This window comes from Gossypium hirsutum, chromosome A07 (assembly GCF_007990345.1).
Source record: "Gossypium hirsutum isolate 1008001.06 chromosome A07, Gossypium_hirsutum_v2.1, whole genome shotgun sequence".
NCBI classification, from domain to species: Eukaryota; Viridiplantae; Streptophyta; class Magnoliopsida; order Malvales; family Malvaceae; genus Gossypium; species Gossypium hirsutum.
In genome coordinates, this window is record NC_053430.1 from 5666639 (window position 1) to 5738727 (window position 72089).

The 72089-nt window shown below is 29.5% G+C and overlaps 7 protein-coding genes and 1 pseudogene across 15 annotated transcripts in view; 3 read left to right on the top strand and 5 right to left on the bottom strand.

The window, feature by feature from the left end:
- Positions 1–1874: 1874 nt before the first annotated feature.
- On the bottom strand, positions 1875–3261 carry LOC107913192 (ethylene-responsive transcription factor ERF107). The gene has a single exon (XM_016841693.2). It carries the CDS (start codon positions 3067–3069, stop codon positions 2482–2484), a length of 588 nt encoding a protein of 195 aa, XP_016697182.1. The 5' UTR covers positions 3070–3261; the 3' UTR covers positions 1875–2481.
- A 2654-nt stretch (positions 3262–5915) lies between these two features.
- On the bottom strand, positions 5916–7035 carry LOC107913193 (ethylene-responsive transcription factor 5). The gene has a single exon (XM_016841695.2). The coding sequence runs from the start codon at positions 6783–6785 to the stop codon at positions 6129–6131; it is 657 nt and encodes a 218-aa protein (XP_016697184.1). The 5' UTR covers positions 6786–7035; the 3' UTR covers positions 5916–6128.
- Positions 7036–28309: 21274 nt separating this feature from the next.
- Positions 28310–29217, top strand: LOC107913194 (ethylene-responsive transcription factor 2). Its single transcript, XM_016841696.2, has one exon. The coding sequence runs from the start codon at positions 28410–28412 to the stop codon at positions 29058–29060; it is 651 nt and encodes a 216-aa protein (XP_016697185.1). The 5' UTR covers positions 28310–28409; the 3' UTR covers positions 29061–29217.
- A 3276-nt stretch (positions 29218–32493) lies between these two features.
- On the top strand, positions 32494–33730 carry LOC107913195 (oleosin L). Its single transcript, XM_016841697.2, has 2 exons — positions 32494–32846; positions 33372–33730. The coding sequence occupies exons 1-2, from the start codon at positions 32575–32577 to the stop codon at positions 33493–33495; spliced, it is 396 nt and encodes a 131-aa protein (XP_016697186.1). The 5' UTR covers positions 32494–32574; the 3' UTR covers positions 33496–33730.
- A 6715-nt stretch (positions 33731–40445) lies between these two features.
- LOC107911098 (polycomb group protein EMBRYONIC FLOWER 2) lies at positions 40446–48789 on the top strand. 3 transcript variants are annotated; one of them, XM_041117321.1, is made up of 21 exons: positions 40446–40583; positions 40894–40984; positions 41335–41482; positions 41729–41784; positions 42115–42229; positions 42360–42519; positions 42631–42767; positions 43567–43629; positions 43731–43852; positions 44321–44385; positions 44668–44720; positions 44833–44886; positions 44971–45030; positions 45410–45456; positions 45550–45662; positions 45811–46024; positions 46573–46621; positions 47005–47088; positions 47599–47678; positions 47964–48053; positions 48487–48789. In XM_041117321.1, the coding sequence occupies exons 2-21, from the start codon at positions 40947–40949 to the stop codon at positions 48608–48610; spliced, it is 1872 nt and encodes a 623-aa protein (XP_040973255.1). In that variant the 5' UTR covers positions 40446–40583; positions 40894–40946; the 3' UTR covers positions 48611–48789. The 3 variants fall into 3 exon arrangements, with proteins under 3 accessions (XP_040973255.1, XP_040973256.1, XP_040973257.1); XM_041117322.1 differs by having other exon boundaries at positions 43746–43852; XM_041117323.1 differs by lacking the exons at positions 40446–40583; positions 40894–40984 and adding an exon at positions 41086–41162 and having other exon boundaries at positions 43746–43852.
- A 799-nt stretch (positions 48790–49588) lies between these two features.
- On the bottom strand, positions 49589–58169 carry LOC107913196 (ribosomal RNA large subunit methyltransferase I). 4 transcript variants are annotated; one of them, XM_016841698.2, is made up of 9 exons: positions 57980–58149; positions 55838–55873; positions 55440–55665; positions 55219–55353; positions 54266–54488; positions 53013–53199; positions 52264–52448; positions 51310–51447; positions 49589–50302 (listed from the first exon to the last, which is right to left on the bottom strand). In XM_016841698.2, exons 1-9 carry the CDS (start codon positions 58107–58109, stop codon positions 50174–50176), a joined length of 1389 nt encoding a protein of 462 aa, XP_016697187.1. In that variant the 5' UTR covers positions 58110–58149; the 3' UTR covers positions 49589–50173. The 4 variants fall into 4 exon arrangements, with proteins under 4 accessions (XP_016697187.1, XP_040973258.1, XP_016697188.1 ...); XM_041117324.1 differs by having other exon boundaries at positions 54266–54533; XM_016841699.2 differs by lacking the exon at positions 55838–55873 and having other exon boundaries at positions 57980–58169.
- A 6493-nt stretch (positions 58170–64662) lies between these two features.
- On the bottom strand, positions 64663–66639 carry LOC107911099 (flavanone 3-dioxygenase 3-like; annotated as a pseudogene).
- LOC107913197 (protein ORANGE-GREEN, chloroplastic) overlaps positions 64663–72089 on the bottom strand; it is an 8091-nt gene continuing 664 nt past the window's right edge. Inside the window, exons 2-11 of one of the 4 annotated variants that reach the window (XR_005930246.1) lie at positions 71112–71226; positions 70857–70973; positions 70642–70728; positions 70297–70373; positions 69872–69999; positions 69080–69216; positions 68835–68914; positions 66406–66649; positions 65792–66039; positions 64663–65427 (exon numbers count right to left, since the gene is read on the bottom strand). Coding sequence is in view for 3 of the 4 variants with exons in the window: in XM_016841702.2 (XP_016697191.1) it covers positions 68837–68914; positions 69080–69216; positions 69872–69999; positions 70297–70373; positions 70642–70728; positions 70857–70973; positions 71112–71226 (739 nt within the window). In the remaining variant the exon portion in view is untranslated. Of the gene's footprint in view, positions 65428–65791; positions 66040–66405; positions 66650–67509; positions 67723–68307; positions 68571–68834; positions 68915–69079; positions 69217–69871; positions 70000–70296; positions 70374–70641; positions 70729–70856; positions 70974–71111; positions 71227–72089 lie in introns of those variants that run through there. The other 3 variants (XM_016841702.2, XM_016841700.2, XM_016841701.2) reach the window with 3 other exon arrangements.

Sequence of the window (72089 nt, forward strand, 5' to 3'; positions counted from 1 at the left end):
GTAGATAATAAATTTGGATATTCAAATTCAAAATAGTTTATTTGAACTTGAATATCCAAATCTATTATCTACTATTTTTTTTTTCCTAACCATCGGACGACTTTGGAGAGCCTCTGTGCATTGCCAATGGCTTCACGCTATCGGGTTGGCTCTCCTGCTCCCACTTCTCATAGGCGGTGGCACTTTCTCAAGTCCTTTTGGACTCCTCTACAATGACTTCTTTTGTCCCTCTTTGAACTCCAATGATCTTAGGAATTTTTTTAAAAATCAAAATTAACTTAATTCAATTTGAATCAACTTAAAATTAATTCAACCTATTGTTTATATAGTTGACAGGTTTGTGCGTGTAAGTATTTCTTTTGATCAATTGATATTGATATTATTATAATATAAAAAAATATAAATTTAAACATGCTAAAGTACATATATTTTTTCATTTAAAAATTAAAAAAAAATATTATTATTAATTTTAAACGTTATATAAGAAAAACCCACCTCTTCTATGAGAAAATTCGTACATGTGCAAAATATAGTCGAAATAATATCTAGACTTTAGCTAATCCCTTTTCCATTAGTTGAAAATAACATAAACTTAGAAAATGATTTTGCACTAAAATTTCTTCTTATTCAAACCACAATTTTTTACTCATTCATAGCACGCACTAACAAAAGAAAAATCAAAAAGAGATATTTTAAAATTTTAGAATTAATAAATTAAATAAATTATTTTTTAGAATTATATTTGATATATTTACAATTTATACTTTTATCTACGATAAAAAAAATTGAAGAATAATATTACATCATAAAAATAAAGTGATAAAAATACGTTACATTTCTAATGAAAGAACGTAAGTTAAAATTTTATAAACAATATTGTTTGAAGCGACAACTATGAACTTCATAAATCATAAAACAGACACGAAAATTATAATTTTTTTTAATATTTTTAATTTATCATCTATTTTAACTTCCATAACATATTTTATAGTTTAATTATCATGTATAAATCTCCATATGCTTGTAATTATATTATAATTATAGAAAACTGATGTAGAAAATATCATAAATATCTTTGGGAAGCATATATGAGCCTTATTGTATAAACAAAACATAGTCCAAATAATATCTAGACTCTAAGCATTACTCTTTTCCATTGTTGAAAATGAATTTGCACCCAAATTCCTACATATATCATCACACCTTTTTCTTTTCATTGATAGCACTTAAAAAAGAAAAGAAAAAAAAATAAAAAGGAGATATTTTAAAATTAATGAATTTTTTTTGTATATTCTATCAAAAAATTGAATAATTATATATATCTTAAAATAATGTAGTCATTTAAATCCATTTTTAATCATTTAGTATTTTTACTTTTATTTATAGAAATTTAGTCCCTTTACTTTTCAGATTTCAAAATTCAGGTCCAATTGTTGAGGGTACTAAATTCCTGTACTTGTATTTAACAATTAAACCTAGATTTTGAAATATGAAAAAATAGTGGGACTAAATTTCAAGTTTGTGAAGAGTATAGGGACTTATGGCATATTTTAACCTTTTTCCTAATTCAATAAAATTAATGTATTATTTTTTAAAAATATCTAAAATAAAATCTATGTAATTAATTCTTAAATGGGATAAATATTAAAAATATACACAAATTTTGATGCAATGTGTAATGTTTTACATGAATTCTAATTTTCTGCGATTTTATACATAAATTTTTAATTTGATTAAATTTTCACAAATCACTAACAACATTATCGAATTAGCACCATTTTACGTTGATACATTGCATACACAAACAATTATATTAATTCAATATGAAAATAAATGTATGCATTTGTTTTTATAAATGTGAATAATTGAATTAAAATCAAAGTTTTGTATATACATATGAATCACAATTCATGTTTTATGCGTATAATTACACTAAATCAAAGTTAATGTATCGAATTCTACAATATTAAACTAAAGTTCATATATGAATTTGATATTTATAAAAAAAACACACACAGACCAACATTGTGCCATTTTCCACTCCACAAAAACTTCAAATATTGCAACTTTATATACAAGTCATTGTACAATAAGTTGTTGAATTCTTACATTTTCTTCTAAAAAAGAAACATAACTCAATAGGTAACTTTTTTTTTTATTTTTTTTATTTATTTATCAGGTTATTTACTAAAGTGAGCTGAATAATTAATTCTTCGCATTCTGTAGGTTTTCCGCATTCTGTAAGTCCATTAAAGAGTAAATGTTGGCCATAAATTTTAAAGTTGCTTCATTTTTAAGGCGAAAATTAAACTCTCAATCACTGATTAAAGTAAGAGAGACCCTTACCATCTCACTTAACTCCCGTGATTTTTATTAACTCCCGTGATTTCTATTTGGTAATATTGATTACTTATGTACATATTATTATAAAATACATTTAAATATGATGTGGTTTGGGCATTTAGTACATTATCTAACATGTCACCATAAATGTATTCTAGTCAAGAGAGACAGTCCATTCCGATCATCATCATCAAGCTCACCCTCTTCTTCCTTCACCTCCCATGCCATTTCGCTACTTCCCGGCGATGTGACGTCACTTTCCGGCAACCAAACTCTCTTTTCTCTCCTCCTTTTCCTCCCGGTAGTAACCGCCGGTGGCTGGCTTCCCTCTCCGGCTTCAAGTGGAAAATTCAATATTGCTTTCTGACCCCTCATTTTAAACGCAGCACAATCATAAGCCTTAGCAGCACCGACATCACTATCGTAAGTCCCTAACCATACCCGAATCCCTTTCCGGTTCGGGTCACGGATCTCCGCCGCAAACTTTCCCCATGGCCTTCTTCGTACACCTCTATAATGCCTTTTCTCTTCACAGAGTGGCCCCTTTGTTATCGGCCCTGGTTCTACACCATGGGTGAAGATTTCAGGGAGTTGATGGCTTTGGGGTTGAAGGTGAGAAAGGTCAAAATCGAGGGTGTTTATGAAAGCATCGGGGGTGGCAACGTCACCGAGAAGGTGTTGTCGAAAGAACTCGAGAGTTGTTGATTCTTCAAAGGTAGCCGCCATTGTTAAAGTTTACAAGGAATTTGTATATGATGAAATTGGATATGAAGTTGATATGGGGGAGTGAGTGAGGATCTATTTATACAGTGAAGATCAAAATCTCCCTTTTCCATCGCCATGGAAATTGACAGCTTTTTCAAGTGTGGGACTCACCTTGGGGTGAAAAATATCCTTTGGATCCATGTATGCATACTACGATATGAGAGCACCTACATCATATTTATAAATAAATAATTTCAATTTATCTAAGTTTATTCATAGATAAGTATACATACGTAAAATTAGAGGTTAATGCAATGGTAAAATATATTTTGATATTTTAAAATTTAAAATTTAATTATGATTTCTTTAAAAATGAATATTTATATTTTAATCCTTAATAAATTATAAAATTTTACATTAATATAATGATAAAATTATCTTTTTCGCTCTCTTAAATATAAAATTCAAATTCCACGTCTCCAAAAACAAATTCTGGCTTCCCACTTGTCGAAATCGAAACGTTGAAATATTAATTAAACAAAGTCAAGGAGGAGTTGGAGTATATACATAAATAAAAATCCCAACCCTGGCATTGCCCGTTGCTTTATCTCTCAGTGTTTTGGTTTGCCCATAGTAGCTTGGAACTGTTTCTGCACACGGTTTTAACACTAAGTACTATGTGCTGGAAATTAAGGGATGATCTTATCCTTTGGCAATTAAAGCAGCCCAGAAATGGGGTCCTTTTAATAGGGAGTTCTTCAAGTTGACTCTGGAGGCAGCAACAGAAGCTAAAAAGATTGTCCATGTTATATATATATATGTCCTGAGGTTGCTGGGACCTCCCAAGTTGCTCAAGCCATATCCATATATATGTTTGGCAAATAAGGAGCTATGGTGTAAATTGAGGGAGTGGACATGCAACATTTTAAGAGACAAATCACTTTGCAACTGGAGTGGCTACTTGGAGGGATCCGCACCCCAATTAATCCTCTTGTCATTTTATTTGACAGCTTCATTATGAATTGTGTGTGTGTAAGATGACCGGATTCGAAGCTAGCTATTTCAAGTTGTTTCTAATTTGCTAACTTACATCCCTAGGGACAAAAAGTACTTGTTCTACCACTTGCTAAGTAGACCCCTACCCCATAATCAAATCCATGCATGCATCACTTTGCCATGTTACTAGAAAACACTTTGTAAAATGTGTTGCATATGATTTTTGGAGAAAAGTAATAAGTTCGGTAATTGATTTAACAGGTTTCAAGTTACCAATATAATTTTTTTTATTTTTGAGGTGGCTTGATCAGATCGCTATAGTCTTTTCATATTTGTCTTCTAACCATAGTTGTTGGTTTAAAAAAGACTCTACGAGATTTCATTATCATAAAATTGCACCTTAGACATTAACGAAAATTAGAGATAGTCTCATGCAAGTAAAGTTATACTTTATTCTTAATAACCAAATAAAGTAGCTTAAGAGAAAATTCAAGTTCGAAACTAGAAATAATATTGTTGGGAAGAGATATCACAAATCTTAAAAAAATTAATCTTTATGGACTTAAAATGGGCATAAAAGATACCCTAATTATACCTAAAAAAAAATTCCATCTCAAGTTGTAAACTATGAGCTTCCAATTGCTCAAAAACAACAAGAAATAAATTTAAATCTAAAATAAATTGTACTCAAAATATTTAAATTTGAAAACTAAAATAAATAGTCTATTGAATCATGGGTGGAATAGCAAACCACTTATGTTTAAGTATTTAGTTGACATCATTGGACAACACTTAGTTCTTATAAAAAAAATTATTCGGTTCTTCCAATTCTAAATTAATATTCAAATAATTATGGGATAAATATCAAAATTATATACGAACTTTGATGTATAATTAACATGGACTTTAATTTTGTATAATTATACACATCAAACTTTGATTTCAGTTCAAATGTGTACATTCGATTTTGATTTAATTATACACATTATAAATATGAATACATGCAACTTATCTTTATATTAGATAAGTATAATTATTTACGCATATAATATGTGAACACAAAATGGTATTATATCAACAGTGATATTAATAATTTATGAAAATTAAATCAAATAAGAAAATAACAATATCAAAATTTACACATAACATTTTATATCAAACCAAAATTCGCGTATAATTTTAAAGATTTATGTAAATAATTATATTAAAAACTTTATTTAAGATGGAGACTTTTCTTCTATCAAGAGTTGGAGGCAAGTCTTCTAGCATTGGAATGTAAATAGATTGTAACAAATTCAATTTTAATTATATTTTAGACTAAACATCTTTATCTTATATTAACAAAATTATTACTCATCACGGAACAAATATTAATAGTAATAATCTCACCTATTTTCTTAAATTTTATTAAATGCAATTGCGTGATGTATTCGATAAACTTTCATATCCCAACTTGTAATTATAAAATATTCTTTAAAAATCTTCATTTGGGTTTATTTTTAATATGAAAACTAAATTGATTTTTTTATAAAATCCTATTCTTACGTTATCATATATAGATTATATTATAGTTGCTTTCAAATATATATACATATATATAATTATAATTTGATTAAATTTTCATAAAATATTAATAAATTATTGAATTACATTGGTATATTGAATACGCAAAAAATTATATTAATTCAATATGAAAATAAATATATGTATTTATTTTTTTATATGTGTATAATTGGATTAAAATCAAATATAAAAACTAAAATTCAAGTTTCATATATATAATTACATAAATCTTAATTGATTAATCATAACAAAGATTTTGATTTTGATTTTCTGTAAAAATAAAATAATAATTTCATTAAATAAACAAATCAAGAAACAAATACAATTTTAATTAAATAAAAAACCTTAGGCTTTGGCATTCTCTAGTTTATATACACTAATAATACTCATACTAATCCAAAACACACACCTCTTCATTAATCCATTTCTTGACGGCCGTTAACTTTTTTCCGTTTATAGTAGATGATTCAAGCCGTCACGTCAACCAACCTTTCCTTATTTAGTAAACGACACCACCATCTTTACATAACGGCGAGTCCTGAAATAGAATAACCGAACGGAGATAAAGGTGATAATGGAGGAATACTAAATATTCCCTTCATATCTTCACTATCCCAAAACCCTTTCCAATTTGACGGCGTCAAACATACTCCCGTCGTCGTTACGTTTTCCGTTATCTCTTCCTTTTTCACTACTTTCCTCTCTTGTTCTTCTTCTTCTCTTTTTCTTTTATTCGAGGGTTGGGATTCAGTTGAGTTCGAGTTTCCGATTTCGAGAGGGAAATTCAAAATTGCTTTACTTCCACGTAGCTTAAAAGCAGCTCTATCATAAGCTTTAGCGGCTTCGATAGCGGTTTCGAAAGTTCCGAGCCAAATTCTAGAACCTTTTCGATTAGGGTCTCTAATTTCGGCTGCGAACTTTCCCCATGGTCGTCTTCTTACACCCCTGTAATGCCTTTTCTCGTCATGTTCCTCGATGGCTTTCGTGGCGGTGGAGGTTATTTCAACTTTCGATGGTGGAATTGTGACGTTAATAGAAGGTCGACGTTGGCTTAGGGTGGATTGTTTATGAAACTGGGGTGTTGGAGGAGGTGAAAGAAAGGTTTCCATTGAAGCAAAATCATTAAGGTGTTGATTTATGAGTTCTAAAGCAGATGATGTTTCTCCGAAAGAAGCCATTCTTGGGAAGCTAAAATTAATAAAATGGAAGTGAAGTTGGAGGAGAAGGTGATGGATTTGAGTGGAAAAGAGAGTGTGTGGTGGGTTTGTATATAAAGGGGAAGAAGATACATGGAGATGGAAATTAAGAGATTTTCATAGGAGGTTTCCAGGATAGATACAGGAAGTATCCTATACTTTTTAGCCATGGGTCCAAACTGGAGGTTCAATAACATCATCCAATTTGGCATTTTCCTCTACACTCACTATTTTAGTAATTTCCACCACCCCTCGCACGTCATTTTTAGATAGAGATTCAATTTTTATTATTTTTTAAAAATCTAAAAATTATTTATTTTGTTTTTAATTTAATAGATTAGCATGTTGAACTAATCGAATTAACGAAATTTTTTAATACTTTAACAGTTAATTAAATTAAATTTTTTAAAAAATTAATTAAATTAAAATATTTTAATTAATTCAATGAAAAACCGGAATTTATATATATTGTTAAAATAAGTATAAAATATATAAAAATAAATAAATTGATAATATTCATTTGATCAAATTAACCGAATTAAAATTACATATAATTTGTATTATTAAATATTAAGTTCGGTTATTTACTCAATTTTAAACCAAATTAACCAACCTCTGACTGAATTAGATCGATTCGGTCAATTAATTCGATTTTAACCGAAATTTGTACACCCAACTAATAGTTGACAATTCTACTTTTTCTTTTTAAATTATCATTATGTAAATTAACAAAAACAAATTATTATAATTCTATTGACATCGATATTTTTATTAATCTTTATATTTAAGGATAAAAGAATTAAAAATTATTATAAATTTAAAAATAAAATTAAATTCATCAGGGTTTTACTTTTTCTAAGATTAAACTAGAAAACAAGAAATAAGGATAAAATCTTGGTAATGATCGCAAAACTTTTACAAAACATAAAGAGTCTTTGGGAATAATCAAAAGTAAGTGTATAATGAAACCATATGTCATGTTTTACCGATAGTGACATACTGATTTTTATTTTTATAAAATTTAAATTTATTTATTATTAGTAAAGTAATTTAATTATATTATCTGGCGGCTGATATCTGAGTTTAGAAATTTCAAAAATTAAAATAAATATCGTATTCGTATTCATATATATATCTATGAGTTAATTAAATATTAAAATTTACTAAATATATTAATTTAATAGTTTTAAAAAATATATAAAATATATTATATGCATAAAAGTAAAACGAAAATTGAGATGTTGTGAGCAAGAATGATTTATCTTTAGCTATCAAGTAGAAACGTGAGGATTTCAAATACTTGGATTGAGTGTTAGCACGTGCCGTGGACTTTCAAAAGCTGTCGGAATGGTTGCAAAATTATAACTTTGCCAAAGCAATGTTGAGAGTTTTGCCTACGCAAACTTTTTGACCATTCCAAAACCAAAGCTATTACCATTTTCAATGTTTGTAGAATTTTAATTACCACGTTTCTAAATGTAACAATAATAATTTATAAACCACTTGTAAGGGTTTAGAATGATGGATAAAAAACATTTATGAGACAAAGACAATCACTTCCTATGCATAGATGGACACTTGATACAAATCATCTTGTGTCCCCTACAATGTATCATGTGTAGAGGAGGGGAACCACAATGCAACTCTTGCTTGACTTTTAATGCATATTAATTTTTATAAAAGGTCCAGAATTCTTGTTGACTTAAGTATTGAAGAACATCTCGAAGTTTATACTCTAGTACTTCTTAACTTATCTTCTTCTAAAACTTCTTTTTAACATTAAGATTTTAAGAACATTTTCCCTTAAGTAAAACTTTCTCAAGCATTCTCTCAACAACCAAGCCTTTCTTCCTCGTAAAATTAGAGACAAAGATCACCTTCATCACAACCTTTGTAGAGAAGATCAATGGAGAAAGTTGAACAAGCAACATCTTTTATTTCTCAAGAAGCAATTGAAATCCATTCTATTTAATAACATTATATATACCTAATTTTGGCTATTAACATTTTATCTCTTCTTAAAAATAAATAATCTTAATATTTTGATTAATAATTATCGTATTGTGTTTCAAGAGATGTTCCGGAAAAAATATTTCACATTATACCATTTCAAGAACAATCATAATGCCATTTGAAAGTACATAATTAAGACAATTTTAAGGAGCTTTACTCGATCATACTAGTGAAAGATTCAAAAGTCTTACCCTGCCTAAAGACTTGTTTCATTGCTTTGGCAACCAGTTGAGAAAAGCACTATTTGCTCATCATAAGAACTTGTCAAGGGAAGATATTTTGTAAACAAATTATTTTTTTATTTAGTTTATAAATAAGATTTAAAGGGGAAAGCCTGAGTGGAAGAGTGAATCTAATTGAATGTGTAGAAATGAGATTGTAACTAAGTGAGCTAAATTTAATGACATCTTGTACTATTCATTCATAGTGGATTACTCTGTGAGTAAGGCTTGATAGACATATAAAGGGATTTCCAACCGTGTAACCAAATCCCATGGCCATTGTTGTTACTCTCTTTTCACAATTGTTTCTTTAATCTTGATTCACAACACAATTGACAAACAACTCAACACTATCAAATAACATATGGCTCTATATTTTGGTGGGTACACTATTAATGAAAGATTTGTTAGTTAATAAATTGTTAACCAAAACCGAAATTTAAAAAAATATATTTTTTATGTCATAGAATTTAACTTTTATGTTACGTTTAGTTGGAGTATTATTTTTTATGTATGTTTTAGTATATGAGTTGGCACAAAACTAATTCAATTGATCATATTTAGCCACTCCATGACTTCTTTTTAGCGGAGAGAAGGAAAAAATTTCACTTATTTTAAAGATGTCTTATTTTTACAATACTTTTTTACTCATATTTCTAATTTTATGTTTAAATTCACACTAACTATTTTTATTTTATTTTATGTCTAACTATTGTAATACACAAGTAATAAAAAAACTTTTTCCTTCTATTATTATAATAATAATCAAACAAGTAATTACTCTCATAATTTTACATTAAAAGTCGTACTATAGTGAAATGTCTATTGTAATTAACTAATCATTATATTCAGTACAAATTTAATATTCTTTTTACACAATGCTTAAAACTTATTATAGTCTCTCCCCAAATCGTAAATAAGAGAATAATACGTATCAACGCACTTGAACATAATCAACTATACAAATTTAATTTAACTTTTGAAGATAAAACTTTTTTTAACTCAGAATTATTATTGTTTTAAATTGTTTAATCATATTTGAAAAACTTTGGATGTAATCATTTTTAAATATATTTTTATAACATCTAATTAATTAATATATTTAACATAATAGAAACTTAAAAGGCTTAAATTTAGTACTTAAATTTGATTTTTTTTAATTCAATATATGGATTTGACACTTTTTTCTAATTTAATATTTAATATTTTTTATCCGATTTGGTGCTTGAACTTATTTAATATCATACAAATTACTCCAAATTGCTAATCATGCTAATTTTTATATGAGGTAGCAAAAAAAATCAATGCATGCTTGTCATGTGGCAAATGACATTGTGTTTCTTTTTTATGCATTTTAAATGTTCAATTACATTTAATTTAATTAATATATTTTATTTTTATTTTGGGTTTTAAAATTTATTTTATTCAATATTAATTTCTTGAGTATGGCCCAAATGCATAACTTTTTAACAAGAATTTTCTCTAATACTGGATATATTTTTATAGTATAATAAGAATTTTTTAACACCGTCAATGTTTTGAAGTAATTTGTATATCATTTAATAAATTTGAGTATCAAATTAAAAAAAAATATCAAATCTAAATACCAAATTGAAAAAAAAATAAATACTAAGTTAGAAAAAATATCAAATATCATTTAAGGGAATCTTAAAATGTTTGGGGAAAAAAACTCACGGTATATAAATGCGAAATTATGAAGGGAGTCGCATTGAAGATTGTGGGTCAATTGACCCCAAAATAACTATAAAAAAAGAGGATTGTTATTTTGTTTGGAATAAATTTAAATTTTATATAAGATTATTTTTTATTCATCAGATAATTTAAGAATATTGATTTTGATTAATATAAATTGTTAAATACATTATGATTGATTGTTTTTATAATTTTAAATTTTTAAATATTGAAAAATATATTTTTAATATTGACAAAGATAAAATAATTCAACAGGAAAATATTATGAATAATTGTAAAAAGTTATAATTATTGAAATTCATTTAAAGGATATTTTATTTTAATTACTATTCTAATAGTTTGTAATAATTTTAAATTTAATCATTTTATACATTAACTTATCATATGTTAATATTATGTAGTAATTTGAATGATTTTCTAAAACGTTTGGGTTGAAGACTTGACTATTAAATCAACATTTTGTACCATGCATTGAATCCCCATACTATTAGTTAATAGTCTAGTCATCGTCAACTAGTCAACTCATTGACATTTACTTATAGCTGTCCATTGAAGCAACATCCCATTAATTCTTTTATAATTGATTAAATTTTACTATTACGCATAAATTATATTAATTTTTTTAAAAAAATAAAATTTTAAAAAATTCAAGAAAGGAAAGGAATTTTATTGAAAAGGGTAACTATAAAATTCAAAAGATCACGACGTCGGCCTACCCCTCCCTACGCCCCCAACAACTAGTTAGGAATATTCTTTTTACAAGGGATTAATTTTATGTTAAATTGTAAAATATCTGAATTAAAAATATTATGTCATCGTTTATAACTAGAAGTATTCATACGTTAGGTCGGTCCAAATATGAATCTAAGGATGTTGGTAAGAGTTTGGTCTCTTAAAATAGAAAATTATTGTTTAGGCCATTAGATTTTTTTTTAAATTTAAATTAGTAAAAATAAAATTACACTTTAATCTCCTTAAAATTATAAAAAAATTAATTTAATTATTTAAAATTTATAAAAATATAGACTATAAAAAATTAAAATTTCAATCACCCCTCAAAAATTGTTCTAGCTTCGCCTTTAGGTGGGTTGATTCAAGTCAGATTTATATATGGTATTGACATAATTTTTGTTTGCCCAAAACCTTACTAGACTTGAAATATGAGTCTCGAATTTTGGCCAAATTTCATTTTTATAAATAATTAACTTAAACTCGTTTTAAGCTCACCTATATTTTTTTTTAAATTATGTTTTTAATTAAATATTCAATAACTTTATATGTTTAATATATTAATGTTTACCTAGTATTACATATTATTACAAATTTAATTTTCAAGTCATATAAATTACCTAATATATTAGAATAAAAAAAATATGTTACAATATGAAAAAAGGATTAGAGTATGCAGGGTTTGAGATTAAATCTATATTTTAATTCAATTTATTTTTCGTATATAACATTTTTATTTAAATCTTTTCGAATAACTAAACTTTAAATAATTAGATTCTTGGACAACTTAATGTATAATAATTTAATAGAAAACAAAAAACCATACCATAAATAGTACCATTATTAACATACTCTTTTTTTTTATATTACAATATTATATGATAATTTCCAAAAGAAAAAAGAAATTAAAATTGCGGTGTGGGAAGTGACATAAGGAAAGCCACGCGGGGGATCGTTGAAGGTACGTAAGGCACGCAAAGGCATGGTCATTGGGCACTACCGCACGCCACTTTTAACCAACAAACAATTGACCACTATGCATTCACTATTCAACGCTTGAATTCTGACCTATAATAATTAAGCTTCTAAAAGAAATAATACTTTTTTTGACAATTTCTTTAAAAAAATTATTTTATATTATTATTTACTGAAATAGTCGATTTTTTTATTATTTACCAAAAATAATCATTTTCCCTGAGAGTGCGTCCACGTTAGCATAAAGTCAGGGGATGTGTCAGCAAAACACTCCCCAGGGAAACGTTTTGCCCTTAACGGTCACATGACCGTTTCATTTTTTCACACAATAGTCCTCTCACAATTCTCTCTAAATTCTCTCAAATTTCTCTCAATTTTTGTCAAAGCTCTATCTAATTTTTGCAAAAAAACTCTGTTTAATTTTTTTTGAATTATTTTTATTTTTATATTACAAAAATATTCGATCCTGTTAGAAATGGCCGGAGAATTAGTTCGTCTCGATACGAAACATATCTCCGTTGATCAAATGACAATGGTAAGTAATAAGTTTAATTAATTTTTGAATAATTTTTAATTTTTTTTCATTTATGCAATTTTAATTAATATTTATTTTATAATTTTTTATAACAATCTGTAGATCGAGTGTTGCAATGCTAAATTCGTAATATTTTTGGTCCTCCATCGCCGTTGATAGAGAATTACCTACGGGAAGTGGGTTTTTGACACGTGGCCACGATAGGCCGGGGGTGCAAGTTGGACCCGAAACTAATCAGAGCATTGATAGAGAAGTGGAGACCCGAGACGCACACTTTCCATCTTCCATGCGGAGAGTGTACTATCACTCTGGAAGACGTTCAATTGCAATTGGTATTGCCGGTCGATGAGTACGCAGTCACTAGATCCGCTCAATCTGCTGATTAGGGGGCCGTCTGCTACGAGCTTTTGGGTGTTATTCTGGATAATATTAATGGAGGTCGGATCGAGATAGGCTAGTTACGAGACACATTTTCGGAGTCGGATAATGATTCGACTGAATTAGAAATAATACGATATGCTCGGGCATACATTCTTGAGATGATTGTAGGTTATCTGATGCTAGACTTGTCATGAAACCGCGTACATCTGATATGGCTGCTGAAACTCATTGATTTTAGAGCAACAGGTGAATTAAGTTGGGGGTCTGCCGTGTTAGCAACATTGTACCGGGAGATGTGCAAGGCGATGCGACCGAATAAAGCCAAAATCGGAGAATGCCTATCACTACTGCAATCATGGGCATGGCTTCACTTTCCATTTTTACGTCTTCAAGTGAACCACCCATATACATTCCCACTAATAACGAGGTAAATTTATATTAGATTTTATAATTATTAGATAGATTTAAAATATAATTGTATGCTAAAAAAATATTTAATTAGGTGAAACCATTCGGCGAGTTATGTTGGAATACCTACATCTCTTGAAGATATACAACTTCTATTAGACCGACGATCGGAAACATAAGTAAATATTAAATAAAATATATATACATAATAAAATAGTTGTTTCGTATTTAGTATTTAATATTTAGTATTTAGTATTACCTATATAACTAATATTTTTATCATGTTTATATAGTTTCAATGGACACTATACGAGGATTTGGCAAATTGGACAATAATTCCAGATGAATTTTTTTAAAATCCAAACATTTGGCATGTGAAGGTCCCATTGGTCAACTATGCTATCGTGGAGATGCACCAGTCAAATAGGGTATTGCGACAATTTGGATTCCGACAACTGATTTTTGTGGAACCTAAGGTGCTCGATTATAAGCACAAAGTCGACTTACGGCTATTGAATACAAATTGGCCGAGACACTGGTCAAAATATATCGAAATGTGTGAAAATCGGTATGACTATATACCTACTCGGGAACCGATCATCGTTCCAGAGTTAGCATGCGTGCCGGAATACATGCCATGGCTTAGGATCCATGACAAGCCATATTTACTGTCGGAAGAGGAGACGTCACGACAAATTCGTGTGCAAAGGGAACAACGGGACCCTTTAAATCCATGAAGAAGGGATGACGACGTGAGCTCATCAACAGCGCCCACACAATCACCGGGCCTATTAACAGCTCCCACACAACCACTTGGCCCAACACTTCAACCGACGACACCCATATCACAGCCTTTTCAGATTATGCCAAGTGCGTATCTTAGCCCTTATATGTATCCTAAACCTTTTATGTTTCCTTTTCCCAGTCTTATGGCAGGTTGGAATGCATGACCCAGTTCATCTCCATTCCTAATTACTTTGAGTCAACCGTCGATCAATAGGCCACCGTCGCATAAGGGATCGTATGAGGTGCCGTCGGAGAGCTCTTTTTTTTTACCATTCCCCATCGCCTTATGGAATTCAAACACCTCCACCATGAGTGATGCAAATACCTCTGCATTCATTATTCTATCAATGTGGGTCATCCTCCCAACACTCACAACTAGATCCCCTGCTGGAGGAACCACAATCCCCACCAGAGCAACCACAACCTTCGCCGGAAGCTGAACTAAGGAGGAATCCAGCGTGTAACCGTCGACAACCCCCATGTGGTACTGATTTCGACTGGTACCAACATTGATTTTTTTTAATATATTTGTAGAAACTTTTTTTATATAGTTTCATATAATAAAATAAAAGTTGTTTTTAATATTTTAATTGTACTTTACTTTTTTTTAATTTTATTAAAATAAATGTTGTTTTAAATTAGGCAATATTTTTATTTTTTTTATATTTGATAAAATAAAAGTTCTTTTTAATATTTTAATTGTATTTTACTTTTTTAATTTTATTAAAATAAATGTTCTTTTAAATTAGCCAATATTTTTATTATTTTTATATTTATTTTTATATAGTTTTAATTAATAAAATAAAAGTTGTTTTTAATATTTTAATTGTACTTTATTTTTTAAAATTTTAATACAATAAATGTTCTTTTAAATTAGTCAATAATTTTTATTAAAATAAATGTTATTTTGAATACGACAATATTTTAAATATTTTAAATAAAATATAAATAATGCAACATAATTTTATTACAACAACTATCAGCTATATTGATTTGGACATGATTGAGTTATATTAGTCAATAATTTTTATTAAAATAAATGTTATTTTGAATACGACAATATTTTAAATATTTTTTATATTTTTAATAAAATATAAATAATGCAACATAATTTTATTACAACAACTATCAGCTATATTGATTTGGTCATGATTGAGTTATATGGCCTAGGTTCCTATACTATCCGCACAACCTCTGTTGGTTTGTTGTTTCTCGGATATCCATATAGTTACGTATTCTGGTCGAGTAAGGTTGACCTTTTGGTTTACGACGCAATTCTCTATCCGGTAACAGCATAAACGGAGCAAGCGATACAGACAGCCACTTACGTTCATTTGGGATCAGTAGGAATACGTGTCTCCACACGTTGTACATGTATTCTATTTTGTACACTTGGTCAACATATGTCATGGGATCCAGACGGAGATTCTAACAAGCTGCAATTACATGAGCGCATGGATAACGTAGTGCGTCAAACACCCCACAGTCGCATGTCCTATTTCTCAAGTGTACACGATATTGCCCACCAATAATACATTGGTTCGGTCTGTCAAACTCAATCACACGAAACCATAGGTTGTCGCGATCGTGACACACTTTGTGCATGTGTTGGTTCGTGCCTTCGCCTTGTTAATCTCTCGCAATACCTTCACGTACCATACATGGCCTCCCTGCATTTGGCCTTTATAACTCGCTGCTTGCTTTGGAAATAGTGCCGCTAAACGAAAATATGTCTCTCGTACAACGGCTGTTATCAGTAAATGATGCTTTCCTTTTAGAACAGAATTTATGCATTCAGCCAGGTTTGAGGTCATATGACCATATCGTAGGCCGCCGTCGTATGCTTGTGTCCACTGTTTGAAAGGTATGTTACAAAGGTAGTCTACACCTTCTTTGTTAACTGAACGCAAAATCGCTAACATCTCGTGAAAACAGTTCTTACTTATCTTATACTCTGCCAATATAAGTTGATAATGAAAATTACATACCACTCTTCCATTCAGAATAAACTAAATATTACAAACGAAATTATATTAATAGAGATTAAATACTCATGTTGGTCACTTGCTGTCGTTCAGTTGTAGATTGTGAATTGAATCGAGACATGAGATTTGAAGCATGAACTTAAGGTTCATAAATTTGTTAAAATATCGAAATAAGAGGTGAAAATAGAATGAATTTGAAATAATGAAATAGTGTATGAGTTAATTGAATATAATCATATGAATTAATTATAATTATTTTTATTGAAAAATGTTGGTTTAAATAATTATTGAAAGACTAACGTTGTAAGGTTTTAGATATGAAATAGAATAAGTTATTGAATTGAGATATAGAAATGAAATATATGAAATAATGATTTTATGAAATGGTTATTGATAAAATGCATGAAATGAATATTGATAGAGTAAGAAGATATATAAATTAAAATGAAGAAAAGCTATTTAAGATACATATTACTAAGAAAATTTAAAGTTTTAAATGCATGAATGATTTATTGAAAGTAAAATAGTGGTAAGATTAATTGTGCATATATATTGTTTTTACTTTAAGTATTTGAATTATAGTAATACCATTGGGTGTATACTCCGTGTACGGTTTGTTTCTAAAACATAAAAATTAAGTAAAAAGGGTTAAATTGACTTACCTATTTAAGCTTCAAGCATCAAACCCCCAATTTTCCCCTTTTTTTTTCTTTCTTTTTTTTTTCCTTCTTTCCTTCCCTTATTTCTTCCGTGCTCTCTGTTCTTTCTCCTTTCTTTTTCTTTTTGTTTCTTTTTTTCGTTTACTTTACTATATATATATTATAATAATATAATATAATAATAATTCTTATATTATAAGTAACTATATAATTGTATTACACATGTATGTATTTAGTTCATTACACATGTATATTTTATTATCGTACATTTGTCAACTTGTAATTTATTTCATAATAAATATCAATTTAATAAAAATAACATTAATAAATATTAAATGTAAAAACCATAATAAATAATAATAATAATTTAATATACATATTTATGCATAAAACTTAGGACAAATGGCATAATTTCCATTTTGGTCCTCTTTATTTTCTTTTAATCTACAATTAAACTTTCACACTTTATTCAATTTGGTCTTTTTACTTAATTACTCTTAATTAAATTAAATTTACTTAATTAAACTCTAATTAACCACTTATTTTACTTCGTAAATATTTTTAATAAATATTTATGAATCCGTTTTTTAGAAACGGAGACCCGAAAATACACTTTTCCGGTTACAGTAAAATTTGGGTCGTTACAATGTTCCTACTAGTAGTAAGGACTAAATTATAAATTATTTAAATTTATTATTTGTCCGTTTTTATGTTCTAATATATTACTGATTAGCCAAGAATTATTTTGGCACCAAATGTAATAATCCTATATTAGGTTCCTTGAGTCGAACATGGTATAGGGGTGTTACAGGCGACCATGACCCACTTGGATTGTGTATTTACGATAGTCCAACCAAACAAATTACTATGAGATTACTACAAGAAAGAGTTGGTGAACTTTGTCAGGATTATTATGGCTAATTGTATTTAGCTTCTTCTTCCTACAAAAAAAAATGTGTAAAAGTAATAATACATACGCATGTTATATGTCTTTTAATTTTGTTGATTTGATTCCCACATTCTTTCATTTTTGAACATAATTCTCATTTTCTTTATTTGATGGAAATTCACGATATGAATTCTATGATCAGTTTACAACAATTATCTCTCTATAACTGGCAAAATTTGGGTAGACAAACGTGGTTGTTATTGAGAGGGTTGTTGTATTTATATTCATTCTTTGACTTTTTTTTGTCATCTGGTAATTTATTTTGAATCTCAATTAAATTCAAAATTGAGTCGAGCCAAATCTTTAAAAGGGAGAGTAGCTCTTTCAATGCTATTTTTTTTCCAATTCTACTTAAATATTGTTGTTTAAATTGGATCAAGATCAATTATTATACATGTTTGAACAGAGGGTTAGAACAATTTTAGAGTGAACTAGGGTGGCAGGACGGGGCAAGCAGAGGCCTTGGCCCTCCCTTCCCCACCCCCACCCCCCCAAAAAAAAAAGAATAAAAAAATCACATTTATTAATTAGCAATGGTAAAATTGCATTTTGGCCTCCAGAATGATATATTTTAATTTAAACCTTTAAAATTATAAAGATATTAGCTAATACAATGGTAAAATCACATTTTAACTCTTATAAAAATTATAACATAATTACACCCCCTAAAACAAATTCTAATTCTGCCTCTAAAAATGAACCACTGAAAATCGAAGTTGAATCACGAATCATGAACCAGGTGAACCAATTTATTTATGTTTTTAGCCCAAATTAATGACTCAAATCGAAAAAAAGAAACACCAACTCATCCAACTCGAATAATTAAACCAACCAACAAAATCCACCTAAATACTTAAAAAGATGAAAAATAAAAACTAACTTAAGTCAGAGTAAATAATTTATGTTTACATCATTATTAATATTTATTTATACTTGTAATTTTTTTAAAAAAAATTTCTAATTTTATTTTACTTACTTTTTAAAATTTTAAATTTATAAATTCATTCAACCAATTGAAACTAATTTCAAAACCATTGACTTAGTAACATCAAACTTTAAACAATTGTAGTTTTTTTCTTTTAACAATTTTATTATAAGTTTTAATTATATTTATTTTTTTTACACAAAATTATTTATAGCTCCTCCTCAATCAATAAATAAGAGGATAATGTATTTTAACGCACTCGAATCCGTATCCTCTTACATTAACAATAATTATAAAATTACAAATATAATATAAAAGTCTTACCTCCTAAATCAATTTTTGTTGTTTTATGAAGTTATCAACAATTCGTCCAAATTTCCTATAAAAAAAGAAAATCAAATTCGACGAAATTAATTAACTTAACGTGAATCACGCACTTTATATTAGTTAATAGAAGAAAAAAATAATAACAATTGTTGTGAAAAGGAACTACAATTAATTTTATAAAAATATATATTAATATTTAACATTATTTAGTGTAGAATTTGTTTAGTATTAATATACCATTAAAATTTATTTACTTTTTAAAAAATTTAACTATACATATCTGTCTTTAAAACTTTTAATAGAATAACAACAAATAATTTATTGTTAGTAAATAAATTTACACATAAATATCATATTAAATAAAAATTAAAAAAAATTATAGAACTAATGAGGCCTTGACACAGTTAATAAAAATGGAGCTATGAGTCTTTGAGTATTTATATTTGAGATCTGTCATATACAATTGTCATGTGCGATTAGTCTCATCATATGTTGTTATTGTGTTTAAATTTTAATCCTGTAGGTTAGTTTTAATTCTAATTATTCGGATTTTTAGTTCATTGATATTGATGTTAATTTAACTTTATTTTGTAATTTACCCAAACATACATTTCTCTAAAAAAAAACGAAGGTGAAAAAAAGTAATAGGTATTTGTACTATTAACATATTTGGAATTTAATTTTTATATATTTTTATTTTTAAGAAATTAAAAGAAAACAATTAATATATAGATTAAAAATAGGAAAAAAAAAACAAACAAATAAGACAGAGTTCGGTCGGCAAATAATATGAGTAATGGAAGGAAGAGTGAAGACAATGGGGGCATGCCCTATCATAATCGTAAAATTAATTAATTTAATTAAATTAAATTAAAGCCGCTACACCTTTTTATTTAAATTTCCTTTTGACAAATTGCATTTTATAACGTACAAGGAAGAAAAGCGTGAAAGTCACTTCCATCTATTTAAATTTTAAAGGCCCTACACCTATGTCACAAATTCAATACACACAAATAATATATTTGTAGTAATTTATTTTTTCTTTCATATTTCAATTATATTTTTTTATTCTCTATTTAGTTATATACATCAAGTAAGTTTATTGAAATTCTATAAAATATAAATCTTTTTACTAGAATCTCGATAATGATCATCTCTTGATGTTTAAATAAACAAAATTTATAAGTTTAATCTATCTTCAAAAAGAAGGTAAGTAACTTAAGAATTAGCGGAACTGTTCCAAACTATTTTCGCAACTCTTTAAACACTCTCAAACCCCAATTACTGATTCTTGACTCTCCGTGTGAACTATTTCTAGTTTCCTAACACTAAACCTTGTATCAACAACCGGCATTGTTCGTGGGAAACAAAGCAAAAACCATGTCTCTACCATATGAAAACAACCCCAACTTGTCATACCAAAGCATTCCAACCGACGTTCAACAATAATAGACTTCCTGCTAGGGGTGTAAATGAGTCGAACGGAAATAGATAGCGGCAAGCTAAAGCTCGATTGGAAATTCAAGGCTTGATACTAGGCTCGAGCTTGATGAACATCAATATCTCAGCTTGAACTCAACTTGAGACATAATTGAGCTACTCAAGCTTAAGCTTCATTAGACTCGTTTTTTCAATTTTTGAACTCAAGCTCAACTAAGCTCATTCATACTTAAGCTTTTTCTATATAATAAGGATAATGATATAATTTCAAAATATAAAAATACATTAAAAAGAATAACTTGATTAGGCTTGTGAGTTGTTAGAATTGAGTATTATCATGTTCAAATTCAACTTAAACGATAGCTCGAGCTACTTGAGCTCGATAATTACTAAATCAAATTTGAATTTTGTAAATTAAACTCAAATATCATATGAGCATTGATGTCTCATTTACACTACAACTCCCTCTTATATTTCTTTCAACTTTGCCTCAAAGGCTTCCACTACCTTCATCAGGTGAGCAACCTTCCTTTGCAATGTCATATATATAGAGAGAGAAACCTAAGCTACCTGAAAAAAAAAAAAAAACCACCCTTCGTTTGTTTTCAAATAAGCGCAGTCATCCTTTTGCTTGGTCATAATCTTATTCTTTGAGCTAAACTAATCGTAATTGTTATGTCATGGTGATGTCATACTTATATTAATTAATGAAGTTACATGCTCCTTGTTTAGGAAGCAGTCCCCGTGTAAATAATAAGACAACTACAAAAAAAAATCAACAATAATAAATTAAACACCTATTTTAACCCTTTAACAATACTAAGGCTAATCTCAAACCTCATGTGATGGCTTGATAGCCAAAGGTGTTCTCAAACCTCATGTGATGGCTTGATAGCCAAAGGTGTTTACCACCTTAAGTGTAGTCTGGGTTTGAGTCACAATAGTCATGTTTATTGTTCGGACTTTACCCTGTTATTGTAATTCACCAAATACTAAGGTAAATCTCTATGTATTATTTTTTCTTATCAATATGCATGGTATAATGAGTTTCAATATTCAAAATTTTTTTGGTATAATCACAAGAGTACTCTTTTGTTTTACAGTCTAATAGTGTTATACTTCTCCACCACTCGGACACATGTCAATACTAGAAGTATTGTTGACTTCATTGTTGACTTCATGAAATTTTGTACACATGAAATTTTGATTATGATTCAAATGGATATATGAAAATTTAATAAGACAACTAAAAAAATAATAATTCAACAATAATAAATTAAACACCTAATTTAACCCATTACCAATACTAAGGCTAATTTCGAACCCCATGTGATGGCTTGATGGTCAAAGGTGTTCACCACCCAAGGTATGGCCTGGATTTGAGTCACACTAGTCATATTTATTATTCGGCTTTGCCTTATTATTGTGATTCATCAAAAAAAATACTAAGGCTAATCTCTATGTATTATTTTTTGTTATCCACATACATGGTATAATGAGTTTCAATGTTCAAATTTTTTTTGGTATAATCATAGGTGTACTCATCTGTTTTATGGTCTAAGAGTGTTATACTTATCCGCCACTCGAACACGTGTCAACACTAGAAGTATTTTTGACTTCCTTGTTGACTCCATCTAAAACTATGCATTACCTGACCATCTTTTCTCAACACTCTTTGGTGAGACCATCCGTCCCTTCCTCAAAGGAGCTAGCCACCCACTTTTTAAGTATGAACGCTCTTCAGGTGTGAACACTCTTTTAAGGCTATAAGGGATCCAGTTGAGTGTAACAATCTTATACTAATTGAATGAATAATGAAATGGGCTCCACAATACACGTCTTTCACGCAAGAATAATTTTATTCATGGCAATTTGTCACATCACACTAATGAAAAAAGGGACTTCTATAAATACCCTAATCAACGATGAAGAAGAGATTAATTTTCAGCACCCCAAAATTACTCTGAGTAATTGCCCTCTCAGTCTGTCATTTTGTCCTTATTCTGGCTCTTGGCCTTTTTAGGTGAACCAGCCTCCACGGCCCCGCCTTGACCCTCCTCCCTTGTTGTACACTGTATCAACAAAGAGTAATCATATTCGGGTTAGGATGGTATTAAGGTAAAGTCCTTCCAATAATGACAAGATTGGAACTTGGTTGAAATACCTAAAGAAATCTACTACTATTTTTTTCTAGTCACTTATTGATAAGATTGAACCTAATTAATCCATCAATGAAAGCTTGCACAAATTCTTAAATTGGTATCTATCTCCTTAGCTTTGGATCTTATGATTGAATCACTTAAAAACTTTTAAGTCTTGAGTGCATCTACTCCATTTCCATAACCTTAGTTGGGTTCTTGAATATCTTGCTTGCCTTCGATACTATTATTAGATAATCAAACTAAAAATATTGTAACAATATCTAGCACTTCATTAATATGAAAATATTTTTCAAATATTACAACCCAATTAATTAGTTTTCGAAAAATATATATTAAACAAATGAAGTAATTGTGGATAGCAGCTTCTAGCCAAACTTTGTCTCTGTATAATCAAACTGACGAAAGCATATATAATATTAAAAGGATAAAGGCATACAATATTAATCACATGAATTATATAAACTCTTCATCAAATACCAAAAAATTGCTTCTTCTCATTTGGACCATTTTGCTAAACCTTTCATTTTATTTTTTATTTCCAAAGTCAGAATTGTTAAATTATATTGTAAGATGCCTTAATTTATTCAATGTGATATATATATATAATGTATTAAACAAAATTCCAAACAGATATTGATAATTTTAATAGTTTATTATCTTTAATTTGTTAAAGTTGTATGACTTAAATTCTTGTTAAAGGAAAAAACAGTGGTAAAATAGGAGGATCTGTGGCAAAACAGGCTGTACAATGAAATCCATATAGAAATAGACTTATTCTATTTGATACTGATTGGAATAAGGTGTTTCTACCTTATTACACTGTTTCTATTTGACATTGATTAGAATAAGACTTTTTTCAACCTATAAATAGATTTAGTCTAAACTCTTATTTTACCATTCGAATTCGACATTAGTGATTTTTTTCTCCTCTACCAGTGATTTTTTTTCCAAAAAAGTTTCCACGTAAAATATGAGTATTATTATTATTATTTTTCTTTCTTTTTGCTTTGAGATCGTTCTATAGTGTCCTTGTCGACGTTCAACTTTTACAAACTCCATACTAATGAGGGAAAAATAACAAAAAAAAGAAGTGAAGTAAGCAAACACATTTTTATAAAATTTTCTAATATTAATGTTTTAGTAATCCAACATCATATTTCATATTTTATTCATACTGATCGTACATGTCAAGTTTGGAGTAAATTATTATTTTTAGATATTTATTTTTTGTAAAAAATTTCAACTATCGTATATACATATATATATTTAAAATTTGGAAATATCATTAACTTTTTCAGCCTTTTTTAAAGGAGAGTTTTTTATTTTAGCCTTGAAAGCTTACGGAAAGGATTGTATGAAACTGTGATTCCACATCATCCCTATTCCTTCCCAATAGGAGAATGACAAATCGAAAAAAGTTGAAAATTAGGAGGAAAAATCTGATTTGTCATTCTCCTATTAGAAAAGGATAAGAATGACGTGGAATCACAATTTCATACAATTCATTCTCTGAAGGCTTAAGTGGTTATATCTTGGCCTTGAAAAGTTAAAGATTGTAATTTTTATTAAAATGACCCTAAATTTTTAATAAATTTTAAAAAGAAGAACAACCTTACCATCCTAATGACTTTTAAATAAAAACTTCAAAATAATTCAGTAAATTAAATGAAAACTTTTGAATAATTTAATGATTATTTTATAATTTTTTAAAATTAAATGACCAAAATATAAACTTACAAATATTCAGATATTGGATATAGTTTTTTTTTTTAATACAAAAAGGAGGCTCAGCAATAGCAACAAAAGGACTAACAATACTTGCTCCTTCCTTGGTTCCTAAAGCCTTTATGCCTTGATGGATTCATTTGTTCCCATGGCTTGTAGCACCGTGCACTGCCCAATACTCCTTCCATATCCCAGGAGCCAATTATTACAGGGGCAAATGCAAGGGGCAGGTACACATCTTGCCCCAAATTAGTAAAATTGCATTTAAGATCCCTTAAAATTTTATATAAAATTATAAATTAATGCAACATTAAAATTATCGATTATATTTTGTTTAATGCCAAAATATATGCTCATTTCCCTTGTTTGAATATAAAGCCATTTGTAATTATAATTTTATATTCCTAATTATAAATTGCAAATGAGAATTTTATTCATCTTTACATTTGTTTTTCAACATTAAGCATAAACTAGTGGAATCCATGTGAATCCCATAAAAATTTTCCCATTTAACACATGTTTTAGAAAATTGAAATTTAGATCCACTTTTTGAATAAAAAAAATACATTTTTCATCGATCCAAATAGTTGAATGTATCCCATAAAAAAGGGGTTGAATCTAAATTTGTCAAAACAAAACCCATTCATATTAATTATTTTATTTCATAGTTATATTCTGCTATTAATTTTTGTACTTCACAAAATTCTTATATTTTTCAAATGTTCAAATTTCAGTTGTCACCAAACGATAACTGTTAAATTCATCAAGTTAAGTTTAGTTATTTCTAAAACCTAATGTGCCAAACATATGATCATATGTGTAATATCATGTAAGCTTGTTATTTCCACACATTACTCACTAAAAATTCAGTTAATGGGTTAACGATTACCATTCAAGTCAAGATTGAAATTTCAAAATTCGAAAAAATACAAGGACTTAGAATGATTAAATTGTAGAATATGGACCAAATTTTACAATTGTATGCATCTCACGAGATTGATAATTGAATTCAACCAAAATGTACAAGGACTAAAATTGATAATTTAAAAGTACAATGACTAAAATTAATCAAATTAAAAGTATAGAAACTAGATGACACAACTTTCATAAAGTATAGGGACTAATAGCATAATTTAACCTAACTCTTAATAAGTAAATGAATTATGTAGTTGATAAAGAAAATTTGTGAAATGAGTAAATTAATATGGATTAATATCACCATGAATATAAATAAGAAACATTAAAAAATCAAATTAATAAACCTTATCCACTTTGCGTCCTCTGCCATTAGACTTCATCTACAGGCTAAATTAATGCTATTAATATGTGGTAGAGGACAGCAATTGGTTGAATCAATTGATTTAATCGGTTTTTTCGAATTAATTTAATCGATTTTAATATGAAAAAATTGATCATAGATTATTGAGTTGAGTTTATATGATTATGTAAGAAAATATAATATTTAATGTAGTATTAATATGTCAATAACAATAATAATGCAATGCAATGCAATAGCAGTAACATAACAGATCATACTTATAATTAAGCAGAGTTGAAAATTAGAAGAAGAATTTTGTTGAGGCCTGTATGAACAGTCTCCTTAAGACAGATTCAACCTCTCCTCGGTGCTTTGAGTAACGTTGGACGTCTATCTTCCAGGATACATCAACAAATGATAACAGTCAGTAGTAGCACAACAATATTTATCAATCAAACACAATTTTGCCTTTCTTTATCTCCAGGAGGAATGAATTTAGAAGGGATTTTTTATATTAATGGTTTTTGATTATGTGTTTTGAAAGTCTCCTAACTTGGCTTTATATAGAGGAGAGGAAATAAATGAAGAGATTTAGACCGATTCATGAAGAGTTTTGTTGAAAAGTTAATAGATATAAGTGAACAGACACAATGAATGATGAGATGTAATATTAAACCAAAAGCAATAAATCTGTTCATGATCAAAAGATACAATTGTTCAAAAGATACAACTGTTCATCAAGAGGTAAAACTATTTTTTAATTTAAGTATCAATTTATCATTCTTCGCTCAACAATTTTAAGCATATTATATAGAATATAAATTCATAATTTATTATTCAAGCCTTTAATTTTATCAATAAAATAATATACTTCAAAACTCCAACATATCCATTATTTTCTAACAATTTATATTTTTATTATATATTACATATTTTAAATAATTTTAAAATAATATAAAACAAATTAATTTTTTAAATTAAATTTAAATATTATTAAACTCAAATTTGAATCAATGAATAATTTAAATTCATCTCAATAATTACTAAATCGGATTTGAATAATTTTCAAACATTTATTCTGATTTTCGCCCACAGATGTACGTGTAAACCATTGAGAATTACCGAAACCACCCCTAGGCAAAATAGAACTTGTCTTGTCGTGTAATAGACTTGTAGACATTAGGTGGTTTAAGAACTTTATATCAACCCATCCATATCCTTCACGTGCCCCACATTTCCTTCCAATTTGCCCACTTGCATTTTATAAGTTTCATCCACTTCCCAAAAGACAAACATACAATTCATACAACCCAAACTTTTTAATTTATTAATTTATTTTAATTCAAATTTTAGTTTGTGTCAATTTAGGAATTGAGTTAGATAAATTAGTTCATATGTATTAGATTAAATTATAAATTTATATTTTTATTAAATTTTTCATCTATTTTTAAATAATTAGGGTAAAATGTAATTAAACTCTTAGCATAATGGCTCATAATTACGTAATTGATATTTGTTACTATTTTAATGTTATGTTTTAGTTAAAATGTCAAACATCATAAAAAAAATTCTGAGCTTATTCGAGTTCATTTTAAAAAAGAAAATTGAGGGGAGGATCAAATTATATTAAATTAAAATTTAGAGATCAAATCTCCGTATTAAATATAGTATAAGGATGAAAATCTGAAATTTAACATTTATTTTTGGTAAAAATATCTCTCTAGTCTCTCTTAATTTTGATATTTAGTAAATTGGTTTTTCTTAAAAACATTAGAACAACAATGAAAATCAGAAGTTGACATTTATTTTTGGAAAAAAATCTCTCCAATCCCTCTCAATTTTGATATTGAGGAAAATGGTCCCTCTAAAAAAAATAGAGTAATTTAATCCCATCAATTTCGAAATGGAGCAACTAAAGATAATTAATTACAATGTTAATATTTTTCATCAATTGTACATAATTTTTATTGGTATAATAACAAATTTAACTCTCAAAATTTGTCAATTTAATATTACTTTAACAAATTTAACCCACAACATTTACACAAAATATATAAACATCAATTGCTAAGTTCATTATAATACCAATCAAGATTATATATAATTAACAAAACATACGTAAATATCATGATTAATTGTCTTTAATTACTCACTTTTAAAACTAAATTACTTTAAATTTTTTAGAGGGACCAATTTGCTCAATATCAAAAATTAAAAAAAATTACAAAAGTGTTTTTACTTTTATTTTACTCTTACGTAATTTTAATTTTCTTTTCTCATCTATAAATACCCTCTATCTCTTTTTAACTTGTGTCCATTAACAATCTCTTTGTCCTCCATTTTTTTTCTCTTTGATTTTTCATTGCTTTACACTATTTGATCAATCAGAAGCTCAACCCTAAAAGTTTCATTAGAATGAACAGTGTTAACCTTTCTCATCAATATCCTCGAACATCAAGCTTTACTTGTCTTAACTCTTGCTTGACAGAACACTGGGGTGATTTGCCCTTAAAAGTCGATGACTCTGAGGATATGATCATCTACAATTCCCTTCATGAAGCTCTTAACTTCGGTTGGTCACCGACGACGACGGGTTCAACGGCGGCAACTACAATTAAACCTGAGCCGAAAGATGAATCAGCAGAGATCATGGAAAACGCGAAGCCAATGGAGTTGACTCAAAAAGTGGTGAAAGGGAGACATTACCGTGGAGTTAGGCAAAGGCCGTGGGGGAAATTTGCGGCGGAGATTAGGGACTCAGCTAGGAATGGAGCAAGAGTGTGGTTAGGTACGTACGAGACAGCTGAGGAAGCTGCTTTGGCTTATGATCGAGCAGCTTATAAGATGCGTGGTTCAAGGGCTTTGCTTAATTTCCCGCATCGGATCGGTGACAATGAGCCTGAACCTGTTAGAGTTAAGGCTAAACGTGGGGCAACAAATGACTCGGTTTCGTCCAATGGTTCATTTCCTAAGAGAACGAGAAGCTTGGAAGCTAACAAGGCTGAGTTGACCACTGTGTTTCAACTGGGTCTATTGCAGGTTGGGGAACAGTTATTGGTGAATTAAAAATTATCAGAACTTTAAAAATGATGTTGATGAGAGAGACGGATGCGAACCTCGTAAAAGATACTCTCCATGAACTATAATCTTAAAAAATATTTTGTTGGTTTATTGTAAAGCAAATTGAAGTTCTGTGAATAGAAAAATGCAATAGTTTTTTTCCTTTGATTTTGCAATGAGAATATAAACATAAAGCTCTGAAAAGTAGGATTTGTTCCTTTTCTAATACTATTTGATATAATTTTAATTATTATTAAGTATTATTTTCACAATTTACGCGTATATCTTATACAATTAAACGGTAATTATTAATTTATTGAAAAATAATGAACGAAAAAATAATGAACTGAATTTGAATTTAGATGTACTAGAACTTGAACATAAGCTAACATTAACCTGTCATAAGTAGAGAGGGTATCACCAAAAGACCTAGCAGAGTCCAGTCTCCTTAAAATGAAAAAATAGCATTATCACCTAAAAATGATATAAATTTAATTTAATTTTTTATATTACAATAATAAAATTATATTTTAACTCTTATAAAAATATATAACTTAATTTCAATTTCCAAAAATAATTTCTAACTTCATTTTTAGTCATTAAAATAAAAACATATTAGTTTAAAGCTTGTAATCAAACACAATTGTTAACTTTGTAATAAAAAAGGGAGAGGGCATTGCCATAACTTCTTTTTTTCACTTATTGGCAAAGATGATTTTATTTCTTTAATTTTGATTATGATTCAAATGAATATATGAAAATTTAATTTTACTCGATTGTATACATTTAAAGAAATAAATATATTAATTTATTTATATTTTGAATAAATATAATTATTACCGTATGCAATATATAAAACTTAAAATAGTATTATATCGATAGTTTTGTTAGTAGTTTATGAAAATTATATTAAATCAAAATTTTATGCTTAAAATTATATAAAATAAAAAATTATGCTTAATTTTGAGATTTATCCCTCTATATAATGATAGTGAAATTTTTAAAAAATTTGAAATTTTACTTATAAAATGCAATTATCTTTGTACTAATAAATATAATATTTTTCGTGAAATATAAAAATTTAAGAAATTGAGGTTACCCAATATTTCTTCATTGCTGTTGAAAATGTGGAGATATCGAAAACAGTATGACTTTTCAAATAAAGAAATTGCAGTGAGTTGGGAAATTAGGCATCCGTAAGGAATTATTTGTCAATTTCCAAATATCAATTACTTGTCAACTTATTGACATATTTTAAAATTATTTAAGAAAATTCTTTTTGAGATATTTTATTAGGGGTGAAATCAAATTATTTTTAAGGTGGTAGAATTAAATTATAAAATTTTTAAAAATTTAAAATATAATTTTATTATTTTTGAAGGGATTAAATAAAATTTTTCATATTTTGAGGGGTAAAATGCAATCTTATCATAAATTTACTTATAATTTTATTATTTTAAAGGGAGAAGACATGCCAACTCCCATAATGCCACTTTTAACTTCTAATATTCAATAGATATATTACATTCTGGTTAAATTTAAAATTCACTTAATTAAAATTATTTTTTATTCATAAAATTTGAAATTAATTTTTTTTAAGAAGATCGAGCTCCATACAAATCGACTTTTTAAATATGAATAAAATTTGTTTAATTTTAAGTTTAGATTATTAAAATGAAAAAGAAAAACATTATTGAGGGTCGTTAGTCGCTATGATTAATTAGTTGAATTTCCAAGTAGATGTTCTTTTCATATAAAAGCCCAAAATATTTTGATATATTTGGGCTAAATAATAATTATGAATGAATGATTATTCTTCATTATTATTTTTGGAATCTTTCCTCTAATTATTTCTATTTTTCTGGTAGATGAGACAAATGATTAGGTTAATTAGTTGTTAACAAATGTTTTCATGTTGGTTATCTTACTTGGTATTCAATTTTAATAAATTTTCATTTTTAGACAAAAATTTTTGATAAGTACAACAATGCATAAGCCTAACTGAACCTAATCATAGAGATTTTTATTTGCAATGGCTTTTTTAAGGAGTTTATGCTCGATCAACTATAATTAGGATAATGTAATATAAAGCATAATAGGCTGAAAATTGAAATGTATCTGAACTTAAATCAAAATAAAACTTGATAGGGTTCACATGGTAAGATTTAAACTTAAAATAATTGGAGAAAAACGCACATATAGCAATATGAGACTCTAGACCTCAACCTTGCAATACTTCTTATCTAACAATTTTATAGTGTTCTCGTTATTTTGTTAAAAAGTAAACAAGATTATAAAGTAAAGAGAAATATAGAATAAACAAGAGAGGAGAATAGAAGATGAAATGATTATTCAACTTTCACATTGACCTCTAATAAGTTTGTACATACCCTCTATTTTTAGGGCTTTAAAAATCATAAGTTACAAAGCATTTAGGACCAATGTTAATGATTTAGGGATTATGAAAATTCATTCTTTAGGATTTATAATAAAGGATTATGGATATCTATTTATCAATGGATTTACAACAAATAACAATATTGTTGTGAATTGAATGAAATTACTTGGTTATAGGTTTAATAAAATGGAGTTGAAAATTGGGTTATGCTTGGATTATAAGCCCAATTCATACTTGACCCAACACTACACAAGCTTATGACCCATGCTTGGTGTGGTCCATAATTGTAACAACTTAATTTTATTTTATGTTGATGAAAATCCAAAAATATTACAAAGAAATTCAGTTTTACTTTATTTTTGAAGTGAGGAATCGATTGTGAGTTCTACAACCTATGGATGAATCAGCCCTACCGTGTCGAACCCCGCTGTGGTGGCAGTCGCGCAGCAATGTCTTAAGACATTGACAATAATATGAATCAACACGATTAAATTACAATATGTGACGTAATAGTAGTTTATTTTATTTTTCAATTATGTAGTTGGGGTTTAATTTTTATCTATAAGAATAAAATATATTCGTAAATATTATTTATCTTTATATTAAATTTTATTATTAATTTTTATATTTTATTAAAATTAAAATTTAAAAATTTTAAAAATATATATTTAGAATAATTTAATTAAAGAATATAAATTAAATCTATAAATTTAACTACTATTATTTAGATTAGATTTGGACTAAAATTTAAAAAACAAAGACAAAATAGAATAATAATAGTAATAATAATAATAAAATTTAACCTTACCTGTTCGAATAGCTTCCACGAGAACCCTTTAATTCTTACAATACAAGCATTGGACGTCGTCTTGTTCAAAGAACCTAAAAAAATCAAACCCGACAAAAATCAACGTGTCCTTAAACCAAGCCATTTTTTACATGCAACCCCTGCATGAAAGCATCCTCACCACGTGCCTTTCTTTCTTCTTACACGTGCCCCCTCTTTCCCTTCTATATAACCCACCTCTCTCCTCTCTCTCTCTCCAATATCATACATACCTACATACTTAATTTCCATTTACTAGCAATTTCTTCAAGTTCTTTTCTTTGTTTTTTTAATCAATGGCTGACCACTACCTCCAAAACACTCAACCAATGACTCACCAAATGGTGAAAGCCGCTACTGCCGCAACAGCCGGTGGTTCCCTCCTCATTCTCTCCGGTTTAATCCTAGCTGGCACCGTTATTGCGCTCACCATAGCCACTCCACTCTTCGTTATTTTCAGTCCAGTTCTTGTCCCTGCTCTCATTGCAACAGCTCTCCTAGCAACGGGTTTCGTTGCCTCCGGCGGTTTCGGTGTTGCAGCTGTCACGGTCCTGTCCTGGATTTACAGGTCCTTTATCTTTTCTTCTTTTTTAATGATCTCCAAAAATACCATGAAATTTCCTGTACTGTTTTTACTATTTTTATTTAAAAAATAGTAAATTAGTCTTCATATATTATCAAAGATTAAAGAGAGTAAATTTTATCAAAGATCAAAAAGAAATATATTTTCATTAAAAATTTCATAAATTAGTATGAGATACACTTTAATCCATTACATATGTTAAAGTAATGTCAATTTTTTTAGCAGTCCGTCGGGTCAGTCAAATTTTAATGTAATTTTCTTTAAAATGAACAAAAATAATTAATTTATTCCTTTAACACGAAATGATAAATGTACTTTTTTTACATGATTAATTTTTTTAATATTTTTATTAGAAAGTAAAATTCAACCTAATCATATTAAATTTTTAAGAAAATTAATTTATATTTTTTATTTAAATTTTTATTAGAAAAGTAAAATTCAATCCAACTGTTAGGGCTTTCGTGGCCCTCTTAGTAGCTTTTTCTTATTGTTAAATGACTATATATACAGGTATGTGACGGGGAGGCACCCACCGGCTGCGGATCAGTTGGATAGTGCAGGGATGAAATTGGCTAGCAAGGCACGGGAGATGAAAGATAGGGCGGCACAACTCACCGGTGCGGCGGCTTCTTAAATTAGTTCTCTACTGCATGCTTTTGTAAAGGAGCTGTGCAAAAGTTCAGGATCAAGTGGCCATAAACCGATCCTTAATGATGTTGTTGTTATGTTGTTGATGATGAAAAGATGTTTTTTTCTAAATTTAAAAGCAGCATTAGAAACTTAACTTTGGGGGGATGATGTGGCTGTCTGTTTATGTTTAAAACTCCCGAGTAATTGACTGTAATAAGCACTACTTGTTTTTGTTGTTAGTTTGTGTGTTTGTTGGTTCCACTTCAATTACAATAAGTAAAATTGGATATTTAAATTAAACATTATACAACATTAATAATTTTTTATTTTTATTTTTAAAAATATTTAAAATTAATAAAATATTAATGTAGAATATTATAATTTTCAATTTGATTAAACTGACATATTTAATTATTTAATCATATAATAAATTTTTTAATATTTTAATTTTATTTAAATAATAAAAGTAATTTTAATAATATCCTTCTTTAAAAATATTTAATATTAATATTTTAATAATAAACTATATATTAATAATAAATGCTTATTAAAATATGCTATATATATTTTTTTATTTATTTTTAAGAACTTAGTTTTCTAATTTTTTAGAATCGGTAATTTTTTGTCAATTTTGTTGATATATTTTTTTTTAAATAAAAATATTTAATATTTTAATTAAAAATTTAACATTATAATGAAGGCTAATTTAATGAGACAAATTTATGACATATTTTAACTTCATATAAAATATAAATATTTTAATTATATAAATATGATTCTATTTAAATAATGCTTAACTTTATTTATCTCTCACAACTGTACTTTCTACTTACATATTTGTAATATATATAATTTAAATTAAATTATTATTTATTATTAAATTTATATATAACATTAATTATTACAAAATATTTTTATTGTTAAAAAAATCGCACTATAATATTTGTTATATATTTATGTCATGCTCATTTTACAAATATCTATATAAAATATAAATTTATAGATAAAATAAACTCAACTAAACAATGAAAAGATTTGTTTCATTTAAAATAATTTTTATGAAATATTTTCAAGAAATCTATCAAATAATAAAAAAAATTTACACATATTCATGCAAAAGTGTATTTTGCTTTAGAAATAATAAATATAAATTTGATTTTCCAAGGCGATAGAAAGAATAGCTACAAATTTTAGATAGCTGCAAAACTTGGAATATGAATAACAAAATAAAAATTATACATTTTTAATTAAAAACTCATGAAATAATTTTTAATTATTTTGAAAAGAAAAAATTGCTATCTCGTCACTAAAATAAATACTTATAATATTTTATATTGACAAAATGACAGATGAGCATATCATGTAACTAGGGATGATTATAGACTAGGTTGAGTTTAGGTTGGGCTCAGATAAAAATGCTAAAACTCGAGCTTGACTTGACTCGCTCATATTAGTTTTTTTTATATTATATTACTTTTACATCATTTTTAAATATATATAATACATCAAAAATACTAAAAATATTAAAATAAATATTTCCAAATAAATTGAAAATAAATTTTAAAAAATATGTATACTTAAATAATACTAAGATAGATGCAACTTAACAAGAAAATATCTTTAAAATAATGACAAAATTAACAATAAAACAAGTGTTATACAATATCCAAACAATAACAATAAAATAATAGTAATATGATAGTGAAATGGTAGTAAAATAGGGAAAAAACAATAATAAAAAAATCATTAAAATAACAAAAATGCAGCTTTTTCTTGGCATTTAGCAAATTCGAGTTGAGCTAGGTTGGGGTCGGGCCAAAACTATATTACTTGAGGTCCGGCCCATTTTTCAAATGGGCTTTATTTTTTTGCCTAAACTTTCTCATTTTTCAGGCAGGTTATATCTACATATGACTCATGTTAGTCTTTTTTCTATTGCAGAACATATTTAAGAACATCACGAATCTGTCATGTACTCATGTTATTATACAAATTCTGTCTTAAAACATAGTCTTTTGTTTATTCAAATTTGACTAGATTTAACAACTTTGACCTCTCCCAAAATTAATTATTATAGTGGTGAGATTAAAAATTGAAATGATATATTAAAATAAATATTATTTGGATTCAAATTTAGACGAGAGGTTAGATTAAAAAACAATCATTAAAGACACAATGTGCTATTATACTATAATAAAATTTATATTTATATAAGATTATAGACTTAAATTAAAATTATATTTTTTTAAATAATAACTAATATTTATTAAAATCATATTTATGGTAAATTTTAAATTAAATAATAAGATATATTTAAATTATTTTATATTAATAAAAAATAAGAATATATATTTAAGATAATAAATAATTTATAACTTATTAGATTATACTATATAAAATCATGTAACTGTTATATAATAAGATTTATAATATATATACTGTTTTTTTTCTGTTAGACACCCTATCTTTTAATGAGAAATTAGAAGTTAGTGTGTTGAAAATTTTCCTAAAGAAGTGTGTCAATGGTCCATGAAGAAGTATTTGCAATTTGATAGCTACAATTAAGAAAATCTAACATTTAAGACTAGAAAAAAAATTGATAACTGAGTTTTTACTTAATTGGTATCAGTATTTTACTTATTGTATAAAAAAGGACAAAAATAAAAATTAAGTTTAAGAAAATGCAAAATCAAAGACCTAATGAAAATTGAAAACTTAAAAACTCAAGTTAAGTAAACCAATATTCAAAGAAAGCAACCTTACAGTATAAAATTTCATAAAATTTTATTATGATTAAGAATTTAATAACCTAAAAATTGAATTTATTAATAGAAATATTCTTATCATCAAGATTTTAAAAATTGAACTAAATATTTGATGGATGATGCTTTCGATTTTGGGTTTAACTAATTGAATTAACAGGGAAGAAAATATTCTACAACCGGTTACACTTTACAGCCTAGGCATTGTTGTATCTCACAACTTTAAATCTCACAAATGAGTCTGACGTTACATTTGACTCTTCCAGTATCTCACCCATAAATTCCATCTTTTAATGTTTCCCTTTTTTTCACCCAATGTCTCTCACTCATAAATTAGCCTCAAATTGCACCTTGTCGTATTTTTTTCATCGATTAAGTCTTCAATTCAATTGGAATCGGAATTGTTGTTGGTGCAAGAAAATGTGAGTTTGAGTGTGTTAAAGTACATTTGAGTGTGTTAAAGCACATTATCTTCTTATTTAAAGGTTGAGAAGGATTATGAATCAAAACTAGGAATCATGGTGCTACACTCATATGAAAAGAAAGTAATCACATAGAAACCATGCCAAAATTTTAAATTTTTATAAAATTTTTTAACATATTGTTAAAAATTTTAATATATTTTTAAAGCATTTGCAAACCCTTCCCTCAAGGCTTTTTAGTTTCTATCTTTTTCTGCATCCCCCCTAAAGTTCAAAACTCTAACAGTTAATAAACATTTCTACTTGTTTTCTTTAAAGTTTAAAGCTAAAAAAATCCTACAATTTTAAATATCAATATCTTTGATGACTACTACCCAACAAACTTAAATTTTCTCTTTCTATTCTTTAAAATCCAAAATTTAGAGTAAAAACAAAATTAGAAAGATGAGAAATTGAAATGATAGAAAAATAAATAAAAATTAAAAATATTTTTTTTTTCTTTTCATAAGTTTACTTGGTAGGAAAGATGAGAGAATTAAAAGAAAAACAACTTAAGATTAAAAAAATTTGATGACTGAGTTTTTACTGGTTGGTGATGTATTGTTGTCGGTATAGAAATATATGAGTTTAAACTCACTAAAACGTATTTATCCTCTTATTTTAAAGGTTGGAGTTGAGGAGTAGTTATAGATTATTCTACTCATTGTATAAAAAAACAGAAATAAAAATCAAACTTAAGAAAATGCAAGATCAAAGACCTAATAAAAATTGAAAACTCATGTTAAGTAAACCGACATTCAAGAATGCAGCCTTGATGTTTTGAAAATAGAATGGAATAAAATTAAGCAAAATGAAAACAACGATTCACTTATAATTGTGTAAATTTTCACAATTTTTTTTATGATTAATACTTTAATAATTTAAAATTTAAAATTTTTAATAGAACCATTCTTATCATCAATTTTTTAAAAATTTAACTAAACATTCAATAGATATACCTCCAATTTTCGATTTAACCAATTGAATCAATGGAGAATAAAATATTCAACATTCAGTTACACTTTACAGTTCAGGCATTGTTGTATCCCACAATTTTAAATCTCATAAATGAGTCTGATGTTACATTTGACTCTTCTAACATCTCACCCATAAATTGCACCTTTTAATATTTCAATTTTTTTACCCAACGTCTCTCACTCGTAAATTAGTCTTAAATTGCACATTTTAAGATTTTTTTTCGTCGATTGAGTCTTAACTCAGTTGGTATCTGTATTGTTGCTAGTGTAAGAAGACGTAAATTTGAGTGTGCTGAAACATATTATCCTCTTATTTAAGGATTGTGGAGGAACTATAAATTAAACCTAAGAATCATGATGCTTATCTTTTACATTTTATACTTACTATGTGTTTGTTGAAATGCATGTGAGGAATTCAAGTTTAATCATGTGCTGAATTATTTTATTGGTTGATTGATAGGTGGATTGCTTGTTAAGTTATTATCTATGCTTTGATTGGTTGCTTATTCAAGTGTATTAAATTGCATATTGCACTAGAATTGACATATTTAGTGGAAGATTTAGATAGACGAGACCAAGAGAAGACTCTATTGAGTAGGACATTGATACATTTGTGCCGAAAAGTGAGATTGAGATGAGAGCTTAGGTGTTATTTTTAGTTTAGGATGGGACCTAGAGGAGATTCTTAGTTAGGAATGACAAACAATATAATCATCATAGGTTTATCAGCTTAGCCCGTAATCCATGAATTAATCAACCATCATTTCAATCCATTTGGATTAATTCTAGCAAAAAAGGAAAAAGGTTAGTTTAGTATTTTTATTTGTTAATTTAGTTATAGCTTAAGTATTAATTTATTTGAATTTCCACTAACAATTTCTGACTCAATTAAATTAGTAATTGCTAAACTTGTAATTAACTTGACAAAAGCATTTGCCAGCAATTTCTTGGAATGCTATAGTGTTTCATTGACATTACAAATATTCTACTCATTGTATAAAAAAAGACAAAAATAAAAATTAAATTTAAGAAAATACAGAATCAAAGGCCAAATAAAAATTGAAAAATTAAGAACTCAAGTTAAGTAAACCAACATTCAAAGAACGCAACCTTGATGTTTTGAAAATAGAATGGAATAACATTAAGTAAAATGAAAAGAGAGTTTAACTGTGTAAAATTTCATAATTTTTTTATGATTAATATTTTAATAATTTAAAATTTGAATTTATTAATAGAATTGTTCTTATGATCAATATTTTAAAAATTAAATTAGATATTTAGTGAATGATATCTCTAATTTTCGATTTAACCAATTGAATCAACGGGGAAAAAAATATTCAACAACCAGTTACACTTTACAGCCTAGACATTGTTGTATCTCACAAATTTAAATATTATAAATGAGTCTGACGTTACATTTGACTCTTCTAACATCTCACCCCTAAATTGCACCTTTTAATATTTCCGTTTTTTTCACTCAACGTCTCTCACTCATAAATTAGCCTTAAATTGCACATTTTAATATTTTTTTTTGGCCAATTGAGTTCTAGCTCAATTGTTATCAGCATTGTTGCTAGTGCAGAAGAATGTAAATTCGAGTGAGCTGAAATATATTATCCTCCTAATTTTAGAATAAAAAGAAATTAAAAAGATGAAAAATTGAAGGGATAGAAAAATAAAAAAAAAAGATTAATGCAAATATATCATTTCAATCCATTTTCATTAAAATAAATTGGGGTAGATTGAAACATAAAACAAAAGTATAAGTATCAAATTGAACTTTTCTCTTTTTTTCTTTTGCAAGGGTATCATATTGCACATTCAAGAAAAATTCTGAGGCTAACTGTGACATTTAACTCTAAAAATAAACAAAGAGAAAAAAAAAGGGAAAAGAAAAGAAAAAGCACAACCAAAACAAAGATGCTTAATATCTCTTTTGGCCTCGTATTATAATTAAATTATCACTTTGATACCTATACAATTTTTTATCAGTTTGATCCTGTACTTTCATTATATAATCCTCATTACACCTAACTCAAATTTCTGTAAAAAAATTAAGCCAACCACTGACATGCTGCCAAGTGTCACGAAAATTAAAAAATTAAAAATATAACAAACTAAAAAATATTTTAAAATAAAAAATCTTAAAACTCAAAAAATTATTTAAAAAACTAAAAAAAATCATAATCCATTGTTGAATATTATAAAAAAAAAACTAAAATTAAAGTATGCAAAACTTCAAAAAAAATTAGAAAAATAATATATTTTTTAAAAAAAATTGTTTATTTGAAATTTTAAAATTAAGGTATTTTTACTAAAAAAAACTCAAATTTCCTTAAAAAATCCAAAATTCTAAAATTTACAAAAATACCATAAAATTCTTAAAAAAAAATCATAAAGATCTAAAATTTTCCAAAAACCTAATATTCCAAACAAACAATTTTTTAAAAATTTATGAGATTTTTATTTTTTTTAGTGTTTCGCGTGCTTATAATTTTTAATTTTTATGATTTTTTTGGTAATTTTTAATTTTTTTTAATTTTTAAGTACTTTTTATAGTTGTTTTGACACATAAATCAGGTCATTAGCTGATTTAAAAACCTTTAAAGAGAAATTTGGGTTGGGGGGTAATGAGTTATATAGAATGCAAGTATAAAAGTCAAGTTAAAAAAAAAAAGTAAAAGTATCAAAGTGAGAATTTAACAATAGTATAGGGACCAAAAAGTGGTATTAAGCCTAAAAACTATTATCTAAAAGCAGAGGAACTTACAGATTACTGTTTGCCTATTTCCCATTTACTCGTTCAAGAAAACTTCAAATTGGATTCCAAAATTAAATTTTCGCTTCCGATTTCGAAGCTATTAATTAGTGATCTTTTTTTTTTTCTCAAAGGTCAGTTCATCTTTATTCTTTCAATCAATTCCCTCTCATCTCCATTTTTTTTTAGGCTCTATTTTATATGTTGTTTCTATTTCAGGTCTTGTAATTTACTACACTTCTCCATTCACTCTCATAATTTAAAAAAAAAATTCCTTTGGAGAGATTGGCTAATGCATTTTAAAAGAAAATTTATTCGAATTTTAAATCGTTAATAGAAATAATTTAAGCCGATTTATATTTGATGAATTGTTATTTTTTTTTAAATATGAACTTAAATTTTAAAATTAATTAGAGCTTTTAATCTTGGTTTTCTTCTTTGCAGGTTTGAGGTGAGAGAAAAGCTATGATACTAAAATTAAGCATTATCTAATAAGAATGCCGGGCATTCCTTTAGTGGCTCGTGAAACCTCCTCGTATGTTCTCTGGGATTTTAAACTCATAATTTGAGGGTTTTATTTTTTTCTTCTTTTAATTTTTAATATTATTATGGCAATATGTTATGCTCATAGGTATCTTGGTTTTGGGTTTCGCGTATTTTCTAACAATGTCAAGCTAAAAGTATGTGATCATGCAAACATTGTTTTTCTCAAGGTCATTGTGAGTGATATCTTGTTCTAGAGCCTTTATGTTTGATTACTGTTGATTTATTGTAGAGTTTATGTTTGTTTGTTTGTTTTTGTGTTGTAATGAAGTGTGATTTTGGAGTATTTCTATTTGGATAAGTTCATGAGTTGAGGGGTTCTCATGTTATCTTTCTTTCCAGCTATTCAAGAAGCACAGATCAAATGTGCCAAGAAGATTCTGGCCTGAATTTATCTGCTGAAGAGGAAATTGCGGCTGAAGAGAGTCTATCGGTTTATTGCAAGCCTGTAGAACTCTATAACATTCTTCAAAGGCGCGCTATAAGAAATGTAATATTTCTGCTTCTTGTTGCATCCGACATTTTATTTTTTTCATGTAGATTGATTTTCATGTTTGTTCAAGAGGTGGTGTCATTCGGCGTTGCGGACAGTTAAAAAGTACATGCTGCTTTGAACCATCTTAGTTTTATTTTCATTGGAAGAGATTTTTCTTTAATCTTTAACTAGGATATTTTTTAATATTAATCTACTTCTTAGTTGAGGTCATCTTTAAATGATTTTTCTTTTAATTTGCAGCCATTATTTCTTCAAAGATGTTTGCGTTACAAACTTCAGGCAAAACACAAAAGGAGGTAATGTTCCAATGTGGTTGCAACTTGAAAGTGCTTATGGTTGCAACTTTTAGGATAGGCAAATCTGTTGTATAGATTCTTATGTTTGACTGTACATATGGTTGTTGGAATTGCATCAGTTAGGTAGCAATGACAAGTTTCTTTATGATAGGAGTTAATTCTTATTTTGTTGTGTGATTATCAATGAATTTATTAATTAAATTTTGATGATGATTAGTTTTTGGTTATTATTTTCTAATAATCGTGTGTTGTCTTGTTTGACTTGATCAAAATTTGCTATATACAGGTAAATTTGAGTTATTAACTGCATTTTATTTGGTTGATATGTAGAATACAAATGACAGTGTCTGTACCAGGGATTGTCAATGAAGGTGTACTGACACAAACTGTTTTTCCTTTATACATCTTGTTGGCAAGGCTAGTTTCTGATGTTGCGGTTGCAGAGGTAGGGTGTATCATGTCTGTACATTCAAAACTAAATCCATTAGTCTATGTATCTTCTTTTCTGGTATTGTTGTACTCCTTTTTTTGTACTTCATTTATGATATATTTACTTTTTGAATCCCACAATGAAGTATTCTGCAGTTTATCGTTTTCGTCGGGCTTGTATCTTGACTAGCTTCACTGGCATTGATGACAGTAATCAAGCCCAAGTAAATTTTATTCTCCCTGAGATTAATAAGCTAGCTATGGAGGCCAAATCTGGCTCGCTTGCCATTTTGCTTGTCAGCTTTGGTATGTATTTCATAAATCCCGTACATTATAATAGTTCAATTTAGTATGAATTTTAGCTATTGAATGTCACTTTTTCTTTCTGTTTCATTCACATTCTACTTATTCTCACAGCAAATGGAGGATGCTGCCTTTGGGGTAGGATACCATTAGAATCACTATATTTGTCTTGGGAAAAATCCCCAAACTTGAGTTCGGGACAAAGGTCTGAGATGGTTTTACCTGTTGACTTGCAGTCTTGCTTATTGAAGGTGTGCCATCATAGCTTTCTGGTTATCATTTAAAGAAAAAAAATCTGGGGGACTGTTCTACTAACTGCTTAGCTATTATTTTAGTCAATATCATAGCAAAAAAGAATTGTTTAAGATTCAGAGAAAGCTTTCTTGATTGTTTTTGTACTATGGCCAAGTCATAAAGTATCACTTCTAGGGCAGTGCTCCATTTTCTATATCCTTCTCAAATATAAAATAATATTCTTAAGGAATGACTCTGCAGTCCTTAGACTCTGATTCTTTCCTTGCTATTTTTATTGGGTATATACTTGTGATGTTGTTCAACCATGCCATTCTAAGCTTGAAAATTCATCCTAAACTCAGCTTTAGCTGAAGGATATCTTGAACTCCACCTGTCTATGTCTAAGAGTTCTTCAATGAAAATTCCTACCGCAGTTTAGAAGTTGGTAGAAACCAAAAAATATTTGTACAACTGTATCAAAGGGATATAGTGGTTGATAGAAATGCTATGCCAGTAGTATAGAGCTCTATGTATTTGGGATGTTGATGGTGTTGCTATACCATTCGATGGTCAATTAGGTTTCCCTGTACTTATCTGGTTTTCTCTTAAGTGATCACTTTGTCTCAAGCAGTTTTGCTTATTGTCGATGACTGCTTGTGTGAATGATACTTTAACCATGGTACAACTTCTTTACATGGCTCACTGTAACCAGTATAGAAAATTGAGATGCATGTTCAAGCACTGATGATTAAAGCTTAGATAAGTATCTGAATTGCGGTTACTTCTATATTTTATTTTTATCCTCTCCTGCTGCAGTTGAAATGTTCGAATGAGGACAAATTCATATCAATTCAAAGTTCCAGCAATTCTTCCTCAGCGGTATGTCTCTGCTTCTTCTTTTTCTTTTTAAATTGACTTCTGACTTGTCTTCTAGAAATATTTACTTATGGCATTTGATTTGACTTTTTTCACTCCAAAAGAATCAACCACTGCAGCTTCAGGTCATCATTTCTGCTAAGGAGGTTGGGGTAAAGGAAAAATCTCCCTATAATTCATACACATGCAGTGGTGTTTCCTCTTCATCGCTGCCTCATATTATTGGGTAATCCTTGTTATAATAACCATTAAAAGTAGTTTTGCTCTCTGATCAAATATATTCCCCTTTCTATGCCCTGAAAATTTGATATTACCTGCTCTTTCCTGGTTGTTAATGTGTTTGGAAATAACCTTGTAATTTCTTTAACATGCTCCACAGTGCTCTAAATGAGGCACATCTTACTTAGGAAAAAGCGGAGGATGGGCATTAGTGATTCTTTTGGGTACTTTCATGTTTAATTCGATTTACTTCCAAATGCCAATCTGCAGATAGTCACATTAGGTGCTTTAGACTAACTTTTTCGTTTCAAACATGGTGTCCTCCCCCCCCCCCCCAAAAAAAAAAAAAAACACACATAGACACACAAAAATCATACAATTGAAAGAAGTAAGGAATGTGCATTTGCTTGATGTGATTTAACCTTGGTCTCTATGTCTATCTCTAAGACTGACATTATGCTGCTTTTGGTTTTAGGTTGAGAGCAGGAAATGTCATCTTTAATTACAGATATTATAACAATAAGTTACAGAGGACTGAAGGTATTATTTCTTAGTTCTTACATCTTTTTCTTTGGGATAGGGGTTAAATCTTATACACATTCTGGTTTTCTTGAGGTTGCATCTTTTTCTTTAGCTGCCTGTACCCTCAAGCTAAGGATTATTTTCTAGAATTTTTTTGATTCTTCTCTCCTAGTCCTTGTTTGGTGGGCAAGACACTGTGATTAACTAGTTAATCATTAGGATTTTGTTTGGAATTTTTATATAATTTTTGCATTGTACTTTGCTTATTGATTTAATGTCATAAATTCCATTTATTTGCAGTAACTGAAGACTTCTCTTGCCCTTTCTGCTTAGTAAAATGTGCTAGCTTTAAGGTTGTTCCTCTTGGTTCTATTTTTTCTTCTATTTCATTTTGATTCAAATGAAATTGTATCCGTATTACTTGGACATTTATGGTTGATGCATAAATTTTTTTCTTATATATAGGGTCTGAGGCATCACTTGCCTGCAAACCATGATCTCTTCAATTTTGAATTTTGGGTTCGTAAAACTTCAGGATCCGTGGTGGTATTCTGATAGTTGATGCATGCATACCAAAAATTCTAATTCGTAGGTACTTTGTAGGTAACTGAAGAGTATCAAGCTGTTAATGTTTCAGTCAAAACTGATAGTTGGAGATCTGAGGTCAGAGTATTTTCTTGACAAGACTTGCAATTCTGTATTGGTTTCTGATTTTTTCTTCTTGGCTAAATGAACTGATTTGGGCTAATGTTAATGCATCTGGCCCCACCCTTTTTAAAATTGTTTCTTCAAATTCACAGGGAAAAGCTTACTGTAATACTTAAAAGTTCAAGTTTTATTTTTTGCCGTGATTAAGGTGAAATTTGCTAGTATGGTGTGACTTAATATTGAATCTGCCACTGTACTTTTATTTAGTTATATGGTGAATAAAGGTGTTAGCTTCATCTTCAGATAGGAGAACTGTAACCATGTAAATGTGCCTATTTCCGTGCATCTTGTCCATGTCACTGTTCTAGTTTACATGTGTATGTTTTCTATTCAGCTTGTTGCAGATGGTGTCGATCCTAAACAACAGACATTTATCTATTAGTAAGTTATTTAATTTTCCATTTACATGCTAGTGAGTTTCTTTCCTCATCTTATTTCCACGAACCGAAGTTGGTAGCTCATATGTATGCACAGCTCAAGGCGTAGACGACAGAAGGGCCTAGTTCAAAATGCAAGGCATGTACATCCTGTTTTCTTAGAGTCAAATCTGCCAGCAGGAGGCTGTGAGCTTCTTGACAAGGCTCATGGTATTACATTTTATATACGACCATTTACTTGTTACTTTTTCTTTTATAAAAAAATATTAACTTTCAGCGAAATTTACTATATACTTTAGAAATGGAAGGTTGTCTAGGCCATCTGATTCTAATACTGATGAAAGGGCTCTTGTCTCAGGTGGTAACATTATACAAAATGGTATAATGGGTGCTATGGAGTGTGCCGAACATCTTCCATCCAGTTCCAATGTTGCAGGGGTTTCAGGCACTGCAGGACAATCATATTCTGATTCTGAACATGTTCAATCAGTGTCCGGAAACAATCTTGGCCCCCCTGCCTTGCAATTTGCAAAGACAAGAAAAATATCTATGGAATGTTCTGATCCCAGAAAGTATGTCCTGAAATTTTTTTTTTAATCTATATATTCAGTGTGTTCTAATTCATTCCATATGGTTAAATGCGTTTCTTTTTTTTTCATCGGAGCATTGTTTATGGAATTTGTTCTGTGAATTTAAAGGCATTGCTTGTCAATTTTTTGTACATTTCTACACTAGGTATTTTTTGGTGCTAATGTAGTAGCTACTGTTGAATGATTGTTTTTCTAGAGAGTGTTGGTCTCAGAACTGTTGGGGTGGAAAGTACTTTATCTACTGCCCAAAGTGTCTAGTGGCCACTGCCATTCCTGATTCAGGCATAAATGTTCTAAATCCTGTATCCATCATCTCCCTCCCAGTTGAGTAATAGAACTGACAAATAACAGTTGTGACCCACTAGTTAAAAGATGGAAGTGTGTTATAAAATTGATGTGCTCATTTGGACTGGTCTTGTTTAGATAATATGCTTCCCTCTCCATCCTTGCCCTATTTTCTGCTATGACAAAGGGTTTATTGTTGAACCATGAATATGGGTTTGATTTTATTATTTTCTGTGTGTTTTCAGCCGTACTTTCCTTCGGAAGCGACAGTTTTTTCACTCACACAGAGCACAGGTGATTGAAAACTTTGTAATTGGTGTTTGTAATTTGGTTCTGGGAAATGCGATGATATCCATAATGCAGTGTGAAAAGAAGAGAGAAAGAGGAAAAAAGAAAAAAAGAAAAGTTGCTTGCTGCTGCTTACACTTATCACACACATGCACACATTAGCAACTAATAAGAGAGTGGGTCTAGTTGTGGCTTAGCTAGCATGTGAAATGGACTGAGGACTGTAGTTTTGGTTTGCTCCTTGAGTTATGTTGTGTGGTACAGCTCAATATGCCTTTGCATTAGTTTTTGTCAAGAGATGTTAAGAAGCTTAGTAATAGTTGACTATGAAATCCATTACTGACAATGTATACATCAAAATCTGTGAAACTCTACATCTCTGCTTGAAGCCAATGGCGATAGATCAAGTGACGTCTGACAGAGACAGTGAGGATGAGGTCGATGACGATGTTGCAGATTTTGAAGATCGAAGGGTATGTATATTTTATTTGTTTTCTCTTCCGTAGTCTTTCAACGTTGATACTTTTGTGGAAGGACATATTGTGTTGGCTTTTTGTCAGTGGACAGCTAAGAATTGAAGGGTGATGTAGTTATCAACAAGTTAGGAGTATTTACACCAACTTACATGACAATCAGAAGTAAAGTAACCATTTTGACATTAGTAGATCCCTTTCCAAGGAATATATAAATGGTATTTGATGAAAAGATATGTATAGATTTTAATCTCATTAAAATTCGTTTTGGTACATTATTGAACTGCGTGACTCAATATCTGCGATGTAGACAAGCTAGGAACAGAAATCAGTGAACGAACAACTAATAATAAGATATAATGTAGTAATTACTAATGTTTACAGCCCATTACAAAAATGACTCCGAGTGTCTGAAGTGCCAGGGTTGGTCATTAGGGCTAATGAATTGAATCTTGGTGAAATTGTTTTTGCATTTACAAGATTGCATTAAGATGCTCTAGCATGTTGCAGATGCTTGATGATTTTGTTGATGTAACCAAAGATGAGAAGCAAATAATGCATTTGTGGAACTCATTTGTGAGAAAGCAAAGGTAATCTTGTCTTTCTGTTTTACTTCGGGTTTTTGCTTCTGTTTCTTTTATTCTCACTTGGAACTAGTTGAAATCAAATCATAATTGTCATTATAAGTTCTTCCCGCCTCTGTCTGTAATTATGACAGTTTGTTTTAGCACGTTTAAACCGCCCTATATGATGCCCAGGATGTTGGTCTTTTTTGTGTTCCTTTGGCAGTTTCTTCATTTCACTCATAGTTGAATCAAGTGACTCTCTAATATCTTCATTTGTTTCTCCTGGTGTTACTGTTTCAACGATGTCAGGGTGTTAGCAGATGGTCATATTCCGTGGGCATGTGAAGCATTTTCAAAATTACATGGGCAGGACCTTGTCAAAGCCCCGGCTCTCATCTGGTACGTCGTCTCTCTTTTGTTTCTGATTAAAACTTATGTCATTTAAGCCTAGCACTTCAGCTTGTCTATTTTCCTTGAATTGTAGTTTCTTTCTCGTCTAATTGTACATACTCGTCTTCCTAGTGTTTCTGATCGGCTGATGTAATAAAAAACGATCCCACATTGACTAGCCAAGGATTTGATTCAGGCTTTAGAAATCAAGGGCCATCCTTCCCTATCGATACCCGTTTTCTCAAAAGACAAAAACCTAGTGGGCGATCTTTAGACCTCAAAAAACAAACAATACCTCATAACGGTCGCGGTTTAACTATTCTTACATTAATAATGTTTATGAGATTGCATTTTTGTTGTCCCGTTTTCAACATAACATCGAATGTATGCTTAAATTCGAAGATCATAATAAACGTATTGCCTACCTATGTTGAATTGGCAGGTGTTGGAGGTTATTCATGACCAAGTTGTGGAATCACGGTCTCCTCGATGCACGAACCATGAATAATTGTAATATCATTCTACAACAGTACAAGAAGAATGATTTGGATTCGATAAAAGGCTAAAGAGACCATTGGTAAACAATCATGATGCTGAAATGGTGCTCTCAGCAATCACCCCACCCCAACACTTTTGTATAACAGTGGTCGACTCTAAAGCTCTTTACATGTCATTAAGTCAAGTAATTGCTTTACTTATTTTGTACAATCAGCAGGTATAATTCATGATACTTTTTATACTTTTATTTTCTTAATGTTCTTATAATTATTTATTTGATATTTAAAAAAATTAGGTATCAAATATCTATAATTTAAACATATATATACACTTTGGAGATATAAAAATCATACTACTACCATCGCATCTAAATTCTTGTGTACTTATACTTCTGGGTTGCTGGTTATTACCCCCGCAGAAGCAAAGGCAATGAAGAAGTGCGGTCGAAAAATGTTTTTACATCTAAACACAAACACAAAAGCTGAGATTTAAGTGTTTTTGGTTTTTACATTTGAAAGTATATTATTAAAATATTTTTATTTATATTAACAAACTATATCTTTTCATAGTACTTTTTTGTCTCACTTTTAAAGCATTTTTGCAAAACTGGCCCTTGACCAGGTAATCTTTTTATTTATATCAACAAATAACTGAGTTTCACTGTATGGTACCTATAAATATCCTCTGCCATTTCATAGTCTTTTTCTCTTCTTTTTAATTGACGAGTTCTTGGACAGTGCTAGCCATTACAACAAATATTCTTTCATTTATAGCAATATAAATCCAATCTAATATAAAGCTCATCATTGATGGCTAAATTGGTACACTAATGCTAAAATGACAATGAAATGAACATAGTTCAATGTATTAATAGGAGTTAGGTTTAGGAATGCTTATGTGCAAGTGTGGTATGTCATTGTTACCCCATCAAAATGACTAATTTGGACTACTCATTAAATGCAAGCAATGGAAGGTTTTGTATGTTCAATTAATGATTTATTAGATAAAAATTTTCATATAATATTTATATCTTAGAGAAAATCAAATGAGGAAAACAAATCTTATTGCTATAAGAAAAACATTATTTGCAGCATGGCTTAACCTGCCATCCAGTAATTCAAAACATACACGATTTTTAGATTTCAACTCATTGAAATAAAATGACAAATAATGCGATGAAAAGACTAGTTATTACAAACAAAATGTTAAGAACAACTTTGATAATTCATTAATAACCGGTAACACAGATGAAGCTGCAATGTATGTTTCGGATTCGAAGGCTTCCAAGAAGGATTGTACAAAGATCAAAATATGGAGTCCACCCGTGGAACGTTCGTTGAAATTCAGTGTTGATGGTGCATTTAAGGGTGATGTGTCATGGAGGGTGAGAAGGTGTTTTAACGGACTCGAATTAAACACTAGTGTGCATGTGTGTACTGAAATGACTAATTCATATAGTAAAACATTCTAATTTGAAGCCTGGGATAGCTAGCTTCTATCAGTAAATTCTATGTATAATTTCAGCAACATCTCAATACACAGTAATAGAATTTTTAATTAACAAACAGCACAAAATCATCACCACCATGATCATCATCATCATGACGCAATGCTTTTGAAAGAATGAAATGTCAAAGTACTCGAAGCAGGATATTCGAAAGGTATGCACCCTCTGGGTAGGATGGGTCAATGGGATGATCACAGCCGGCTCCGCTCTGCCTTAGGACTGTGATTTTTCTCTCGGCCATCGAGGCGGCGCCCTGGTATAAAGAACAAACGGAATTTAGGAGCTCTTCATCCATATTCCTACTTCTCTAAAGCAAGCTACGTATTTCTCAACTTTTGTGTTTCTAGATTGATCATTGTTTATATAAAAATGAAGGCTATCAAAAGCTAGTTCTTGCTTCATTGCTTCCGAGAACAACTATTAGATGATAATAAATTTCTTACCAACTATCAACTATCTAGTCTTGTAACCTGCTTTGATCTGGCTCTTAATTGGATTAAATTCATATGTAGGGGTGTAATCGTGTCAAGCCAAGCTGAGCCTGAATACTAGCAAGCTCGAGCTTCACTCAAAGCTCGAAACTTGATGTTCCAATTGGACTCGACCAAACATCTATTTTTAAGCTCGAATTTGGCTCGAGATATAATCAAGCTATTCAAACTTATTTATCAATTTTCGTACTCAAGCTTGAACTTGAGCTCAATTAAGATCATGTGTTTGAGCTCGGCTCAATAATAATGCTTACGGTTAATAATATACTAAGGGCAATAATGTAATTTAATAATATTTAAAACAAATGTTAAAAATGAGAAGATAGTAAGGCTTACAAGCCGAGTATTACTAAGCTTGAAGTCAACTCGATTGATAGCTAGCGCTCGAGATCAAGATCGAGCTCCGCCCGATAATTACCAAATCGAGTCGAATTCTTTTCAAATCAAACTCAAATAGTTTGTGAGCACCAATATCTCATTTTTCAGTTTAACAAATAAAATTTTTATTTATAAAGATCTTGTGTTATGGAAGGTATATAAAATCTCGCTATGTTCAAAAGGGAAACAAAAATAGTAAAAAGATAAAGCAGAAAACTTCCAATACCTATCCTCACTAAAATAGTAACAAGGCAATGTGAATGGTAACAAATCAAACCAATTTCTTTTCTTGTAACAATGCAAATTTTGTAGAGTTACGCATACAATATATATTCAAGGCATTGTCAGATGGTTTCTAGTGCTCAAGACAGTACACAGAAAAATCATTTACCTGAAGAGTGCGCAAGAACGTCCCACTTTGAGTCATCGCTCCCGAACAAGAACAGCTCATGAGAAGGCCACCTCTTCCAGTTATTTTCATTGCTAGTGAGTTTAAGTTTCTATACATGCCTGAAGCACTTTGGAGAACCTGGGGTATTATTAGCATTCAAGAGAAACATGAAAAGCATATATGATGTATTATTAGACTTATAGTCACAGCTTATTATTCATATATGAGAGATGCCGGAATCGGGATGCATGAGAGGTTTTACATGTTCATTTGTGTGACAGTATAAGTGAAAGTGTAGCATATTCTTGTTTATTAATTAATTTGGAAAAACAGCAAAGAAAAATTTATTTGATTTCCTCCCAAAACAAAGAATAAGAAATTAATTTCGACTAAACATAAGCTGCCTTGAGCTACTCGTGCACTTGATGATATTTGTATAATATTTCAAACATGAATTACTAGATAGTAGATTAATGGTTAAAATATACTCTAAATCCCTATACTCTTCCTACATTTGGAATTTAGTCCCTCAACATTTTAGATTTCAAAATTCAGGTCCAATTATTAGCAGAGTCAAAATTTTCTATTAAATTTACCAGTGTGACATTTTGAAATTTAAAAAAAGCCCTCACTTGATGGCCATGTAAAAAATGAAGTTATAATGAACTTAAATTTAACGATGTTAACAATTGGACTTGTATTTTTAAATCTGAAAAGTAGAGGAATTAAATTCCTAAAAATAAAAAAAGGGACTAAATTCCAAATTTAGAAAGAGTGAAGGGAACTGTAACATATTTCAACCTAGATTAATCAGCAAAAACAGTAAGGCATACAGATTAGTCTGTCTGCATGAATATGGCCGAACGTGTAAACCAGAACTCTGGTCACCTTCCAATGTTATCCAAAGGGATATTAGATAGTGCTAAATAATATAAATATATATATTAGTAATACCTTTCTTCTTGGTGCAAGTTTTGGAGGATCAAGAATAACTATATCCCATGAGTCATTTCTAGAAAGAGCACCCTTCATAAATACAGTTGCATCTTCTCTCAAAAAAGATGTCTTTTCAGGGTCCAGATTGTTGAGAGCAATATTTTCTCTGGCTAGCTCTAGTGCAGGCAATGATGTATCAACACCTAAAAGAATATCAGACAGAATCACATTAACAGTCCCTGAAAATATCTGCAATCATTGAGAAAGAGTTTTGAAGTATCTACGTAGATGTACCTTATGACAAGGAATATCGAGATGGTTAAAATGGAAGCAACTTAAGGTCAAAAACTAACTCAATTCAACTTAGCTATACTTCGATTCCGTACCAGTTGGATTCTACTAGAAGGATTTTCGTGGCCATCTTCTTGAAATTTTAAGAAATTCAGCTATTTGGCAAAGAAAAGTGGCAAATCCAAAATCTAGAAGATAGACTATGACTGGATTTTGGCACTACTGGATCAAATACATAATTTCGAGCAGATAGTAAAAATGACCAAATTTGAGTAAGAAATTACATTACCATAATACTAGGTTATGATAGTTCTACTTTACAAATTTCTAAATAAATTGGCCTTGCACTATTATTAGTTGGCTGCAATCTCTAAATAATCATGCCAGGCATCCTTGACAACTCTTAATTAAGCAAAAACATTCAGTACAAGTAGGCATTTAGCAAATAATTAATAAAAATCTTGGCAATCATGTACCGGTAATACTCATAGCACCTCCTTTTGCAGCATTTAGGGCAAAACCACCACTATAGCAGCAAACATCTAGAACTCTCTGACCATGGGAAATCGTTGACAAGAACATTCGATTTTCCCGCTGATCAGCATAAAATCCTGTCTTTTGACCCTCCAATGAGATTGCATAAGATATTCCATTTTCTATAACCTAATATATAAATGTAACAGACACCTTATAAGACTCATGTTAAACTATGGCACTAAACAAAAACTGAAGGACAAAGAGCAATAGCTGTATGAAGCATTTCAGAAATCCAAATCAAAAAGGGTGACCACAGTCACTTATCTAGAAAAATGACATTTCAACAAATAAGAAAGACTGAAGTCTAATGATTGTCTTTATTTTATAAATGAGAGATGCAATCCTGGATGGAGAATCCTCAAATGAGAACGTTCAGAAAATCTACAAGTGCAGATTTATGCCAATAAAAAGCTTTATAATTTGAAATTTCATGAGGTGACATAGTATTAATAAAAAAACAAAGAATTAATGTTGCAGTTATCTAGCATGAATAAATAATTCAATAAACAATATCCTCATATTGACTCCAGCTCCGGCTATCACAATTATGGCATGGGAATTCCAGAAGTTGGTAGCTTCTTTCAGATAAAGTATATAACAACAGCAAAGGCATAAAAGAGCCAACTCAATGGCATAACAAACCACAGTTTGTGCTTGCAATCTATGTATGATGGTAGCAGTCAATTGGAATATGTACAAAGAGAATAATTCTTCTTATGCATGTTGTCAGTCATAGCTAAATCTTAAATGAAGTACATATATTTTATTCGCAAGAAGACAAGTACATGGAGAACTTTCATGGTAAGCGTGACTTCAAACTCAAATTTTACAGTTTTTCAATCACTATGGATGAAGATGTGCATCGGAAACATATTAAAATTTGCAGTGTGCAATATTTCAAGGGATTTCTACCTTTGTTCTCTGGGGACAAGTGGATGGATGCAATTCTTTCAGATCTGCTGCTTCTACCCCTACTTTTAAATTTTCAACAGAAGGTCTCCAATGCATATGATTAATCTCATCAATTCTTATATATATTTTTATTAGCAAGGACACAAGTATATGAACTTTCATGATATGAAAGCGTAACTTCAAGCTCAGACTTTATAGCTTTTCAATCACCATGGATGAAGAATGTGCATCACAAACTTATTATTAATGTGCAGTGTGCAATATTTCAAGAGATTTCTACCTTAGTTCTCTGGGGACAAGTGGATGGATGCAATTCTTTCAGATCTGCTGCATCCATTCCTTCTTCTTTTAAAATTTCAACAGAAGGTCTCCAATGTATATGATTAATCTCATCAATGCTACTGATGCATGCTTTAACTTTTGATTTGTATGTCTCAACCCAAGCAGCAGATGATGCTACCACTGCTAAATCTCCAAAGACATCGACAATTAATCCTGACAATCTACAGTGAAGCAGTAACATCCAATTTGCAAATGAGATGTTAAGCCTCCAGAAACAGTTTGGTAGGAATCAGAAATGAATATGAGAAATAGCGGTTGGTATCTAAGTTACTTTGACCCTTCTGTTCTCCTTTTCTCTATTTCTTTTTCTTTTCTTTCTTCCTCTGTTTTTTCTCACTGCTGAAACAGCCTCTTGACAGTGTCTTCTCTCTTTCTTCCCTTCTATCTCTTCTCAATTTTCACAAACTAATGAAAAAGAGCTTGTAGCCTTAGGATTCATTAGAGAGACACCCATATCTCTTTTTAGGTTTTGATAAAATTCAGCTCGCCTTTATTTTATTCATCATCTCTTTAAATACAAAATGCTTATCACAGTAATTAAAGGAGGTCATATCAATCTACATAAAGTCCTACCAAAAACTTCTTCCACCAAAGATTACTACCAAATAACTTCTACTAAACATCCACAACAAAGATTCTATAGGATGTTGGTTAAGTTGGGTTTTCCAACAAAATAACTAACTACACACGTACACACTTCGAATTTATACCTATATTCAACACTCACTGCTATGCCATGGTAACATGGAGCCGTTTTTTATATCCAAACTCAAAGAGAAAAATTATATACACAACTGTCGAGCATGCATATGTTGTTACCAACAGCATTTTATTAAATGTCATTGCCCTTTAAATCTTGAATCAAAAAGTATAATTCAAAGTTACAGTTACCTGTCTCCTTCACTATTGACAAGACGATATGCATTCGTAGTTGCTGAAGGAAGCCCTAATCCACGACGTAACTCTACAGCTGCATTGATTCTTGTTTCAAGAAGTTTCTCCATGTCAAGTGCACAAGAAGGATCTCTATATGACATAATTTAAGGAAGTTAATCGCCTTTGGGTGTAAGTAAAACTTAACTACAAAACCCTGCCCTTTTTTGATTAACTACCTTGTTGCTTCCTCTTCTAGTTGCATGAGCCGAACACAGAACATGGAAACCGAATTATACAAACCCCATCCAATAGGTTTCTCTGTCCCATCTGCTACCAACACAATATCTCCAGTCTTAGGTGGTGGTCTACCAATTATTCTATCAATTGCTCCACTATAAACCATTGGGCTTCCATCCTTGAATAGTTGTGTCTTACCCTTCTTTAGAATAACCTTTGCAACACCTATTAAAGCCAAACAAAATACGATAAGAGTAGGAAATTTAAATCAATTAACAAGCCCTTACTACAAGTTCTGTACACGTCAGGTTTCTCAAGGACTAAGGAAGAGCATAAACAATGAGACAACAATCCAACACACGGCTAATGAAATCACTTGAGTATCAGTTTTTATTACATAGCTCCATTTTGGTTTCTGTTTCCTGCCATTGTCCTACAATGATTGATTCATAATGAAAATGATATTAGTGATGAAAAATTGACACAATCTAATGTAACCACCTTCATCGCATAGGAACAATCACAAAGGAAGATAATATTATCAACATTGGACAACTTCTTACCATACTTCACTGTTGTCTAGTAAATTAAGTATTTCGCTGAATCTGACAAACAAGGTGATGTCTAAATGCTCAAGTTTTATTTTTTATTTTTATTTACTATTTTCAATGCATATATCCATGCTATTTAATTATTTACATTATTTTTTTTATAAATCCTTACTTTTTAATTTGGATATCCAATAGTCATATTCTTGATGTATTTTACATTATTTATTTACATTGATGATGGCATAGTCTCATATTCAGTAGTCATTTTGTAATCCTATTGTGACTTCAGCTAAACACAGTTTTTTAGGATTGAGATGTATTTTACAACTTTTTTGCAGCACAAGTTGCCTTCCTTTTTCTTCGCTGAACTATATTAATTTATAATGATATTTCCTATTTCATGCAAACAGTTTTTGTTACTATTTTTTATTGGATTCTTATCCTATACACTGCCAGTGGAGTAAAAAAACTCCACAAGCGGGTATAGGATGATGCCATTTGTTTTTGGGATGTAATAAAATAATAATTAAAAAGGACACTTGGCATCATCCTAAACCCGCTTATGAAGTTTTTTTTAATTAGCCTTTTTTATTTACTACTTCATGCAAACCTAGAAACATATTCATTATTTTAGTTTTTTTTCCTTCAAGCTTAAGATAAAAAGAAAAAGGACAAAAAAATTGAAAAGTTCTATATATTTTGTTCGGGCAGCAGACTTTGTTTATGCTACCATTGTTAATGATCCTTGGAGATTCTTAATCAATTTTATATTGACTTAGCAAATAAGATAAGGAAAAGAATGCCTGACGAACTTATTGTCTGCTTTACCCTTTTTTATGTGGCATTTATCTCTTACATGCAATTAGAACCAGACTGAAGAAACATCAGAGACCCTTCTTATATTGTCAAAAGAAATGCATGATTGCAAAATGGACATTCCCCACAATAGACCCTAATAAATACGATGGTCCATGGGTTTCATAAAAAGATAAGGCAAAAAAGCACGAATGAGGCAAGTTGTTTTCTACATTATATCGAAACTTCCAAACATGGATTTGGACTTGCACTTGCTCCTTTCTTTCTTCAAGAAAGAAAGTTAAAGGTACAAAAATGCTGACATGCAACCAAGCGCACTGATTTTTCTTAAGCCAGTCAAAGAAATGTAATTTTCAATAAGAAAAAGAATACAAGAAAAAGTTAAAAGGAAATGTTCAAAGCAAGTGAAAGACAAAGCAAATCAATCAATTCATATTGCAAATTTGGATTTAATACTATGTTACTCGGATTCTGGTATGAGTGCGGATACAGATATCAATATGTATCCAACACGGGTGTGGTTAGATTTTTCTAAGTTTCTCCATGTTTTTGAAGATCCTTGGAGGTCACATCCCCATATCCAAGTGTCAATTGGAAGACTCCACTAAAAAATAAGAGTCCAAGCAACATAAATTTAATACCTCACTGCAAATTTTCTCGTTCTGTTTGCTACTCAACCTGCCCCCCATCCCCTTCAAATGTGTTAAAACAAAAAAGTGTAAACAGTAAAAAATCAAAATTGTAGAGGGTATTTGATTAATACCAGGAAATTGGTCAAAATCTAAGACATTCGAACATAATAGATCCATAACAAGCTAAAATTACTATTCGTTTAATCTTTACCATCCAAAGTCTTTTTTTTTTCTTTTACATCAGAAAAAATAGCAAAAAAAGAAGGAAGAACAATGCACCGAGAATTTAATCAATCTCCTCTAAGTCAATCAAAACAGCTAGACCAATCCAAACCTGATAGCTTTACAAATAGTCGAAGAACAAAGAAAGCACTGATAAAAACGAAACGGAAACATCAGCAAACAGAAAATAAGGGAAGAATGAAGAACCTGCCTCTCAAGAAAATGAAATGCCTAAAAGATGAAAGCATTGTAGCTTGAAATTAATCAGAAACAAGAAATTGGTCGCAGAAAGTTTGGCTTTGGAAGAAACCGACGTACCTTTGGGTTGAGAAGAAGCAAAACGCTGAAGGGAATAGAACGGCGGTGGCCGTGGTGGTGGTAGTGGGAGGTGAGAGTGAGAACAGGAGAGACACTTCATAAGGCGGGCATGAAGCTGCTGCTGCTGCATGCTTCTTTCCGCAATATTTTCGAGTCAGGATTTGGTCCAGGTATCGGATATAGTTTTGTTATATAATTATGTTTTAATAAATTTATTTAAGATATGAAATTTAAATTTAGTAATAAAACAAAAAAAAATATTTTTTATTTTTTTATATTTGAGTCAGGTATTTTAATTTAGGTGTTGTTTGTTTAAAAATTAAGGACGCTTTTGATAAATTAAAAAAATTAAGTATTGAATTTTTAGTATTAATTATTTAAACTCCAAATAGAGATCCCGAACGATTAGAGGTGTTCAAATAGATAACAGATCGGTTAACTGAACTGAATTAGTATTAATTGAATCAATCGAACTTTTTAATCCTTTAACTGTTAACCGAACCAAAATATTTCGATTACTTCGATCAGTTAACCGAATTAACTGAAATTTATATTTTTTTTGTTAAAACAAGTATAAAACATATAAAAATAAATTTATAAAGTTCATTTGACTGGATTAACCGAATTAATCCAACAACTAATAGCCTAATACATATTATATATAAGATTATTTACTAAGTTCAGTTAATTCAATTAATTACCTGATTTCGAATCGAATTAACTGTTAACTGAAATTTCAAAAAACTTTTAACTGACCTCCGACCGAACTAGATCGATTAACCTACCGGTTAACCGAATTAGATCGCTTCAGTCGATTAATTCAGTTTTAACTGAAATTTAAACAACCCTACCAATGACGGATTTTGAACAAGAGATTTAGAGTTTTTCAAGTCTCTCTCGCAGCTAGTTGCTTAGCCATTGAACAATTAGTCGTCACCCATCTTTGCTACTCCTGCTTCGACCATGATACCAATCATCAGTTATTTTTTCGAAATAATAAAGTTTTTTCGTCCCAATTAATCGTCACCCGTCTTTGCTATCCTGCTTCGGCCATGATCCCAATCATCAGTTGTTTTTTCGAAATAATAAAGTTTTTTCGTCCAAGTGTTAGACCATGCTTTGGCTTTACTTAGTGATACCTATGGAGCTCAAGTCTTACGATGATTTGATTTTTGTAACACCCCCTACCCGTATCCATTGCCGGAATAGGGTACGAGGCATTACTGGAGTTTACTGAACATTTTTAGATAATTCTGAGTCATTTATTATTCATATTTTGAAAATAAACATAACGTCTCTCTATTGGGCCCTCGAAGCCCCAAACATACATTAGAAACCAACCGGAATTAAATCGGGATCATAGAAAACAAATTTCGCAAAATCTTAAATTTTATTTTCATCTAAGTACTTACTATTTCAATGCTCCTTATAATTAAACATGTTACCATTCAATCAATAGCTTGGCACTTGTCTAAGCGTCAAACAACATCATTGTTAGTATACTTGCACATATTTCATCTAAATTCAACATTGATATACTTATTTTCTCGACATATCGCACTTGGGTTTAATAATAGTCTCAACTTACAAAATTTTCTTGTATCAACATATCAAAAATAATCATTTATGTACATGTCATGAAACATATCATGCTCTTACCGTTTCTTCATAAGCATATATCATTCATTTCATTATATCAATATTGCATGCTCCATCATTTCCATATATTTTATGTATATTTATTCCGGTAATAGTTTATATCAAACTTAACATAAATTATATTCCATGTACTTATACTTATTTCGTTTATCTATCTTCATAATTATTTCATACAACTATTTTGTACATATATTTCCATATGATTAGTTCTTGTAAACATTTCACACAACCATTTCATATAACCATTCGTCATCTGATACGTATTACCTGAATATCAATTGTTCAATAGATGTCATAGCGTTTCCCATCCACGGTCTTATTTATCTTTGACATGATGCCATAGTGTCTTTAAACTATGGTCTTACTCATTTTCTGTCATGTTGTCATGGTATCTTTCAACCATGGTCTTACTCTTTTCATGTCACGTTGTTATGGTATCTTTCAACCATGGTCTTATTCATTTCATATCACGTTGCCATGGTATCTTTCAACCATGGTCTTACACATTTCATATCAGGCTGCCATGGTATCTTTCAACCATGGTCTTACATATTTCATATCAGAGAGCACACTCCCGCAAACCTCATCATTATAATGGGATTACCAGTCCAGGCTAAATCCCCTGCAACGACAATTACTCTAATGAGCTTGGACTGAATTACCAGTCCAGGCTAAATTCAGACCCTAATTCGGATTACCCGTCCGGGCTAAATTCATTTTACACGTATTCTTCGGTAGGGCTATATCAGAATAGGATCACCCGTCCGAGCTAGATCCTTTTTACCGTCAATTCCTTTTTAAAGATCCATCGAATTTTCCTTTCATTCAACCGGGATTTATTTTCAATTTATATCGAGTATTAACAATATTTCATCAATTATCATGAATTGAACATTCAAATCATATTTTCATCACATAACCACATAGTTCAAGTATTTAAAATACAATTCAAGTTACACAAACTTACCTCGTTGCTTGTTTATGTTTATAATTTCATTAATCCGATATCTTTTCTTTTCCACGACCAAGTCTCATATTTGACTCGTCCGGATCTTTATAAATAAATTTGATCATTATTTTCATTCATTTCATATTCTAATGCATTTAATTAATGCTCTAGGAAAAATTACCATTTTGCCCCTAAACTTTTAATTAATGATGATTTCATCATTAGGGTTAGGAAAATAAAATTCTTGCAATTTAATCCTTATTTCCACATATTATTCTCCTACATATTGATAAAAATCCATGAATTCTATAAAATATCAGAATTTTCCATAATTTCAACACTTTTCAATTTAATCCCTAAAACATGTTTTCCCCCTATCTTGAACTAAATTGATAATTTCATTCAATTTTGTAATTTAAATAATAAAATTAATCCATTTCATGCAATTTGGTCATTTATGATATTTTTACAAAATTAAACATAAAGTTTTACTTTTATTCAATTTAGTCCCTGAGCCTAAAATATGCAAATTAGCCATGCTAAATGAATATTCATATATGTTTTCCTCCTCCTCCTCTCCATTCCACATCCTTAATGTATATAACACACTTGTAAGTAACATTATCTATATTTTTATTATTATTTACTTTTATGAATATTCAAGCTGTCCATCTGTGTCATAGTCACTAAATTATTCATATCTGGATCTATAGAACTACAAATTAAGATCTGATAATTTTTCCTAAAACTAGGCTCACATATATTCTTACCATAAAATTTTCATAATTTTTGGTTTAGCCAATAAGTATAGTTTATTCTTTAAAGTTACCCCTGTTCTGCTGTCTGACAGTTTTGACCATTTTTCACTAAAAATTAATTATCTCCTCGTAAAGAATTCAAATGATGTTCTTGTTTATTTCTATTAAAAATATACTCATTCAGGATTCTAAACATATAAATTTAAGCTCATAATTATTTTTATCCAATTTTTGATGATTTTCCAAAGTCAGAACAGGGGAACCCGAAATCATTCTGACCTTGTCTCACAAAATTTATTATATCTCATGATTTACAATTCCATTGCTTACATAATTTCTTCTATAAGAAACTAGACTCAATAAGTTTTAATTTCATATTTTATTCATCCTATAATTTGATTTATACAATTTTTTATGATTTTTCAAAATTAGACTACTGCTGCTATCCAAAACTGTTTTAGTGCAAGATATTATTTACCATATTTATAACACCCTTATTTTCTTTCTCTACACTATTTCTCATCACTTTCTCTTGTTTTCTCTTCACTAACATATCAAGAACATATGACCATATGTAAGAAAACTCTACATTAACATTAATCTCATGCTTTTTCAATAATATCAAACTTAAAAAATATATATTGAAATCATGATGTTCTTACCTTGTTCTATTGATTTCAATCTTCATCTTAATTTTCTCTCTCCTCCAGCTTCCATTTCTTGAATCCAACTTGATATTCTAACTTCCCATAGTCTCCTTAACATTTTTCTCTCTTGGTAGCTATGGAAATTCTTTTTACTTTTGGGTGAAAATGGTGAATTTTTGGTAAAAGGACCAAATTGTAAAGAAAGTAAAATTTTCTTTCTTTCTCTCTTTCTCTCACGTTAGTGCATGAGAAATATGGATGAGAATTTCTCATCTTTCTTTCTTTCTTTATATACTAATAAAATAATAATAAAATATCTCATTAAAATATTAATAAAATAATATTTATCTAATTAAATAATTATAAAATATCAAAATATCTCTAGCATCATTATTACTTTCTACATTTCTCTCTCTTCCAATTGACCATTTTGCCCTTCATTATCTTTTAAAATTTCATCCTTGAGTCATCATTTAATTTGGTAAAATTGCAATTTAGTCCCTCAGAGTTCTTCATCTATTCAATTTGGTCCTAATTCATCCATTTTCCTTAGTTTCTAGATCATTCCACCCTTAAAATATTTACACTATTGCTCCTTCAACTTTTTCATATTTACACTTTAACCCCTCAAAGTTTAAGTATTTACTCTTGTGCAACAAAACTTTTCTCACTTTTACAATTTAGTTCTTTCTTGAATTAATATATCATAATATACTTCCCAATATTGACATAACTCAAAATTTCCCTTTCTGTCACTTTATTTCCTTATTTTACTATATCACGGATAATATTTTACTGTAAAAATTTTCGGGATATTACAATTTTCTAGTCTTTAATTTTTTGGTTTGATTGAATTTTCATAAGAAATATTTGGGTTTTCATTACACATGTTTGATTTAAGTCACCCACAATGATAAAGATCTATGTTTAGTTGTATTAAGGTTTTTTTTCTCTTAAAGGTCGAGAGTGTCATATAGTGAGAATTGAAAATACATGTCACCCAACATGACTTTCTAAACCTCAATGATGTTGAATTGATATAATTTACAAATGATACATGGTTGGGTTCTTATCATTTGTTAGATAATGAAAATTGACGAGATAGAACTGTCTATTGAAGTGATATGAAACAAATAAGAGCAGAGTATATATCAAAACTCTATTAGCTTATTAATTAAAATAGGAAATAATATTGAAGCAATCGTAAAATTAAACAAAACTTTCCAATAATATAAAGGACATCAATATGCATGATAAAGAAATCTTTTTAGCCCTTCTACCAATGCAATCAATAAAGAGAGCTCTATAAATAATACTATTATAAAATTTTTAAAAAATTTGGATAGGTAAGCTGAATAAAAAAAATTAAGTCATAAATTTATTCAAAATTTATTTTCTACACTTAGAACTATTTATAGTCTCTTTCGAACTTTTAAATAAGAGGATAATACATTTCGACACACTCAAACCTACATTTTCCCATATTGACAATAATATTCATATAAATGAAACTAAACCTCAATCAATTATATATATTCTTGTAATAAAGCTTGATTTATAAAATTTTTGAAGGTCAAAAGAGGTGAGAGAGAGAAAATGGTGAAAGAAACAACAAGAAAGTGTTAACCTTGTGAACATAATGGCCATAATTCAAGAACATGAAATGGAAAAGGAAGTGGTGTTAAGCTATTTGGTGTGAACATAGCTGTTGTTGTTGCCATGGATGAAAATTTGATGAAGAAAGGCTTGAATGCCGAATTTACGGTCCCATAATATTGGAGAAAATTAAAACAACAATGGTGGTGGTTGAGGAAGATGATGATGGGTTTTTGTCTAATGGATAGATTCATGAAAACAGCCCATTTAAGGAAAACACGTAATCTAATTGCACTCTTCTTCTTATATATTGCTTGTTTAGAAATTTGATTTATTTCGTGATTTAGGATTAAATTTGTTGGGTTTGATTGTTTTTAAGCTTTTTCTTAAAAAAATTATTTATTTATTGAAAAAAAAATTCACACTCGTTCGCAAGGAGCTCAATCCCTTAATATAGAAAATTTATAATTTAGATTTTTTAAAATTTTAAATTAATAAAAGTAAAATTATTTTATTTTTAATATTGAGTAAAATAATAAATTTTTAAATATGACAACTCACACGATAATATACGTGTCATTCTCACTATTTTTTTTAATTGACATGTAACATAATGTACACATAGATTACCATATTAGTATCATTAAAAAATTAATATTTTGGTCGATATCTCTTCTAATCTTTTTTTTAAATGTTAATGATCAAATTTAACTTTATGATAATCAAATTGACAAAAGATACATATTATTATTCTATACACTGTTAATGAAGTAAAAAGACTCTACAAGCGAGACTGAATTGATATTTTTTAAATACATTTATGATGTTTTTTATTTCATTAACAGTAATTACCAAAATTAAATCAAATAGTTCCAATGTAAAAGCTCTGATTTTGTTCTTTGTTGTTGTTGACAGAGGGGAGAACATTTTTTGTTTGTTATATATTTTGGATCTGAAGTTAAGACAAAGACACAGAAAATCTTGTCTTGCCGACAGGACACCACCAAAATGTTTGGAATATTACGGTAACATCCCAAAAATTCCGAAGACAAACTCAAATCCATACAAAAAAGATGACTAAAAAAAAGTTATTCATTAATAAATATCAAATTACAGAGAAACAGGGGATCCCCAAAAAGAACAGAGTGACAATAAAAGTTTCCCAAAAAAACTAAAACTTTTCCCACGAAACAAACGGACCTCGTAATATCATAAAAAACCCATAAACTAAACAGTAAACCCATTTTTCCCAATACAAAAAAAAAACAATTTTTTATATTTTTAAATTTTAAGTGTTTGCCATCAGCAATATCATTATTTGCAAGAAAATCCAAGAAATCCTTAAAACTACTTTCTTTATACCTCTTTGGATTTTGTTCATCGATAAGCTCATTAGCGGTTTCCATTTTATCATCCATCCCCAAACTATGTAAACTTGCAATGGAAACCCTAGTTTTTTCACTGTTCAATGTAGCCCTATGAACCACACTTTTGTATACCCCATTGCTCATCACTTCAAAATGGTCACCTATATGAACTTGTAATACACCGTGAAGTTCAGGGACCATTTTCCAATTTCCATCATCAGTGTCCAATATTTCAAGACCTGTTGAGCTTTGTAAGATAATGGTTAAACAAGTGTAGTCTGAATGTGGTGGTAACCCTAATGGCATTTCTGGTTTAGGACATGGTGGGTAACAGTTTACTGCCATGACTTGCATGCCGCGATCTATTTGCGGGGTTAGTCGATTCGGGGATATCCCGAGACTTTCGATGACCATTCCCTTTAGTTCGAGGGCGATGTTTCGAATTTGTGCACAATATTTACCCATTTTCTCCCTGAAAACACATCACAAATTTAAATAAGCATGATGAGTTAGAAATATTGCGTATATCTATATTATATGTCAAATAGTATTTTATCATTTTTATTCAGAAAATGATATTTTAGTTCTTATACTATTAAAAATTTTATCTATTTTTATTATTAAAAAATAGCATAGTTGACGTGTACTTTATTCTGACATGCAATTATCAATTTTTAATAGAAGTAGATGGTGTTTTTAACCCGACTAGTTTACACTTTGATCATTATATAATGATTATTTTACCCATTTTTTAAATAAAAGAGACAAAATATAATCAAACTCTTAATATAAAGACTTTCACATACTTTTTACCATATACATAACTGGGAACCTACCTGTATTGAGGAGGGTTATGGGGCCAGGAATCAATCCAGGCATCCAAGGGATGTGCATAATGCTTGAGGAAAACTCTCCAAAATTGGACCTTGTCAGCCCCGTTTTTCAAGCTTGTGCCGTACCGTACCGGGTTGTAAACGTCATTTGACTAGAATTTAAGCTTCTCTTCACTTGGCAGATCGAAGAAACTGAACGCCACTGCGAGTGCTTCATCGAGAATAGATTGGCTAATCCCATGGTTCACAACCTAATGCAAAAATAAATAAATAAATAAAATGAACATACCTACTTTCTTAATATACACAGGTGTATTCAATTTAAACCTAAAAAAATATTCGAATTCAATTCGATAATTATCGAGTCAACCAAATTTAAGCATCTTTATATTAAAAAATAGAGGCATAAATTTATATTAAAAATTCGGGTTGAAATTATAAATATTTGGGAATCAAAACGAACAATAACTATCACTTTTAGTGATACTTAATTAGCCTAATGGAGTTCAAATATAAAATTGAACTCGAATTTAAAAAACAATACTTAATTAAGCTCGAACTAAATATCGAAACCAGAAATTAGAGTCAAAGAAAAACCAAGGGAAAAAAATACTCACTTGAAAGAAGCCCCTGTGGCGACAAGCTTCACTAAGTTCTTCAATGGCGATTGAGCGTTTATTGCCATTCATTCGTAACCGAGACATATCGATGGTCGGAATTCGAGCTTTCTCAGTACCCGAACTTGAAGATTTCGAAGGCGAAACGACGTAACATTCCGGAACATAATCCAAACCCTTCTCTTGTGCTGTGTTTCCAATAGTAAACGAACTCGGATTTTTGTCTCCAGACATTCTGTTTGGACTTCAAGGAAAAAATAAAACCCAGAAAACAGAGCAAGAAAATGAAAAGAAATACACGTTGTGGGATGCTAAAATCATGCAAATATATATAGTGAGAAAAAGTTGGGTCAGCTGTGACGATTTAAACTCAAATCATAAATGCTTGAAATGCTGATCATTACAAGTTGATTTAAAGCACAACATTCCAAAATATAACTTTTATGACATATTGACATTCATTCATACATGTATGTATATTTAAATGTTTAAGGTATGGGTTTGTGGATATAAACTATGGATGACAAGAGGTGGATATAATTATATGTTTTTAAATTTGAGATTTTGCAATGTTTGCGATCATCATGTTTATCCAGGTTAATAAATTGTGGCTGAAAAACAAAACAGCACTTTACGGCTAAACGACATTCAACATATTGGGTGTAACTTGTATGCCACCGCGTTTTATGTTGCAATGAACCGGTTCCAATTTTTTCAGACTTTTCATGAATTTAAGATTTATATAACTTTGGAATTGAAATCGAGTCTAAATTAATCCAATTTTATCCAAAAATTCAAGTACCTTGAATAGTAAATTCGAAAAATGAAAAATTTAGATAACTTTAATTTAGTAATTGAGTTTGAAGTTAATTTGAATGTATCAATTTAAGTTTTAATATTTTCGAGTCAATTATTAATTTGGATTATTTCAAGTTTAAATTATGATCGTTTAAGTTTGTTACAAATCGGGTCATTTTGGGTTTTGTCATTCTTGTTTGACATTTAGCTTTGGTCAATCCGAATTATTTGCTGAGATCATTTTATATTTGATGTCATCTTAAGTTCAAGTTATTTTTAAGATTGTTAGCTTTTTATTACCAACAATCAAGCATAAATATGATAATGCTCATGTATTTCTTACTACCAACCTGATTATTGTTTTTGTTAACAAAATTCTAAGAAAAAAATTGTTCTAATTAAAATTCACATTTCAAGTCTCTATTAGTTGATGCCGATTGAATCTTAGCTCGATTGGCATGAGTCTCGTTCCCAATGTAAGAGTACGCGGGTTTAAATGCACTGAAGTATATTATCCTCCTATTTATGGGTTAGAAATGGACTTGAATAAGTATATGCTTTGTCTCAAAAAAACAGATATAATCATAATTAAAATTCTTTTGACACTCCAATAATTTAATATCTTACTTCTTCACTCGATATTAACCAATAAAAATAATAATACAACAAACTTATGATATCTCAATTCAAGATTTGAAGGCAAGAGTTGAATACGAGTATACTCATTTCTTTTCAATATTTGAACACTGTATATTCATATGGATCTTAGGATAGGAAATATATGTTATCCGCAATCGAGAAACATGAAACCAACATTATTGCTCTTTAACCTATTAATGACTGTTGGAAGCACTGTCTTAATTCTACCTAATCAATCTTCAATCTCATCTTTACAATTTTTTTATATAATTTTTAAATTATCTATAACTCTCTTCAAACTCTTAAATTGAAAAATACTATGCACTAGAACCCACACCTACCAAGTTGTTGCAACAATGAGGCCAACTAAGTTAAGATAAATTTGAACTTTACAAAAATCTTTTATCTATATTAGATTTTGTCACACGTGATTTGGGTGAAAAAAAATTTAATATTAAAATTATATTTATAAAAAAACTTATTCAATAATTCAATCATAAACAAAGTGGTAAAGTATTTACAAATAATCAAGAGTTGGGTGCAATTATGAGGCACATTGCATTCCCAATGGAAGACACAAGTTTAAATTTAGAAAACGACATTGTTGAGAGGAGCAGCTATAAGCCCCGAAATAGTTTAAGTAATTTTCCTACGAGACGCCTAGATCCAGCTGCATACCTGTATGTATGATATGATTTTACCAAATCCAGGTTTCCTTTTTATATGAACTACAAGTTTCGGTACAAATCATGTTACTAACCTTGTTTGTCAAGTCTAAAAACTTATCAAAGTATAATGATTGGAAGAAGTGAAAGGAGGATTGAAGTTTTTCATTTCAAAAACAGGATTATTTTGGAAAATAGTACAAATACAAATACGATTTTTGTTGCAGCAAGGGAAGACTATTAGGATGTTTGTATATATACAAAGGATTGGTTATCTTGTTTGTATCTACATTTGAAAACCAATAATAAAGAGAATGAGAATGTCACCTCTAATCAAATGGATCAATTCGTGGGTCGTGTTCGCTTGCCATTGCCATTCCGGTGCAAAGACACGTAGGGCACATCACCTGCCAAAGTTATCAAAAAAGGGTCACGAGTGAACAAATGAATGATGCGAAATAATGCTATATCTGGAAAAGAAAGGTAAATAACGAAAGCCATCAAATTTCCCGGTCGATATATGCACAAGTAAACAACACACCAATGAGACCATATATTTTTAGATGACAAACCTTTCCGGATCCCAAACAGTTTGAACATCTTTCCGTTCTGGGGGTTGATAAAGGACGGTCTCCACCATTTAGTGTCGAGACTGGTTCAGTAAGAACAAGTGATCCGGTACTTGAGCAGCGAGCACAAGCAAGATATCCTGCATTTACCGGAGGATAAAATACAGTATCTTCTTTTTGAAACTTTACAAGTACATGTCTGAGCTTACCAGAAAGTGTAGACTGTAGAATCAAACTATTACTAGCACTGAACAAGAAAAACTGATCCGAACAGAGGTGTTTGGACGGTTTATGGAATACAAGTTTAAAAAACACGGTTATCCAAAACTGAATCAAATTTTATTTTTTATTTAATATATAATTGATTTTAATTTTTTTATAATATAAAAATAAATATTTTATATTTAAAATAATTTAAAAGTTATTAAAATTTTATTGTTTTTTAGAAATATTTATAAAAAAGGCTTTGAAATTTTGTCAAATATATTCAAAAGCTATAAAGCAAAGTTTATTTTGTTAAAATAAGTCTAAAAATCCAAAACAAAAAACTAATATATAAAAATTGAGAACTGAGCCGACCCGAATTATGACGGACGGTTCAAAAAATCTAAAATACCTAACGGAACTAAATTGAACTGATATCACCCTTAACTATTACAGTATAGATGAACTAAAACCTGAAACAATCCAAACTAATATTGACTAACCGAACTAAAACCTATGCATATAATTGCACTTGGGTCTAGAACCTGGGTACTTGGAACCCTAGGAAAACAGAATGTTTCAGGAATATACCTGTTCCAAGACAATACTTGCATCGTTTATGCTCTTGCTGTTTAACATTGTTTATTTCAACTACCATCAAGGCTGAGATAACCCCTACTGCTCCTCCAGAGAAGGATGCCACTATAGGATCAACCTGACTGCATTTACCACCAATGGAACCACGTTACATAATACCACACAAAATTGCATGCGCAGTTTAAGATTTGGTAACAAAGACAGATGCCACTTCTTTCTAGAAGCCAAACTTGTCTAAGAAATTAATTTCCCACTAATATTTCTAAGTATATATAAGCTGGCTTGCAGCAATTGCGATAAGTGTTACACTGAAACCAAAAGGACATCAACTTCTTCGTGGTTAAAAAGGTAGCATTCAAGCGAGCTTAAGCTATACCTAATAATAAACATCCACTACAAACCAAGAGGATCAATCATACCTCAACTGCATTGGCAGATGTACACTACGGATGAAATCTGCATATGATGTGCCCCCCAGTCCTAGCTTAAGCTCCAGCTAGGGTATGGGAAGAAGAAATAAGACATGTAAGGAAATAGAATATGATTCCAAAAACAATATCTAATTCTATCATGTGTATTTTCATGTTAAAATCAGATGTTTATTAAAAGTGATCATCTCCTTTCTAATTTTCGTATATATAATGGATTATTTCCCTCCAAATGATTTATCCTCTCAGGAACACGTTCCATTCATTCTATTCTTAAAAGAACAAACCAACTAGAGAGAGACTAGATTCCAAATGTAGAGAGCATGAATGACTTACAGTGGGTGCTAGAAGTCCACCAAAAATAATAATTCCAGCAATAAGAGAATAACAAGTCACATAATAAACCTTGAGATTTGCTGAGGTCTGCAAGTGAAATACCCGGTCAAAGATATATGATTGTACATAGATCAACTTGGATTTAATTTCACTTATTAACAAGTAAAAACAATAGGCTGATGGAATAAAAACAAATCATTTAAAGAAAATCTCACCAATGGAGGCAGGAATGGGATGAATGATGGAAAATTAGGAAGTTCACTTTCTTGCTCTTCCTTGGAAATACCTAGTTCAGCACTTTTAATTCTCTGTTGTATCCTTAGCCTCCGAACCTACAAGAATATTATTTGAGGGGTGTAGCATTTGATTAAGCAATCATATGGTTTTCTCAGTATAAATGAAATGCAGAAACTTCCCCTGTTGACATCGAAAACTCAAAAATCTAATTAAAAGAAAAGCAGTGGATTCACCTCTTCCATTTGGAGAAAGATTTTGTTACGCCGACTTCGAATATTATCCTCAATTTCTTGCAGTTCCATCTTAGCAAAATCCTGGACTGTTTCAGGCCCTTCTATGATGCAAAATCTGCACATTTTGTAATCATAAATTCCCAAGATTTTGAAATTCATGTTTTTCTATACATTTCAAATACATAATCAAAGTTCAACCTTAACTAATTTGTCTTTTCATAGCTCATAGTTAATATAACAAATAAAAAATCCAAATTCAGCTTTTCATAGCTTATAAAATCATAAATTCTTAAGATTTTGAAATATATGTTTTTCTTAATGCATTTCAAATACATAATCAAAGTTCAACCTTAACTAATTTGGCCTTTTCATAGCTCAAAATTAATAAACAAATCAAAAATCCAAATTCAGCTTTTCATAGCTTATAAAATCATAAATTCCTAAGATTTTGAAATTCTTGTTTTCTTATGCATTTCAAATACATGATCAAAGTTCAACCTTAACCAATTTGGCTTTTTCAAGCTCAAAATCAATATAACAAATGAAATATCCAAATTTAACTTCTCATACCTTATAAAATCATAAATTTCTAAGATTTTGAAATTCATGTTTTTTTAATATATTTCAAATACATAGTCAAAGTTCAACCTTAACTAATTTGGCTTTTTCAAGCTCAAAATCAATATAACAAATGAAATATCCAAATTTAACTTCTCATACCTTATAAAATCATAAATTTCTAAGATTTTGAAATTCATGTTTTTTTAATATATTTCAAATACATAGTCAAAGTTCAACCTTAACTAATTTGGTTTTTTCAAGCTCAAAATCAATATAACAAATGAAAAATCCAAATTTAGCTTCTCATACCTTATAAAATCCTAAATTCCTAATATTTTGACATTCATGTTTTCTTCTACAATTCAAATACAGAATCAAAGTTCAACCTTAACTAAATTTGGCTTTTTCAGAGCTCAA

Excerpts from the sequence above, each read along its gene's own strand:
- LOC107913193 (XM_016841695.2), bottom strand. The coding sequence starts at position 6,785 with ATGGCTTCTTTCGGAGAAACATCATCTGCTTTAGAACTCATAAATCAA.
- LOC107913192 (XM_016841693.2), bottom strand. The coding sequence starts at position 3,069 with ATGGCGGCTACCTTTGAAGAATCAACAACTCTCGAGTTCTTTCGACAA.
- LOC107911098 (XM_041117321.1), top strand. The coding sequence starts at position 40,947 with ATGCCGGGCATTCCTTTAGTGGCTCGTGAAACCTCCTC. Across the intron at positions 41,785-42,114 it reads CAGGCAAAACACAAAAGGAG|AATACAAATGACAGTGTCTG; the intron begins GTAATGTTCCAA and ends GTTGATATGTAG. Across the intron at positions 43,853-44,320 it reads TCGCTGCCTCATATTATTGG|GTTGAGAGCAGGAAATGTCA; the intron begins GTAATCCTTGTT and ends TTTTGGTTTTAG.
- LOC107913194 (XM_016841696.2), top strand. The coding sequence starts at position 28,410 with ATGAACAGTGTTAACCTTTCTCATCAATATCCTCGAACATCAAGCTTT.
- LOC107913196 (XM_041117324.1), bottom strand. The coding sequence starts at position 58,109 with ATGCAGCAGCAGCAGCTTCATGCCCGCCTTATGAAGTGTCTCTCCTGT. Across the intron at positions 55,874-57,979 it reads TGCTTCTTCTCAACCCAAAG|GACAATGGCAGGAAACAGAA; the intron begins GTACGTCGGTTT and ends CAATCATTGTAG. Across the intron at positions 54,534-55,218 it reads GTCAATAGTGAAGGAGACAG|GCTTAACATCTCATTTGCAA; the intron begins GTAACTGTAACT and ends CTGTTTCTGGAG.
- LOC107913195 (XM_016841697.2), top strand. The coding sequence starts at position 32,575 with ATGGCTGACCACTACCTCCAAAACACTCAACCAATGACTCACCAAATG. Across the intron at positions 32,847-33,371 it reads GTCCTGTCCTGGATTTACAG|GTATGTGACGGGGAGGCACC; the intron begins GTCCTTTATCTT and ends CTATATATACAG.